The sequence below is a fragment of the Cherax quadricarinatus genome, chromosome 99 (genome assembly GCF_038502225.1).
Source record: "Cherax quadricarinatus isolate ZL_2023a chromosome 99, ASM3850222v1, whole genome shotgun sequence".
Lineage (NCBI taxonomy): Eukaryota > Metazoa > Arthropoda > Malacostraca > Decapoda > Parastacidae > Cherax > Cherax quadricarinatus.
This window is the reverse complement of record NC_091390.1, coordinates 1,996,958-2,069,046: the sequence shown is the minus strand read 5'-3', so window position 1 is coordinate 2,069,046 and position 72,089 is coordinate 1,996,958. Positions and strand designations below refer to the sequence as shown.

Below are 72,089 nucleotides of genomic sequence, written 5' to 3'. Positions count from 1 at the left end.
AATAATAATAATAATAATAATAATAATAATAATAATAATAATAATAATAATAATAATAATAACTAATAATAATAATAATAATAATAATAATAATAATAATAATAATAATATTAATAATAAAAATAATAATAACATTAATAATAATAATAATAATAATAATAATAATAATAATAATAATAATAATAATAATAATTAGTGTAATATATATATATATATATATATATATATATATATATATATATATATATATATATATATATATATATATATATATATATATATATCAGTAACAAGACATGTTTCCCTCCAGGACGTCTCGCCCCTGTGGGTTTATGGCACCATGATGGTGGCACACAGGAAGGTGACCAGTGACTGTGGGAAGCATGTGACCCAGGAACTACAACTCAACACCTGCGAGACAGAGCCATCCCAGGGTAGGCAGTGGGGGGGGAGGAGGGGTCAGTCTTGATCCGAGGAAGGAGATGGGTGCCTCCTTTTTCTTGGATCAAGAGGTCTTTAATAGCATCAAGGTCCCCTTGATATTACCTCTAAATGCTTCTGGTTTTTCTTGGTTTAGTTTCCTAAACTGTTAAACCACATCTAGTATTTACAGGTTTAATTTTAAACCACGCCTAGTTTATCCTGGTTTAATTTTAAATCACACCTTGTTTATCCGGGTTTAATTTTATACCACGTCTGGTTTATCCTGGTTTAATTTTAAACCACATCTACATTACCCTGGTTTAATTTTAAACCACACTTAGTTCATCCTGGTTTAATTTTAAACCACACTTAGTTCATCCTGGTTTAATTTTAAACGACATCTAGTTTTTCCAGGTTTAATTTTAAACCACACCTAGTTTATCCTGGTTTAATTTTAAACCACACTTAGTTCATCCTGGTTTAATTTTAAACCATATCTAGTTTTTCCAGGTTTAATTTTAAACCACATCTAGCTTTTCCAGGTTTAATTTTAAACCACATCTAGTTTTTCCAGGTTTAATTTTAAACCACACCTAGTTTATCCTGGTTTAATTTTAAACCACATCCTAGTTTATTCTGGTTTAATTTTAAACCACATTTAATTTATTTTGGTTTAATATTAAACCACATCTGGTTCATCCCGGTTTAATTTTAAACCACATCTAGCTTACCCTGGTTTAATTTTAAACCACACCTAGTTTATCCTGGTTTAATATTAAACCACACCTCGTTATTCTTGGTTTAATTTTAAACCACACCTAGTTTATCCTGGTTTAATTTTAAACCACACCTAGTTTATCCTGGTTTAATATTAAACCACACCTAGTTATTCTTGGTTTAATAATAAACCACGCCTAGTTTATCCTGGTTTAATATTAAACCGCACCTAGTTTATCCTGGTTTAATATTAAACCGCACCTAGTTTATCCTGGTTTAATATTAAACCGCACCTAGTTTATCCTGGTTTAATATTAAACCGCACCTAGTTTATCCTGGTTTAATATTAAACCGCACCTAGTTTATCCTGGTTTAATATTAAACCACACCTAGTTATTCTTGGTTTAATACTAAACCACACCTACTTTATCCTGGTTTAATATTAAACCGCACCTAGTTTATCCTGGTTTAATATTAAACCGCACCTAGTTTATCCTGGTTTAATACTAAACCACACCTAGTTTATCCTGGTTTAATATTAAACCACACCTAGTTTATCCTGGTTTAATATTAAACCGCACCTAGTTTATCCTGGTTTAATATTAAACCACACCTAGTTTATCCTGGTTTAATTTTAAACCACACCTAGTTTATCCTGGTTTAATATTAAACCACACCTACTTTATCCTGGTTTAATATTAAACCACCTCTAGTTGCACTTGTGTTGTATTACACAAGTCATGTCAAGACTCCCTGTCATGTCATATTTCGTGCCATGTTAAAAATGTTAATTCTGAAAATAAACGTCGTTTGTGAGCGAAACGTCGTTCGAAATGGCATCAAGATTCTCAATATTCTGCCTATTTAATAGGCCTATTTGTAACATTTAGAGTTTATTGATGGTGCTTCTTTTGTCATCCTCTGGCAGACACCACCAGCAGCACCGCCAGCATCACTAGCACCACCAGCGTCCCTGACAACACTCCTAGCATCCCTAGCAACACTCTCAGCATCCCTAACAACACTCTCAGCATCCCTAGCAACACTCTCAACATCCCTAACAACACTCCTAGCATCCCTAGCAACACTCTCAGCATCCCTAACAACACTCCTAGCATCCCTAGCAACACTCTCAGCATCCCTAACAACACTCCTAGCATCCCTAGCAACACTCTCAGCATCCCTAGCAACACTCTCAGCATCCCTAGCAACACTCTCAGCATCCCTAACAACACTCCTAGCATCCCTAGCAACACTCTCAGCATCCCTAGCAACACTCTCAGCATCCCTAACAACACTCTCAGCATCCCTAACAACACTCCTAGCATCCCTAGCAACACTCTCAGCATCCCTAGCAACACTCTCAGCATCCCTAACAACACCCTCAGCATCCCTAACAACACTCCTAGCATCCCTAGCAACACTCTCAGCATCCCTAGCAACACTCTCAGCATCCCTAACAACACTCTCAGCATCCCTAACAACACTCTCAGCATCCCTAGCAACACCACCAGCATCCCTAACAACACTCTCAGCATCCCTAACAACACTCTCAGCATCCCTAACAACACTCTCAGCATCCCTAACAACACTCCTAGCATCCCTAGCAACACTCTCAGCATCCCTAACAACACTCTCAGCATCCCTAACAACACTCTCAGCATCCCTAACAACACCCCTAGCATCCCTATCAACACCACCAGCATCCCTAACAACACTCTCAGCATCCCTAACAACACTCTCAGCATCCCTAACAACACTCTCAGCATCCCTAACAACACTCCTAGCATCCCTAACAACACTCTCAGCATCCCTAACAACACTCCTAGCATCCCTAGCAACACCCTCAGCATCCCTAGCAACACTCTCAGCATCCCTAACAACACTCTCAGCATCCCTAACAACACTCTCAGCATCCCTAACAACACTCCTAGCATCCCTAGCAACACCCTCAGCATCCCTAACAACACTCTCAGCATCCCTAGCAACACTCTCAGCATCCCTAACAACACTCTCAGCATCCCTAACAACACTCTCAGCATCCCTAACAACACTCTCAGCATCCCTAACAACACCACCAGCATCCCTAACAACACTCTCAGCATCCCTAGCAACACCACCAGCATCCCTAACAACACCACCAGCATCCCTAACAACACCACCAGCATCCCTAACAACACCACCAGCATCCCTAACAACACCCCTAGCATCCCTAACAACACCACCAGCATCCCTAACAACACCACCAGCATCCCTAACAACACCACCAGCATCCCTAACAACACACCTAGCATCCCTAACAACACCACCAGCATCCCTAACAACACCACCAGCATCCCTAACAACACCACCAGCATCCCTAACAACACCCCTAGCATCCCTAACAACATCACCAGCATCCCTAACAACACCACCAGCATCCCTAACAACATCACCAGCATCCCTAACAACACCACCAGCATCCCTAACAACACCACCAGCATCCCTAACACCACTACCAACCCCCCTAGCACCCCCACCGCCATGGGCACTGACTACCCATATTACCCACCCAGCTTCATGGACACAAGCATGCCCAGCATACAGGAAGTGAGAGTTACTAGGCCACGGCAGCTAGGTGCTAGGAACCTAGAAATGATTTATTCAAGACCTTCAGCCTATGGGAAGACCTGCCCTCAGTTCTTCCTAGGACCGTCGACTTCTCAGCAAGTACAGCCGTTACCGTCGACTTCTCAGCAAGTACAGCCGTTACCGTCGACTTCACAGCAAGTACAGCCGTTACCGTCGACTTCTCAGCAAGTACAGCCGTTACCGTCGACTTCTCAGCAAGTACAGTCGTTACCGTCGACTTCTCAGCAAGTACAGCCGTTACCGTCGACTTCACAGCAAGTACAGTCGTTACCGTCGACTTCTCAACAAGTACAGACGTTATCGTCGTCTTCTCAGCAAGTACAGACATTACCGTCGACTTCTCAGCAATTTCAGACCTTACCGTCGTCGTCTCAGCAAGTACAGACGTTACCGTCGTCTTCTCAGCAAGAACAGACGTTATCATCGTCGTCTCAGCAAGAACAGACGTTGTCATCGTCGTTTCAGCAAGTACAGACGTTATTGTCGTCATGTCAGCAAGTACAGACGTTATTGTCGTCATGTCAGCAAGTACAGACGTTACTGTCGCCTTCTCAGCAAGTACAGACGTTACTGTCGTCGTCTCAGCAAGTACAGACGTTTCTGTCGTCGTCTAAACAAAGTCAGAAGACCCACTCATTCCCACAGCCTCAAATTCAACATCTGCAGACGTCACCATCACTCAAGCATCTCCAGGCATCTCTCCAACTTCTCCAAACATCATCATCACTTCAGCCCCTCCAGACATCATCTCCCCAACACCTCCAGACGTCACCACCAACTCAACACCTCCAGACATTTCCCCAACATCTCCAGACATCACTATCATCTCACCAGCCTCAGACATTTCCCCAACATCTCCAGATGTCACCACCACCTCAGTTCCTCCAGACATCTCCTCAACATCTCTCGACATTACCGTCATCTCACCAGCCTCAGATATCAGCATCTCACAGCATCCAGGTCCATCTCCCTCTAGCAGGTAAGAGAAAGCCGTAAACAATCAAAATAATAGGTGTAAATAGGTACCTATGTATACATAGGTGCAAATATGCACCTAGGAGACACTCGCTGAGGATTATATAGAAGTGGATCCTATTTCTGTGGATTCTATTTCAGGCTAATTTAACATTTCAGGGTAATTTAACAGTGAACGGAATTTAACTTGGTAAGAATGTAATATGACACTGTAAGAAGGTGATCTGGTTTAGAAAAACACGTAAGCAAACACTAGGACATATTCATTAGAAAACGTTTAGGTCATGGGACCTTCATCACTTCTAGCATACAGAGGTTGAAAGGCATTTTATATATATAGGCGGAGAGTGAGGTGTGAGTGACGCATGGTGACCTGAGTGAGGTGTGAGTGACGCATGGTGACCTGAGTGAGGTGTGAGTGACGCATGGTGACCTGAAGAATGTCATGTTGGGATGAGGACGGGTAGACGATGAGATCATGTGACTCCTGTGTTGTTGGGTTGGTGGTGCTTAGCCTGCTTGAGTATTATGTGTTACGTTCTATTGTGTCGGTGATGGTGATTAGTGAGGCGTCTGAGGTCTGGTTTGGTGAGAATGAGTTGTGCCTCATCCCAGTTCATCAAATGCCCCGTGGAGTCTCTGTGGAGGACGCAGGCGTACCTTAACGTGGAGTCTCTGTGGAGGACACAGGCGTACCTTAACGTGGAGTCCCTGTGGAGGACACAGGCGTACCTTAACGTGGAGTCCCTGTGGAGGACACAGGCGTACCTTAACGTGAAGTCCCTGTGGAGGACACAGGCGCACCTTAACGTGGAGTCCCTGTGGAGGACACAGGCGTACCTTAACGTGGAGTCCCTGTGGGGGACACAGGCGTACCTTAACGTGGAGTCCCTGTGGGGGACACAGGCGTACCTTAACGTGGAGTCCCTGTGGAGGACACAGGCGTACCTTAACGTGGAGTCCCTGTGGAGGACGCAGGCGTACCTTAACGTGGAGTCCCTGTGGGGGACACAGGCGTACCTTAACGTGGAGTCCCTGTGGAGGACACAGGCGTACCTTAACGTGGAGTCCCTGTGGGGGACACAGGCGTACCTTAACGTGGAGTCCCTGTGGGGGACACAGACGTACCTTAACGTGGAGTCCCTGTGGAGGACACAGGCGTACCTTAACGTGGAGTCTCTGTGGAGGACGCAGGCGTACCTTAACGTGGAGTCCCTGTGGGGGACACAGACGTACCTTAACGTGGAGTCCCTGTGGGGGACACAGGCGTACCTTAACGTGGAGTCCCTGTGGAGGACACAGGCGTACCTTAACGAGGAGTCCCTGTGGAGGACACAGGCATACCTTAACGTGGAGTCCCTGTGGAGGACACAGGCGTACCTTAACGTGGAGTCCCTGTGGAGGACACAGGCGTACCTTAACGTGAAGTCCCTGTGGAGGACACAGGCGTACCTTAACGTGGAGTCCCTGTGGAGGACACAGACGTACCTTAACGTGGAGTCCCTGTGGAGGACACAGGCGTACCTTAATGTGGAGTCCCTGTGGAGGACACAGGAGTACCTTAAGTAGTCTCCATTGCTGGCGTTTTCACGCTCGTTCAGGTGGACCGCAAGATCTTGCCTGTTTCGTCTACATATTTCTTGGAGATTGAGACACTTGTGCAGCATATGGGAATCTTTATTCAGGAAACGTTTCGCCACACAGTGGCTTCATCAGTCCAATACAAAGAGGAAGGCGTAAGGAGAGGAGTATGAGGTAATCAGTCCCTCAGCCTGGAGTCGATGTGTTCAGTCCATCAATCTTGTGGAATGTACAGCCTTCCTCTTTGTATTGGACTGATGAAGACACTGTGTGGCGAAACGTTTCCTGAATAAAGATTCCCATAAACTGCATAAGTGTCTCAATCTTCAACTTGTCGGTTTTTCAAACCATTCATCACAACTGTCAGACACTGCAGCATCATGGGATCTTGTTACAAAGAATTCTTCAACACTTGTTCAACCTTTGGACGAAGACCTACTTCGACTAGTGGATGGTACCACTATGACCCCGCCTCCACCTGCTTCACCTCACCTCACTACTTCGACTAGTGGATGGTACCTCTATGACCCCGCCTCCGCCTGCTTCACCTCACCTCACTACAGTATATAAGCCACGACTACGGCCCTATGCTGTACATTCTACAAGATTGATGGACTGAACACATCGACTCCAGGCTGAGGGACTGATTACCTCATACTCCTCCTCTCCTTACGCCTTCCTCTTTGTATTGGACTGATGAAGCCACTGTGTGGCGAAACGTTTCCTGAATAAAGATTCCCATATGCTGCAAAGTGTCTCAATCTTCAACTTGTCGGTTTTTCAAACCATTCATTACATATTTCTTGGAACAGTATCCACAGGGGATGGTGTAGACGCCCGCTGTGGAAGTTAGAGGTGTGGGGCTGCGTTCCGCAGTGACATCTTTGATAGATGTGTTTATGGTGGTAACATGTTGCACATGGCAAGTGCCCGGCGAGTATTCGTGGCAACATCACCACATGGGAGCCCTGTGGACTGTTTAGATGATTGTTCTATGGGCGGTTTATTGAAGATAACCTGTGCCTTGAGTCTGCAATCTAGGATGAAGAAAGATGGAAACTGAAGACCCGGTGGCCTGGTGGCTAAAGCTCCCGCTTTACACACGGAGGGCCCGGGTTCGATTCCCGGCGGGTGGAAACATTTCGACACGTTTCCTTACACCTGTTGTCCTGTTCACCTAGCAGCAAATAGGTACCTGGGTGTTAGTGGACTGGTGTGGGTCGCATCCTGGGGGACAAGATTAAGGACCACAATGGAAATAAGTTAGACAGTCCTCGATGACGCACTGACTTTCTTGGGTTATCCTGGGTGGCTAACCCTCCGGGGTTAAAAATCCGAACGAAATCTTATCTTATCTTATCTTATCTTACGTGTTTGTCTAAACCAGTTTGTCGGTGTTTATTACCATGGTTTATACCAAGAAGGTAATTTAACATTCTAAGGGGTAATTAAATATTTGTAAGAGGGTAATTTAACATTGTAAGAGGAAAATTTAACATTATAAGGGTAATATAACCTTGTAAGAGGTAATTTAACATCATAAAAAGATAATCTAACCTTGTAAGAGAGTAATTTAACCTTGTAAGAGGGTAATTTATCCTTGTAAGTGTAATTTAACCTTGTAAGAGGGTAATCTAACTTCGTAAGAGGGCAATTTAACATTGTAATTTAACTTAAGCTTCCATTACAGATGTAGGAAGCCAGGAAGCCTGTCTGTCTAATCAGTATCAGATAAGCCACAGACCAGAAATAAGCCACGGACATCCCAACCACAGGCCAGATACAAGCCATGGACATCCCAACCACAGGCCAGATACAAGCCATGGACATCCCAACCACAGGCCAGATACAAGCCATGGACATCCCAACCACAGACCAGATACAAGCCATGGACATCCCAACCACAAGCCAGATACAAGCCATGGACATCCCAACCACAATCCAGATACAAGCCATGGACATCCCAACCACAGGCCAGATACAAGCCATGGACATCCCAACCACAAGCCAGATACAAGCCATGGACATCCCAACCACAGGCCAGATACAAGCCATGGACATCCCAACCACAGGCCAGATACAAGTCACGAACATCCCAACCACAGGCCAGATACAAGTCACGGACATCCCAACCACAGGCCAGATACAAGTCACGAACATCCCAACCACAGGCCAGATACAAGTCACGAACATCCCAACCACAGGCCAGATACAAGTCACGGATATCCCAACCACAGTCAAGACACAAGCCACGTACATTCCAGCCACATACCAGAAATAAGCCACGTACATTCCTACCACGGGCCAGACACAAGTCATGGACATCCCAGCCACAGGCCAGACACAAGCCACGGACATCCCAACCACAGGCCAGACACAAGCCACGGACATCCCAACCACAGGCCAGACACAAGCCACGGACATCTCAACCACAGGCCAGACACAAGCCACGGACATCTCAACCACAGGCCAGACACAAGCCACGGACATCTCAACCACAGGCCAGACACAAGCCACGGACATCTCAACCACAGGCCAGACACAAGCCACGGACATCTCAACCACAGGCCAGACACAAGCCACGGACATCTCAACCACAGGCCTGATTCAGACGAGCCACAGGCCAAGTATAGGCTGACTGCAGGCCAGAAACTGGCCAAGCGCAAGCCAGGAAGACCACGCAAGCCAAGTAAGTCGCTGTAAGAAACATTCCTTGTTTAACAACGTACGTTTTTGTACGTTGTATTTAATGTTAATTTTTGACACTTCTAGTCTTGCTTTTAAGTTAGATTAAGTTAGATTAAGGTTATATCAAGTTAGGTTAACTTAGAAGTTAGGTTAGATTAGATTGGGTTAGGTTAGCTTGGGTTAGGCTGCACTGGGTTAGGCATGACTGGGTTGGGTTGGGTTAGGTCAGGCTAGATTAGGTTGGGCTGGGTTGGGTTGGGTTAGGCTGGACTGGGTTGGGTTGGGTTGGGTCAGGCTAGTTTAGGTTGGGTTGGGTTGGGTTGGATTAGGCTGGACTGGGTTAGGTTGGGTTAGGTCAGGCTAGATTAGGTTGGGCTGGGTTGGGTTGGGTTAGGCTGGACTGGGCTAGGTTGGGTTAGGTCAGGCTAGATTAGGTTGGGCTGGGTTGGGTTGGGTTAGGCTGGACTGGGTTGGGTTGGGTTGGGTCAGGCTAGATTAGGTTGGGCTGGGTTGGGTTAGGCTGGACTGGGCTAGGTTGGGTTAGGTCAGGCTAGATTAGGTTGGGCTGGGTTGGGTTGGGTTAGGCTGAACTGGGTTGGGTTGGGTTGGGTTGGGTTGGGTCAGGCTAGATTAGGTTGGGCTGGGCTGGGTTGGGTTAGGCTGGACTGGGTTGGGTTGAGTTGGGTTGGGTTGGGTCAGGCTAGATTAGGTTGGGCTGGGTTGGGTTGGGTTAGGTCAGGCTAGATTAGGATGGGCTGGGTTGGGTTGGGTTGGGTCAGGCTAGATTAGGTTGGGCTGGGTTGGGTTGGGTTAGGTCAGGCTAGATTAGGATGGGCTGGGTTGGGTTGGGTTGGGTCAGGCTAGATTAGGTTGGGCTGGGTTGGATTGGGTTAGGTCAGGCTAGATTAGGATGGGCTGGGTTGGGTTGGGTTGGGTCAGGCTAGATTAGGTTGGGCTGGGTTGGGTTGGGTTGGGTCAGGCTAGATTAGGATGGGCTGGGTTGGGTTGGGTTGGGTCAGGCTAGATTAGGATGGGCTGGGTTGGGTTGGGTTGGGTCAGGCTAGATTAGGTTGGGCTGGGTTGGATTGGGTTAGGTCAGGCTAGATTAGGATGGGCTGGGTTGGGTTGGGTTGGGTCAGGCTAGATTAGGATGGGCTGGGTTGGGTTGGGTTGGGTCAGGCTAGATTAGGTTGGGCTGGGTTGGGTTGGGTTAGGTCAGGCTAGATTAGGTTGGGCTGGGTTGGGTTGGGTTAGGTCAGGCTAGATTAGGATGGGCTGGGTTGGGTTGGGTTGGGTCAGGCTAGATTAGGTTGGGCTGGGTTGGGTGGGGTTAGGTCAGGCTAGATTAGGATGGGCTGGGTTGGGTTGGGTTGGGTCAGGCTAGATTAGGTTGGGCTGGGTTGGGTTGGGTTAGGTCAGGCTAGATTAGGATGGGCTGGGTTGGGTTGGGTTGGGTCAGGCTAGATTAGGTTGGGCTGGGTTGGGTTGGGTTAGGTCAGGCTAGATTAGGATGGGCTGGGTTGGGTTGGGTTGGGTCAGGCTAGATTAGGTTGGGGTGGGTTGGGTTGGGTTGGGTCAGGCTAGATTAGGATGGGCTGGGTTGGGTTGGGTTGGGTCAGGCTAGATTAGGATGGGCTGGGTTGGGTTGGGTTGGGTCAGGCTAGATTAGGTTGGGCTGGGTTGGGTTGGGTTAGGTCAGGCTAGATTAGGATGGGCTGGGTTGGGTTGGGTTGGGTCAGGCTAGATTAGGATGGGCTGGGTTGGGTTGGGTTGGGTCAGGCTAGATTAGGTTGGGCTGGGTTGGGTTGGGTTAGGTCAGGCTAGATTAGGTTGGGCTGGGTTGGGTTGGGTTAGGTCAGGCTAGATTAGGATGGGCTGGGTTGGGTTGGGTTGGGTCAGGCTAGTTTAGGTTGGGCTGGGTTGGGTTGGGTTAGGTCAGGCTAGATTAGGATGGGCTGGGTTGGGTTGGGTTGGGTCAGGCTAGATTAGGTTGGGCTGGGTTGGGTTGGGTTAGGTCAGGCTAGATTAGGATGGGCTGGGTTGGGTTGGGTTGGGTCAGGCTAGATTAGGTTGGGCGGGGTGGGGTGGGGTTAGGTCAGGCTAGATTAGGATGGGCTGGGTTGGGTTGGGTTGGGTCAGGCTAGATTAGGATGGGCTGGGTTGGGTTGGGTTGGGTCAGGCTAGATTAGGATGGGCTGGGTTGGGTTGGGTTGGGTCAGGCTAGATTAGGATGGGCTGGGTTGGGTTGGGTTGGGTCAGGCTAGATTAGGATGGGCTGGGTTGGGTTGGGTTGGGTCAGGCTAGATTAGGATGGGCTGGGTTGGGTTAGGTTGAAATATTTCACAAAACCTATTTATTTTGTATATATATATATATATATATATATATATATATATATATATATATATATATATATATATATATATATATATATATATATATATATATATATATATATATATATAAAATTTTTCCGACTTTTTTTTGGGGGGGGGCAAAAAAATGACTATGGGCGAAACATCGCCCGATAAATAAAAATATCCCACACTTCAAGTTCCTTAAACTTACTGATTATAAGTTCGACAGAGTAATTATGGAAAGGTGTAAGTTTAACCAACCTAGCATAGGCCAGTAGGCCTACTGCCTTCTTTTCTTCCCAAATTCTTACCTTCTCATTATACATATTTTTGGCCTCATAACAGACACAAGACAGAAAATCACGTCGAAGAGAATTCCCAAAATTTGGGAGTTTGTGTCTGAGTTATTGGAGGATCCGACCACCTGTCCCTCTGTTGTGGCCTGGATTAACCAGAAGGAGAGAACCTTTCGCTTTACTGATCCTAGGGAGGCTGGTAGGCTGTGGGGGGTGTTGAAAAACAACCCCAGTATGAACTATGAAAAAATGAGTCGGGCCATGAGGTGAGTTGCCTGTCTGTGTGTATACTCACCTAATACGTAATTGTGGTTGCAGGGGTCGAGTTACAGCTCCTGGCTCCGCTTCTTCACTGGTGGCTACTAGGTCTAATCTCTCAATGATGTATGAGCTTTATCATACCTCTTCTTAAAGCTATGTATGGTTCCTGCTTCCACTACGTCACTCTCCAGATTGTTCCACTTCCTGACAACTCTGTGACTGAAGAAATACTTCCTAACATCCCTGTGACTCATCTGTGTCTTCAACTTCCAACTGTGTCCCCTTGTTGCTGTGTCCCCTTGTTGCTGTGTCCCCTTGTTGCTGTGTCCCCTTGTTGCTGTGTCCCCTTGTTCTTGTGTCCCCTTCATGTTGTGTCCCCTTGTTCTTGTGTCCCCTTGTTCTTGTGTCCCCTTGTTGCTGTGTCCCTTTGTTGCTGTGTCCCCTTGTTGTTGTGTCCCCTTGTTGCTGTGTCCCCTTGTTCTTGTGTCCCCTTGTTGTTGTGTCCCCTTGTTCTTGTGTCCCCTTGTTGATGTGTCCCCTTGTTGTTGTGTCCCCTTGTTGGTGTGTCCCTTGTTCTTGTGTCCCCTTGTTGTTGTGTCCCCTTGTTCTTGTGTCCCCTTGTTGTGTCCCCTTGTTGCTGTGTCCTCTTGTTGTTGTGTCCCCTTTTTGCTGTGTTCCCTTGTTGCTGTGTCCCCTTGTTGCTGTGTCCCCTTGTTGCTGTGTCCCCTTGTTTTTGTGTCCCCTTGTTGTTGTGTCCCCTTGTTGCTGTGTCCCCTTGTTCTTGTGTCCCCTTGTTGTTGTGTCCCCTTGTTGTTGTGTTCCCTTGTTGCTGTGTCCCCTTGTTTCTGTGTAATCTTGTTGCTGTGTCCCCTTGTTGTTGTGTCCCCTTGTTGTTGTGACCCCTTGTTGCTGTGTCCCCTTGTTGCTGTGTTCCCTTGTTGCTGTGTTCCCTTGTTGCTGTGTCCCCTTGCTGCTGTGTCCCCTTGTTGCTGTGTTCCCTTGTTGTTGTGTCCCCTTGTTGCTGTGTACCCTTGTTGTTGTGTCCCCTTGTTGCTGTGTCCCCTTGTTGTTGTCCCCTTGTTTCTGTGTTCCTTTGTTGCTGTGTCCCCTTGTTGCTGTGTCCCTTTGTTGCTGTGTTCCCTTGTTGCTGTGACCCCTTGTTGCTGTGTCCCTTTGTTGCTGTGTTCCCTTTTTGCTGTGTCCCCTTGTTGCTGTGACCCCTTGTTGCTGTGTCCCCTTGTTGCTCTGACTCCTTGTTGCTCTGTCCCCTTGTTGCTGTGTCACATCTTTGAAACATCCTGTCTCTGTCCACTTTGTCAATTCCTCTCAATATTTTGTATGTCGTTATCATGTCCCCCCTATCTCTCCTGTCCTCCAGTGTCGCCAGGTTGAGTTCCCTTAACCTCTCCTCGTAGGACATGCCCTTCAGTAACAAAAAAAAAAACACAATACCGTGACTGGAACGATACACAAATAACCCGCACATAGAAGAGAGGAGCTTACCACGACGTTTCGGTCCGACTCGAACGATTATAAAGTCTCACTAACGAGAAGGACGAACGAACGAACAAGTTCGGGTAAGATCCCAAATGGGATGAGCGAAGAATAGCGCTGCAGAGGAGTGTTCTTAGTCGCAGAAATAAAGCCAGGGCTTAACCCAGCAGTTAAAGCGATCGTGGGACAGACTTGAGAACAGAAATTCCAACTCTTCTCTTGGGACACCGGTGGGTGAACGGGGAGGACGGGGCAGGCGAAGATTAGCGCTAGAGAGGAGTGTAAAATTGAGCCATGTCTTAAGCCAAGACCTAAGGCGAACGTAGGTCAGAGAATGAACAGCTGAAGGTACCTGTCAGAGAATCCAAAGGATATTTGTAAATGGGGTTAGGAGCAGGATCATACAAGGAGTAGGAAAGGTTATGTTGGTTTGTGGGTCTGCTAATGTCTTCGTCAAGGAGAGAGGTCCAGTAGTCATGTCGTGTCTCAAGTTTGTCTAATGTCTTCGTCAAGGAGAGAGGTCCAGTAGTCATGTCGTGTCTCAAGTTTGTCTATCTGTCACTGAGCGTCTTCCAGTACAGATTCAGCGCAGGGATGTCTAATTGGGCATGGAGAGACTCGCTTGTGGCGAAGTCCTCCCATCTGACATCAAGCACCCAGCGCAGCGCCTTGTTCTGGACACGCTGCAGTTTAAGTTTGTTTTAGCTGCAAGAGAGAGGGCTAGAGGAGAGTAAGTTATCAGAGGACTTATTAGGGATTTGTAGAGGTGTAGTTTGGTGCGTTGGGTAGGTATAGGGAGATGAAGGATCCTTTCATGTCAGTCCTGGCTTCGTCTCTGTTTACCTGGAGTTTACCTGGAGAGAGTTTCGGGGGTCAACGCCCCCGCTGCCCGGTCTGTGACCAGGCCTGTAGATGTCTGTAGATGCCTTCCTCTCCCACTACGTTGTAAAATGTTTCAAACTTCACAACACTCTTGACTTAACCTGATTCCTCCTCCTTCTTCTTCTCCCTCTTCCTCTTTCTTCTTCCTCTCCCTCTTCCCCTTTCCTCTTTCTTCTTCCTCTCTCTCTTCCTCTTTCCTCTTTCTTCTTCCTCTCCCTCTTCCCCTTTCCTCTTTTTTCTTCCTCTCCCTCTTCCCCTGTCCTCTTTCTTCCTCCTCTCCCTCTTCCCCTTTCCTCTTTCTTCTTCTTCTCCCTCTTCCCCTTTCCTCTTTCTTCTTCCTCTCCCTCTTCCTCTTTCCTCTTTCTTTTTCCTCTCCCTCTTCCTCTTTCCTCTTTCTTCTTCCTCTCCCTCTTCCTCTTTCCTCTTTCTTCTTCCTCTCCCTCTTCCCCTTTCCTCTTTCTTCTTCCTCTACCTCTTCCTCTTTCCTCTTTCTTCTTCCTCTCCCTCTTCCTCTTTCTTCTTCCTCTCCCTCTTCCCCTTTCCTCTTTCTTCTTCCTCTTCCTCTTCCTCTTTCCTCTTTCTTCTTCCTCTCCCTCTTCCTCTTTCCTCTTTATTCTTCCTCTCCCTCTTCCTCTTTCTTCTTCCTCTCCCTCTTCCTCTTTCCTCTTTCTTCTTCCTCTCCCTCTTCCCCTTTCCTATTTCTTCTTCCTCTCCCTCTTCCTCTTTCTTCTTCCTCTCCCTCTTCCTCTTTCCTCTTTCTTCTTACTCTCCCTCTTCCTCTTTCATCTTTCTTCTCCTCTCCCTCTTCCTCTTTCTTCTTCCTCTCCCTCGTCCCCTGTCCTCTTTCTTCTTCCTCTCCCTCTTCCTCTTTCTTCTTCCTCTCCCTCTTCCCCTTTCCTCTTTCTTCTTCCTCTCCCTCTTCCTCTTTCATCTTCCTCTCCATCTTCCTCTTTCCTCTTTCTCCCTCTTCCCCTTTTCTTCCTCTCCCTCTCTTCTTCCTCTCCCTCTTCCCCTTTCCTCTTTCTTCTTCCTCTCCCTCTTCCTCTTTCCTCTTTCTTCTTCCTCTCCCTCTTCCCCTTTCCTCTTTCTTCTTCCTCTCCCTCTTCCTCTTTCCTCTTTCTTCTTCCTCTCCCTCTTCCCCTTTCCTCTTTCTTCTTCCTCTCCCTCTTCCTCTTTCCTCTTTCTTCTTCCTCTCCCTCTTCCTCTTTCTTCTTCCTCTCCCTCTTCCTCTTTCCTCTTTCTTCTTCCTCTCCCTCTTCCTCTTTCTTCTTCCTCTCCCTCTTCCTCTTTCTTCTTCCTCTCCCTCTTCCCCTTTCCTCTTTCTTCTTCCTCTCCCTCTTCCTCTTTCTTCTTCCTCTCCCTCTTCCTCTTTCTTCTTCCTCTCCCTCTTCCTCTTTCCTCTTTCTTCTTCCTCTCCCTCTTCCTCTTTCCTCTTTCTTCTTCCTCTCCCTCTTCCTCTTTCCTCTTTCTTCTTCCTCTCCCTCTTCCTCTTTCCTCTTTCTTCTTCCTCTCCCTCTTCCTCTTTCCTCTTTCTTCTTCCTCTCCCTCTTCCTCTTTCTTCTTCCTCTCCCTCTTCCTCTTTCTTCTTCCTCTCCCTCTTCCCCTTTCCTCTTTCTTCTTCCTCTCCCTCTTCCTCTTTCCTCTTTCTTCTTCCTCTCCCTCTTCCCCTTTCCTCTTTCTTCTTCCTCTCCCTCTTCCTCTTTCCTCTTTCTTCTTCCTCTCCCTCTTCCTCTTTCCTCTTTCTTCTTCCTCTCCCTCTTCCTCTTTCCTCTTTCTTCTTCCTCTCCCTCTTCCTCTTTCCTCTTTCTTCTTCCTCTCCCTCTTCCTCTTTCTTCTTCCTCTCCCTCTTCCTCTTTCTTCTTCCTCTCCCTCTTCCCCTTTCCTCTTTCTTCTTCCTCTCCCTCTTCCTCTTTCCTCTTTCTTCTTCCTCTCCCTCTTCCCCTTTCCTCTTTCTTCTTCCTCTCCCTCTTCCTCTTTCTTCTTCCTCTCCCTCTTCCTCTTTCCTCTTTCTTCTTCCTCTCCCTCTTCCTCTTTCCTCTTTCTTCTTCCTCTCCCTCTTCCTCTTTCCTCTTTCTTCTTCCTCTCCCTCTTCCTCTTTCCTCTTTCTTCTTCCTCTCCCTCTTCCTCTTTCCTCTTTCTTCTTCCTCTCCCTCTTCCTCTTTCTTCTTCCTCTCCCTCTTCCTCTTTCTTCTTCCTCTCCCTCTTCCTCTTTCTTCTTCCTCTCCCTCTTCCTCTTTCTTCTTCCTCTTTCTTCTTCTCCTCTTTCTTCTTCCTCTCCCTCTTCCTCTTTCTTCTTCCTCTCCCTCTTCCTCTTTCCTCTTTCTTCTTCCTCTCCCTCTTCCCCTTTCCTCTTTCTTCTTCCTCTCCCTCTTCCTCTTTCCTCTTTCTTCTTCCTCTCTCTCTTCCCCTTTCCTCTTTCTTCTTCCTCTCCCTCTTCCTCTTTCTTCTTCCTCTCCCTCTTCCTCTTTCTTCTTCCTCTCCCTCTTCCCCTTTCCTCTTTCTTCTTCCTCTCCCTCTTCCTCTTTCCTCTTTCTTCTTCCTCTCCCTCTTCCCCTTTCCTCTTTCTTCTTCCTCTCCCTCTTCCTCTTTCCTCTTTCTTCTTCCTCTCCCTCTTCATCTTTCCTCTTTCTTCTTCCTCTCCCTCTTCCCCTTTCCTCTTTCTTCTTCCTCTCCCTCTTCCTCTTTCCTCTTTCTTCTTCCTCTCCCTCTTCCTCTTTCCTCTTTCTTCTTCTTCTCCCTCTTCCCCTTTCCTCTTTCTTCTTCCTCTCCCTCTTCCCCTTTCCTCTTTCTTCTTCCTCTCCCTCTTCCTCTTTCTTCTTCCTCTCCCTCTTCCTCTTTCTTCTTCCTCTCCTCTTTCTTCTTCCTCTCCCTCTTCCTCTTCTTCTTCCTCTCCCTCTTCCCCTTTCTCTTTCTTCTTCCTCTCCCTCTTCCTCTTTCTTCTTCCTCTTCTTCCTCTTTCTTCTTCCTCTCCCTCTTCCTCTTTCTTCTTCCTCTCCCTCTTCCCCTCTTCCTCTTTCTTCTTCTTCCCTCTTCTCTTTCTTCTCTCCCTCTTCCTTTCTTTCCTCTTCCTCTCCCTCTCTCCTCTTCCTCTTCTTTCTCTTCTTCCTCTCCCTCTTCCCTCTTTCCTCTTTCTTCTTCCTCTCCCTCTTCCCCTTTCCTCTTTCTTCTTCCTCTCCCTCTTCCCTTTCTTTCTCTCTTTCTTCTTCCTCTCCCTCTCCCTCTTTTTCCTCTTCCCTCTTCTTCCTCTCCCTCTTCCCCTTTCCTCTTTCTTCTTCCTCTCCCTCTTCCTCTTTCCTCTTTCTTCTTCCTCTCCTTCTTCCCTCCCTTTCCTCTTTCTTCTTCCTCTCCCTCTTCCTCTTTCCTCTTTCTTCTTCCTCTCCCTCTTCCCTCTTTCCTCTTCTCTTCTTCCTCTTCCCCTTCCTCTTCTTCCTCTCCCTCTTCCCCTTTCCCCTTTCTTCTTCCTCTCCCTCTTCCTCTTTCCTCTTTCTTCTTCTTCTTCCTCTTCCCCTTTCCTCTTTCTTCTTCCTCTCCCTCTTCCCCTTTCCTCTTTCTTCTTCCTCTCCCTCTTCCCCTTTCCTCTTTCTTCTTCCTCTCCCTCTTCCTCTTTCCTCTTTCTTCTTCCTCTCCCTCTTCCCCTTTCCTCTTTCTTCTTCCTCTCCCTCTTCCCCTTTCCTCTATCTTCTTCCTCTCCCTCTTCCTTTCCTCTTTCTTCTTCCTCTCCCTCTTCTCTTTCCTCTTTCTTCCTCTTCCCCCTTTCCTCTTTCTTCTCTCTCCCTCTTCTTCCTCTTTCTTCTTCTCTCCCTCTTCCTCTTTCCTCTTTCTTCTTCCTCTCCCCTCTTCTTCTTTCCTCTTTCTTCTTCCTCTCCCTCTTCCTCTTTCTTCTTCCTCTCCCTCTTCCTCTTTCCTCTTTCTTCTTCCTCTCCCTCTTCCTCTTTCCTCTTTCTTCTTCCTCTCCCTCTTCCCCTTTCCTCTTTCTTCTTCCTCTCCCTCTTCCTCTTTCCTCTTTCTTCTTCCTCTCCCTCTTGGAAATATAAACACAAATGCAGTATAATGTGATCCTTTATTGACAACGTTTCGCCCACACAGTGGGCTTTTTCAAGTCACAAACAGATCTACCTGGGGTGGAATGTACGGGAGTATTTATAGTCATGTTCAGAATGTTGAGGTCAGGTGGAGAATGTTGAGGTCAGGTGGAGAATGTTGAGGTCAGGTGGAGAATGTTGAGGTCAGGTGGAGAATGCTGCATCTGATGATCCACCGGGTGGGGTTATAGAGTCTTGGGTAGCTTGGCAGGGGTATTGGACAAGTTGTAGACCTTCTGCAGTGTTTCTATGTTCTTATGTGGGATAGCGATGAAGAAGTTTCTTGGCGAGTGGTTCAGCTATGTTATAGAAGCCATTGTTCTGGTTGAAATTGTTGGTTATAGAGATAAGCGATGATTCCAGGATTCTTCTGTATTGAGTGTTGTCTTCTGTGGCTATAAGTCTTGAGTTTCTGTAGTTAATTAAATGGTTGTGTGAATTGCGATGCTGTGCACAGGCATTCCTTGTATCGTCAGTCCTGCTTGCATATTGGTGTTCTGAAATGCGTGTTTGGAGGTCTCTTGATGTTTCGCCCACATATAATTTGTTGCAGTCATTACAAGGGATTATGTATACCCCTGCAGAGGATGGAGGCTTGTCCTGCCTACTACTGGTGATGTCCTTGTTGGTCGTGGTTGTGGAGGTAGATACTTGGAATGATGTTTTGGCAAAGATGTTGGAAACATGTTTGGTAATGGAGTTGTTGGGGAGGACTATGTATCTCTTCTCGGCAGTGTCTTCTCTGGGTGTGTTGAAGATGTTTAATGCCCGCCGTCTGCAGTCTCTGCCTCTCAATACTCGTAAACTCCTCTGCAACTTCCTAGACGGCCGTACCATGAGAATCAAATTCCAAGGCTGTTACTCTGACTACTTCACACTAAATGCTGGAGTACCCCAGGGATCTGTCCTTTCCCCTACTCTCTACATTTTATACACTAACGACATTCCAACACCTATATACCACAACTCCTTCTCACTAGCCTATGCAGACGACATTACACAACTTATCACTCATGCCAATATAGATACACTCACACACAAAACACAAAATGAGGTTGACAGGATAGCCATCTGGGAACAAAAATGGAGGATCAAAACCAATGCAGCAAAATCCAGCATTACGTATTTTAACTACAGGAAACGTGTTCCTCCATTACCTGTCGAACTCAGAACAGCTGACACCCGCACTTACTTCCCTATCACACAATCTGTCACTGTCCTTGGCGTTAATCTTGACTACCGTCTTCGCTTACACGGACACATTCACTCAAGGCATGCAATAGCTAGTAAGGCCCTTGCGGGCCTCTACAAGCTGAAACATGCCTCTCAACGCACCAAACTACACCTCTACAAATCCCTAATACGTCCTCTGATAACTTACTCTCCTCTAGCCCTCTCTCTTGCAGCAAAAACAAACTTACTTAAACTGCAGCGTGTCCAGAACAAGGCGCTGCGCTGGGTGCTTGATGTCAGATGGGAGGACTTCGCCACAAGCGAGTCTCTCCATGCCCAGTTAGACGTCCCTGCGCTGAATCTGTACTGGAAGACGCTCAGTGACAGACAGATAGACAAACTTGAGACACGACATGACTACTGGACCTCTCTCCTTGACGAAGACATTCGCAGACCCACAAACCAACACAAATTTTTCTACTCCTTGCATGATCCTGCTCCTAACCCTACTTACAAATAACCTTGGATCCGCTGACAGGTACCTTCTAAGACAGGTACCATTCTCTGACCCACGTTCGCCTTAGCTTTTTGGGGTTAAGACATGACTCAGTTCTGCACTCCTCTCTAGCTCTAAAGGTCGCAAGTCCCTTACTCCCAGCTCACCCCACCGGAGTCCCAACAGAAGAACCGGAATTTCTCTTTTCAATATCTGTCCCACGATCGCCTTTGCTGCTGGGTTAAGCCCTGGCTCTATTTCTACGACTAAGAACACTCCTCTCCAGCACTATTCTTCGTCTGTCCCGTCTTCCCCGCTCATCCCATTTGGGATCTTACCTGAACTTTCGTTCGTTCGTTCGTTCCTTCTCGTTAGTGTGACTCTGTAAATGATCCAAGTCGGACTGAACGTCGTCATAAGCTCCTCTCTTCTATGTGCGAGTTATTAGTGTACACCTTACAGCTCCGGGACTAGTTTTGTTGCAAATCTTGTGTGTGCGTGTGTATGTACTCACCTATTTGTGGCTGTGTGTGTGTGTGAGAGAGACAGAGAGAGTCTGGGGTGGTGTGTACGTGCAGAAATAGCGGTGCACATGCATATACCCACATAGGCCGGGCCAGGAGCTGAGTCTCGACTCCTGCAACCACAATAAGGTGAATAAATAGTGAGGGGAGTTACACCACTGCTAACACCAACCACCTTTAATGACCCTCGTGTAGTAGATAGACTTTAAACCCCATTAACCAACCAACCACCTTTAATGACCCTCGTGTAGTAGATAGACTTTAAACCCCATTAACCAACCAACCAGTCTTAATGACCCTCGTGTAGTAGATAGACTTTAAACCCCATTAACCAACCAACCAGTCTTAATGACCCTCGTGTAGTAGATAGACTTTAAACCCCATTAACCAACCAACCACCTTTAATGACCCTCGTGTAGTAGATAGACTTTAAACCCCATTAACCAACCAACCAGTCTTAATGACCCTCGTGTAGTAGATAGACTTTAAACCCCATTAACCAACCAACCAGTCTTAATGACCCTCGTGTAGTAGGTAGACTTTAAACCCCATTAACCAACCAACCAGTCTGAATGACCCTCGTGTAGTAGATAGACTTTAAACCCCATTAACCAACCAACCAGTCTTAATGACCCTCGTGTAGTAGATAGACTTTAAACCCCATTAACCAACCAACCACCTTTAATGACCCTCGTGTAATAGATAGACTTTAAACCCCATTAACCAACCAACCAGTCTTAATGACCCTCGTGTAGTAGATAGACTTTAAACCCCATTAACCAACCAACCAGTCTTAATGATCCTCGTGTAGTAGATAGACTTTAAACCCCATTAACCAACCAACCAGTCTTAATGACCCTCGTGTAGTAGATAGACTTTAAACCCCATTAACCAACCAACCAGTCTTAATGACCCTCGTGTAGTAGATAGACTTTAAACCCCATTAACCAACCAACCAGTCTTAATGACCCTCGTATAGTAGATAGACTTTAAACCCCATTAACAAATAATAGTACTTACAGACGATAGTCTTCAAATTCATCGTTTTTATCTTAAGTTATCGTCTCGTTACCTTCCAGATACCACTACAAGACAGAGGCCCTGGAAGTAGTGAGGTGTAAGCGACTCGTCTATAGATTTGGAAGAAAATCCACGAATTAGAAGATAGAATCAGTTGGCAGTGTTTTATTTCTCAGGAGTAATGTGTTGACCTGGAGAGAGTTCCGGGGGTCAACGCCCCCGCGGCCCGGTCTGTGACCAGGCCTCCCGAATAAGAAATGTTATAAAGAACTTTTGAATGTGGTCTGTGACCATTTATTTCTCATGCAACAAGATTTTTGGATCCGAGTTATTTAAAAGTATTTTAGAGTCTAAAAGAGTCTAAAAGACACGGAGGGCCCGGGTTCGATTCCCGGCGGGTGGAAACATTTCGACACGTTTCCTTACACCTGTTGTCCTGTTCACCTAGCAGCAAATAGGTACCTGGGTGTTAGTGGACTGGTGTGGGTCGCATCCTGGGGGACAAGATTAAGGACCCCAATGGAAATAAGTTAGACAGTCCTCGATGACGCACTGACTTTCTTGGGTTATCCTGGGTGGCTAACCCTCCGGGGTTAAAAATCCCAACGAAATCTTATCTTATCTTATCTTACCTTCTCTTTGTAGTTAATTTAACTTAATACTTTGTACAATAAAATTACCATATACATTGAGCTCCAAATTATGGAAATTTTATATTAATAAGAAAGTTAAATTATTCTTCCTGTATCTAAGTCCTCACTAATATTTACGTCTCTTTCTTAACAAGACTGTAAACTCAAAATACAAAAGGTACAAGATTTAACAAGACCTTTGAATCTGGCAGTAAAGTATCTATGGATTTTTGAACTGACCAGGAATAAAAATCTCAAAAGAGTCTTTCAGAGTAATTAGGAACAAAGTGAGTCACCTCTAGAGTCTAATTCTCAAACCCATTTAAACTGTACACTCTAATTATTATTATAATCAAGGGGGAAGAGTTAAACCCGGAGGATAATACAGCGCCTGGGGGGGAGGGATGTGGAAGGTACTCATTTTATCATCATGTGTGGCCAGGCCTATGGTCACTATCTTGTGTGGCCAGGCCTATGGTCACTATCTTGTGTGGCCAGGCCTATGGTCACTATCTTGTGTGGCCAGGCCTATGGTCACTATCTTGTGTGGCCAGGCCTATGGTCACTATCTTGTGTGGTCAGGCCTATGGTCACTATCTTGTGTGGTCAGGCCTATGGTCACTATCTTGTGTGGCCAGGCCTATGGTCACTATCTTGTGTGGCCAGGCCTATGGTCACTATCTTGTGTGGCCAGGCCTATGGTCACTATCTTGTGTGGCCAGGCCTATGGTCACTATCTTGTGTGGCCAGGCCTATGGTCACTATCTTGTGTGGTCAGGCCTATGGTCACTATCTTGTGTGGCCAGGCCTATGGTCACTATCTTGTGTGGCCAGGCCTATGGTCACTATCTTGTGTGGTCAGGCCTATTATCATCATCAGACTTAATTCGTGGAACTGGAGCACAGATCTAATTCCGTAAATCAAGAGCCCCTCACCAACATCAAGGAACCTTCCTTAAGGGGTGTACACTCTAAGAGAGCCAATATATGATCAGACTGACTACCTGCCAGTCTGTTGACGTGTCGTCAGGATGGTTCACCTGACACAAACGTCAGTCAGCCAGACATAAACAAATGAACAATTCACCGGATGGTTCCCAGACTTAAACTCTATATACACAAGAAATCCTACCTAACAATAATAATAATAATAATAATAATAAAATAGGGACAATACCCTGGTATTTTTTATATATTTTAAGAGATAATAATATAACGCGGAAAGTCTCTATTCGAGCTATAAACGGGGACTTTCGCGCTGTAATATTAAGTGATGAACCTATTATCTTACAATAGTTAAATATTAAAGGATAACCAATCTCCAAGATATAATATATTCTGACGTTGGTGTGTGTGTGTGTACTCACCTAATTGTGGCTGCAGGAGGAGTCGATTCACAGCTCCTGGCTCCGCCTCTTCACTGGTGGCTACTAGGTCCACTCTTTCCCTGCTCCATAAGCTTTATCATATCTCCTCTTAAAGCTATGTATGGATCCTGCCACTACTACGTCACTCTCCAGATTGTTCCACTTCCTGACAACTCTGTGACTGAAGAAATACTTCCTGACATCCCTGTGTGAGCAATTACTTACAGGACCCCTAAGTCATGGTCTGTAGCACCTTTCCTGCGATTCCTGCAGGATAACATGTGATCACTGACTGATGTTGTAGTGGCCAGACTTAGTCTTGGTTACAAGTACTGACTGATGTTGTAGTGGCCAGACTTAGGCTTGGTTACAAGTACTGACTGATGTTGTAGTGGCCAGGCTTAGGCTTGGTTACAAGTACTGACTGATGTTGTAGTGGCCAGACTTAGTCTTGGTTACAAGTACTGACTGATGTTGTAGTGGCCAGACTTAGGCTTGGTTACAAGTACTGACTGATGTTGTAGTGGCCAGGCTTAGGCTTGGTTACAAGTACTGACTGATGTTGTAGTGGCCAGGCTTAGGCTTGGTTACAAGTACTGACTGATGTTGTAGTGGCCAGGCTTAGGCTTGGTTACAAGTACTGACTGATGTTGTAGTGGCCAGACTTAAGCTTGGTTACAAGTACTGACTGATGTTGTAGTGGCCAGACTAAGTCTTGGTTACAAGTACTGACTGATGTTGTAGTGGCCAGGCTTAGTCTTGGTTACAAGTACTGACTGATGTTGTAGTGGCCAGGCTTAGTCTTGGTTACAAGTACTGACTGATGTTGTAGTGGCCAGACTAAGTCTTGGTTACAAGTACTGACTGATGTTGTAGTGGCCAGGCTTAGTCTTGGTTACAAGTACTGACTGATGTTGTAGTGGCCAGACTAAGTCTTGGTTACAAGTACTGACTGATGTTGTAGTGGCCAGGCTTAGTCTTGGTTACAAGTACTGACTGATGTTGTAGTGGCCAGACTTAGGCTTGGTTACAAGTACTGACTGATGTTGTAGTGGCCAGACTTAGGCTTGGTTACAAGTACTGATTGATGTAGTGGCCAGGCTTAGTCTTGGTTACAAGTACTGACTGATGTTGTAGTGGCCAGGCTTAGTCTTGGTTACAAGTACTGACTGATGTTGTAGTGGCCAGGCTTAGTCTTGGTTACAAGTACTGACTGATGTTGTAGTGGCCAGACTTAGTCTTGGTTACAAGTACTGACTGATGTTGTAGTGGCCAGACTTAGTCTTGGTTACAAGTACTGATTGATGTAGTGGCCAGGCTTAGTCTTGGTTACAAGTACTGACTGATGTTGTAGTGGCCAGACTTAGTCTTGGTTACAAGTACTGACTGATGTTGTAGTGGCCAGGCTTAGTCTTGGTTACAAGTACTGACTGATGTTGTAGTGGCCAGACTAAGTCTTGGTTACAAGTACTGACTGATGTTGTAGTGGCCAGGCTTAGTCTTGGTTACAAGTACTGACTGATGTTGTAGTGGCCAGACTAAGTCTTGGTTACAAGTACTGACTGATGTTGTAGTGGCCAGGCTTAGTCTTGGTTACAAGTACTGACTGATGTTGTAGTGGCCAGACTTAGTCTTGGTTACAAGTACTGACTGATGTTGTAGTGGCCAGGCTTAGTCTTGGTCTTAGTCTTGGTTACAAGTACTGACTGATGTTGTAGTGGCCAGGCTTAGTCTTGGTTACAAGTACTGGATCAGGCTAGTCTTGTTACAAGTACTGACTGATGTTGTAGTGGCCAGGCCAAGTATGACTGATGTTGTAGTGGCAGACTTAGTCTATCTTGTGTGTCCAGGCCTATGGTCACTATGATTGTGTGGCCAGGTCTATGGTCACTATGATTGTGTGTGGCCAGGCCCAGGCCTGTGGTCACTATCTTGTGTGGCCAGGCCTATGGTCACTATCTTGTGTGGCCAGGCCTATGGTCACTATCTTGTGTGACCAGGCCTATGGTCACTATCTTGTGTGTCCAGGCCTATGGTCACTATCTTGTGTGTCCAGGCCTATGGTCACTATCTTGTGTGTCCAGGCCTATGGTCACTATCTTGTGTGACCAGGCCTATGGTCACTATCTTGTGTGTCCAGGCCTATGGTCACTATCTTGTGTGTCCAGGCCTATGGTCACTATGTTGTGTGTCCAGGCCTATGGTCACTATGTTGTGTGTCCAGGCCTATGGTCACTATCTTGTGTAACCAGGCCAATGGTCACTATCTTGTGTAACCAGGCCCATGGTCACTATGTTGTGTAACCAGGCCTATGGTCACTATATTGTGTAACCAGGCTTATAGTCACTATGTTGTGAGTACAGACCTATGGTCACTATCTTGTGTGGCCAGGCATATGGTCACTATCTTGTGTGGCCAGGCCTATGGTCACTATCTTGTGTGGCCAGGCCTATGATCACTATCTTGTGTGACCAGGCCTGTGGTCACTATGTGTGGCCAGGCCTATGGTCACTATCACTATGTGTGGCCAGGCCTATGGTCACTATCTTGTGTGTCCAGGCCTGTGGTCACTATCTTGTGTGACCAGGCCTGTGGTCACTATCTTGTGTGGCCAGGCCTGTGGTCACTATCTTGTGTGGCCAGGCCTGTGGTCACTATCTTGTGTGACCAGGCCTGTGGTCACTATCTTGTGTGACCAGGCCTGTGGTCACTATCTTGTGTGACCAGGCCTGTGGTCACTATCTTGTGTGACCAGGCCTGTGGTCACTATCTTGTGTGACCAGGCCTGTGGTCACTATCTTGTGTGACCAGGCCTGTGGTCACTATCTTGTGTGGCCAGGCCTGTGGTCACTATCTTGTGTGGCCAGGCCTGTGGTCACTATCTTGTATGGCCAGGCCTGTGGTCACTATCTTGTGTGGCCAGGCCTATGGTCACTATCTTGTGTGGCCAGGCCTATGGTCACTATCTTGTGTAACCAGGCCTATGGTCACTATCTTGTGTAACCAGGCCTATGGTCACTATCTTGTGTGGCCAGGCCTATGGTCACTATCTTGTGTGGCCAGGCCTATGGTCACTATCTTGTGTGACCAGGCCTATGGTCACTATTTTGTGTGGCCAGGCCTATGGTCACTATCTTGTGTGACCAGGCCTGTGGTCACTATCTTGTGTGGTGAGGCCTATGGTCACTATCTTGTGTGACCAGGCCTATGGTCACTATCTTGTGTGGCCAGGCCTATGGTCACTATCTTGTGTGTCCAGGCCTATGGTCACTATGTTGTGTAACCAGGCCTATGGTCACTATCTTGTGTAACCAGGCCTATAGTCACTATCTTGTGTAACCAGGCCTATGGTCACTATCTTGTGTAACCAGGCCTATGGTCACTATCTTGTGTGTCCAGGCCTATGGTCACTATCTTGTGTGACCAGGCCTATGGTCACTATCTTGTGTAACCAGGCCTATGGTCACTATCTTGTGTGACCAGGCCTATGGTCACTATCTTGTGTGACCAGGTCTATGGTCACTATCTTGTATGACCAGGCCTATGGTCACTATCTTGTGTGACCAGGCCTATGGTCACTATCTTGTGTGACCAGGCCTATGGTCACTATCTTGTGTGACCAGGCCTATGGTCACTATCTTGTGTGACCAGGCCTATGGTCACTATCTTGTGTGACCAGGCCTATGGTCACTATCTTGTGTGACCAGGCCTATGGTCACTATCTTGTGTGACCAGGTCTATGGTCACTATCTTGTGTGTCCAGGTCTATGGTCACTATGTTGTGTGACCAGGTCTATGGTCACTATCTTGTGTGTCCAGGCCTATGGTCACTATCTTGTGTGTCCAGGCCTATGGTCACTATCTTGTGTGACCAGGCCTATGGTCACTATCTTGTGTGACCAGGTCTATGGTCACTATCATGTATGACCAGGCCTATGGTCACTATCTTGTGTGACCAGGTCTATGGTCACTATCATGTATGACCAGGCCTATGGTCACTATCTTGTGTGACCAGGTCTATGGTCACTATCATGTATGACCAGGCCTATGGTCACTATCTTGTGTGACCAGGTCTATGGTCACTATCTTGTATGACCAGGCCTATGGTCACTATCTTGTATGACCAGGTCTATGGTCACTATCATGTATGACCAGGCCTATGGTCACTATCTTGTGTGACCAGGCCTGTGGTCACTATCTTGTGTGGCCAGGCCTATGGTCACTATCTTGTGTGACCAGGTCTATGGTCACTATCATGTATGACCAGGCCTATGGTCACTATCTTGTGTGACCAGGCCTATGGTCACTATCTTGTATGACCAGGCCTATGGTCACTATCTTGTGTGACCAGGCCTATGGTCACTATCTTGCATGACCAGGCCTATGGTCACTATCTTGCATATCAAGATATATTAAGCAAATTTCTCAAATTTGCTTATAACAGATAAGTGAGCTGTAGATGTGAATCCAAATGTACTCCAGGTAACCCCTTTGAGGCCTAGTTCCTAGGCCTATTGTATATCCATACATATCCATCCACCGGATGTATATGTAGTTACACCTGCTGTCACTGTTCACCTAGCAGTAAGTAGGTACCTGGGTGTTAGCCACCTTACACCTGCTGTCAGTGTTCATCTAGCAGTAAGTAGGTACCTGGGTGTTAGTCACCTTACACCTGCTGTCAGTGTTCATCTAGCAGTAAGTAGGTACCTGGGTGTTAGTCACCTTACACCTGCTGTCAGTGTTCATCTAGCAGTAAGTAGGTACCTGGGTGTTAGTTACCTTACACCTTCTGTCAGTGTTCACCTAGCAGTAAGTAGGTACCTGGGTGTTAGTTACCTTACACCTGCTGTCAGTGTTCACCTAGCAGTAAGTAGGTACCTGGGTGTTAGTTACCTTACACCTGCTGTCAGTGTACACCTAGCAGTAAGTAGGTACCTGGGTGTTAGTCACCTTACACCTTCTGTCAGTGTTCACCTAGCAGTAAGTAGGTACCTGGGTGTTAGTTACCTTACACCTGCTGTCAATGTTCACCTAGCAGTAAGTAGGTACCTGGGTGTTAGTCACCTTACACCTGCTGTCAGTGTTCATCTAGCAGTAAGTAGGTACCTGGGTGTTAGTTACCTTACACCTGCTGTCAGTGTTCACCCAGCAGTAAGTAGGTACCTGGGTGTTAGCCACACCTGCTGTCACTGTTCACCTAGCAGTAAGTAGGTAACTGGGTGTTAGTCACCTTACACCTGCTGTCAGTGTTCACCTAGCAGTAAGAAGGTACCTGGGTGTTAGTTACCTTACACCTGCTGTCACTGTTCATCTAGCAGTAAGTAGGTACCTGGGTGTTAGCCACCTTACACCTGCTGTCAGTGTTCACCCAGCAGTAAGTAGGTACCTGGGTGTTAGCCACCTTACACCTGCTGTCAGTGTTCACCTAGCAGTAAGTAGGTACCTGGGTGTTAGCCACCTTACACCTGCTGTCAGTGTTCACCTAGCAGTAAGTAGGTACCTGGGTGTTAATTACCTTACACCTGCTGTCAGTGTTCACCTAGCAGTAAGTAGGTACCTGGGTGTTAGGTGACTGGTGTGGGTAGCATCCTGGGTACAAAATTAACCTAAGTTGTGGGAAATGCTCTACGTAACCAGGAACTTTCTATATAGTATGTCATAGGTGTGAGCTATGGTCTGTATAAGATAAGATAAGATAAGATTTCGTTGGGATTTTTAACCCCGGAGGGTTAGCCACCCAGGATAACCCAAGAAAGTCAGTGCGTCATCGAGGACTGTCTAACTTATTTCCATTGTGGTCCTTAATCTTGTCCCCCAGGATGCCACCCACACCAGTCCACTAACACCCAGGATGCCACCCACACCAGTCCACTAACACCCAGGATGCCACCCACACCAGTCCACTAACACCCAGGATGCCACCCACACCAGTCCACTAACACCCAGGATGCCACCCACACCAGTCCACTAACACCCAGGATGCCACCCACACCAGTCCACTAACACCCAGGATGCCACCCACACCAGTCCACTAACACCCAGGATGCCACCCACACCAGTTCACTAACACCCAGGATGCCACCCACACCAGTCCACTAACACCCAGGATGCCACCCACACCAGTCCACTAACACCCAGGATGCCACCCACACCAGTCCACTAACACCCAGGATGCCACCCACACCAGTCCACTAACACCCAGGATGTGACCCACACCAGTCCACTAACACCCAGGATGTGACCCACACCAATCCACTAACACCCAGGATGCGACCCACACCAGTCCACTAACACCCAGGATGTGACCCACACCAGTCCACTAACACCCAGGATGCCACCCACACCAGTCCACTAACACCCAGGATGCCACCCACACCAGTCCACTAACACCCAGGATGCCACCCACACCAGTCCACTAACACCCAGGATGCGACCCACACCAGTCCACTAACACCCAGGATGCGACCCACACCAGTCCACTAACACCCAGGATGCGACCCACACCAGTCCACTAACACCCAGGATGCCACCCACACCAGTCCACTAACACCCAGGATGCGACCCACACCAGTCCACTAACACCCAGGATGCCACCCACACCAGTCCACTAACACCCAGGATGCGACCCACACCAGTCCACTAACACCCAGGATGCGACCCACAACAGTCGACTAACGCCCAGAATGCGACCCACACCAGTCCACTAACACCCAGGATGCGACCCACACCAGTCCACTAACACCCAGGATGCGACCCACAACAGTCCACTAACACCCAGGATGCGACCCACACCAGTCCACTAACACCCAGGATGCGACCCACACCAGTCCACTAACACCCAGGATGCGACCCACACCAGTCCACTAACACCCAGGATGCCACCCACACCAGTCCACTAACACCCAGGATGCGACCCACACCAGTCCACTAACACCCAGGATGCGACCCACACCAGTCCACTAACACCCAGGATGCGACCCACACCAGTCCACTAACACCCAGGATGCGACCCACACCAGTCCACTAACACCCAGGATGCCACCCACACCAGTCCACTAACACCCAGGATGCGACCCACACCAGTCCACTAACACCCAGGATGCCACCCACACCAGTCCACTAACACCCAGGATGCCACCCACACCAGTCCACTAACACCCAGGATGCCACCCACACCAGTCCACTAACACCCAGGTACCTATTTGCTGCTAGGTGAACAGGACAACAGGTGTAAAGAAACGTGTCGAAATGTTTCCACCCGCCGGGAATCGAACCCGGGCCCTCCTTATTATTATTATTATTATTATTATTATTATCATTATTATTATTATTATTATTATTATTATTATTATTATTAAGATCCTTCCAGACTCTGGTAATAAACATTATAATGGGCCGAGGGACTGATTCCTTGTCTCGGACCTCCTCAGTCTTCGACTCTATCTACGTTTCGTACTGATGAAGTCACAGGTGGGCGAAATGTCTCCGTAATAAAGACATCTAGGTCTAGCACATGTGTGTTATTCCTCCTATACCTCTGAAAGCTACGAAGAAATATAAATCCCTCAATAAGTTACTGAAGGTATACAAAGGGATACCAGGTATACCCTAGCGTGGGTTGGGTGTTATACCAGGGATCCCTCACTGAACAAACTAACGGAATATTAACTTATATATAACAATGCTCCTGGTAACTCACTAGAGGTATACCAAGGTATACCAAGGTATACCAGTGTTATACCAGGGATCCCTCACTGAACAAACTAACGAAATATTAACTTAAATATAACAATGCTCCTGATAACTCACTAGAGGTATACCAAGGTATATCAAGGTATACCAAGGTATACCAAGGTATACCAAGGTATACCAAGGTATACCAGTGTTATACCAGGGATCCCTCACTAAACAAACTAACGGAATATTAACTTAAATATAACAATGCTCCTGGTAACTCACTAGAGGTATACCAAGGTATACCAGGGATCCCTCACTAAACAAACTTGCCGGTTTTTCAAACCTTTCATCACAATACCAAGGTATACCTAGCGTGGGTTGGATGTTATACCAGGGATCCCTCACTGAACAAACTAACCGAATATTAACTTATATATAACAATGCTCCTGATAACTCACTAGAGGTGTATACCCTGGTATACCTTGGTATATACCTTGTTATATACCTTGGTATACCCAGGTACAAGTGTTATACCAGGGATCCCTCACTAAACAAACTAACCGAATATTAACTTAACAAATATAACAATGGCCCTGATAACTCACTAGAGGTATATACCCTGGTATACCTTGGTATATACCTTGGTATACCCAAGTATACAAGTGTTATACCAGGGATCCCTCACTAAACAAACTAACCGAATATTAACATAACAAATATAACAATGGCCCTGATAACTCACTAGAGGTATATACCTTGGTATATACCTTGTTATACCTTGTTATATACCTTGGTATACCCAGATATACCAGTGTTATACCAGGGATCCCTCACTAAACAAACTAACCGAATATTAACTTAACAAATATAACAATGGCCCTGATAACTCACTAGAGGTATATACCCTGGTATACCTTGGTATATACCTTGGTATACCCAGGTATACAAGTGTTATACCAGGGATCCCTCACTAAACAAACTAACCGAATATTAACTTAACAAATATAACAATGGCCCTGATAACTCACTAGAGGTATATACCTTGGTATATACCTTGGTATATACCTTGTCATACCTTGGTATACCCAGGTATACAAGTGTTATACCAGGGATCCCTCACTGAACAAACTAACCGAATATTAACTTAACAAATATAACAATGGCCATGATAACTCACTAGAGGTATATACCCTGGTATACCTTGTTATACCTTGGTATATACCTTGGTATACCCAGGTATACCAGTGTTATACCAGGGATCCCTCACTAAACAAACTAACCGAATATTAACTTAACAAATATAACAATGGCCCTGATAACTCACTAGAGGTATATACCTTGTTATACCTTGTTATACCTTGTTATATACCTTGGTATACCCAGGTATACCAGTGTTATACCAGGGATCCCTCACTAAACAAACATGGCCGACGCTCCGGAGATCACCAAGATGAAGGTTGTTGTGTGGAAAACACCCCCAAAACCCCCTAAAACTCCGCGGTTTTTTCTCTGGGGAAGTGGAAGTGTTGGGGGATGATTGGGGAAGAGGTGTATGGGGGAATAAACGCGGGGAAGTGGGGGATAATGGGTGATGAATGGGGTAATGTGGAAGGGGGGGGGGTGATGGCTGGAGATGCCGACTCATTTTTATCTATTTTTATGGTATTTTTCCGGCCCCTGGCCCCATTATCCCTTAATTAAGGGGTTTTGTGGGTGGTAGGCCCCCGGCCCGTGAGGGTTTAGCGCCTCAAGGTGTATAGTGACGGAGGAGGAATTGTTTTATTGTCAGTTTTTAATTTTATGGGTTTTGATCCAAGGGTTTGGAGCTGTTCTGTTGTTCGTTGGATCAGACGTAACGGAGGGTCCCCTAGATGGAGGGTCCCCTAGATGGAGGGTCCCCTAGATGGAGGGTCCCCTAGATGGAGGGTCCCCTAGATGGAGGCTCCCCTAGATGGAGGGTCCCCTAGATGGAGTATCCCCTGGATGGAGGGTCCCCTAGATGGAGGGTCCCCTGGATGGAGGGTCCCCTAGATGGAGGGTCCCCTAGATGGAGGGTCCCCTAGATGGAGGGTCCCCTGGATGGAGGGTACCCTGGATGGAGGGTTCCCTAGATGGAGGGTCCCCTAGATGGAGGGTCCCCTAGATGGAGGGTCCCCTAGATGGAGGGTCCCCTAGATGGAGGGTCCCCTGGATGGAGGGTCCCCTGGATGGAGGGTCCCCTAGATGGAGGGTCCCCTGGATGGAGGGTCCCCTAGATGGAGGGTCCCCTAGATGGAGGGTCCCCTAGATGGAGGGTCCCCTAGATGGAGGGTCCCCTAGATGGAGGGTCCCCTAGATGGAGGGTCCCCTAGATGGAGGGTCCCCTAGATGGAGGGTCCCCTGGATGGAGGGTCCCCTAGATGGAGGGTCCCCTAGATGGAGGGTCCCCTAGATGGAGGGTCCCCTAGATGGAGGGTCCCCTAGATGGAGGGTCCCCTAGATGGAGGGTCCCCTAGATGGAGGGTCCCCTAGATGGAGGGTCCCCTAGATGGAGGGTCCCCTGGATGGAGGGTCCCCTGGATGGAGGGTCCCCTAGATGGAGGGTCCCCTAGATGGAGGGTCCCCTAGATGGAGGGTCCCCTGGATGGGAGTCAAGTCCCCTGGATGGGAGTCGAGCCCCCTGGACAGGGTCCCCTGGATGGAAGTCGAGTCCCCTGGACAGGGTCCCCTGGATGGGAGTTGAGCCCCCTGGACAGGGTCCCCTGGATGGGAGTCGAGCCCCCTGGACAGGGTCCCCTGGATGGGAGTCGAGCCCCCTGGACAGGGTCCCCTGGATGGGAGTCGAGCCCCCTGGACAGGGTCCCCTGGATGGGAGTCGAGCCCCCTGGACAGGGTCCCCTGGATGGGAGTCGAGTCCCCTGGACAGGGTCCCCTGGATGGGAGTCGAGTCCCGTGGATGGGAGTCGAGTCCCCTGGACAGGGTCCCCTGGATGGGAGTCGAGCCCCCTGGACAGGGTCCCCTGGATGGGAGTCGAGCCCCCTGGACAGGGTCCCCTGGATGGGAGTCGAGCCCCCTGGACAGGGTCCCCTGGATGGGAGTCGAGCCCCCTGGACAGGGTCCCCTGGATGGGAGTCGAGCCCCCTGGACAGGGTGCCCTGGATGGGAGTCGAGTCCCCTGGATGGGAGTCGAGCCCCCTGGACAGGGTGCCCTGGATGGGAGTCGAGTCCCCTGGACAGGGTCCCCTGGATGGGAGTCGAGTCCCCTGGACAGGGTCCCCTGGATGGGAGTCGAGCCCCCTGGACAGGGTCACCTGGATGGGAGTCGAGTCCCCTGGACAGGGTCCCCTGGATGGGAGTCGAGTCCCCTGGACAGGGTCCCCTGGATGGGAATCGAGTCCCCTGGACAGGGTCCCCTGGATGGGAGTCGAGTCCCATGGATGGGAGTCGAGTCCCCTGGACAGGGTCCCCTGGATGGGAGTCGAGTCCCCTGGACAGGGTCCCGTGGATGGGAGTCGAGTCCCCTGGACAGGGTCCCCTGGATGGGAGTCGAGTCCCCTGGACAGGGTCCCCTGGATGGGAGTCGAGCCCCCTGGACAGGAGTCGAGCCCCCTGGACAGAGTCCCCTGGATGGGAGTCGAGTCCCCTGGACAGGGTCCCCTGGATGGGAGTCGAGTCCCCTGGACAGGGTCCCCTGGATGGGAGTCGAGCCCCCTGGACAGGGTCCCCTGGATGGGAGTCCCTTAAGTGGAAGTTGGTGATATTCACTTTTTCATCCTATTTATAAGCCTACTGTAAGATTTACCCTATAATATACCTTATGCCTTATAATTCACCTCATAATTCACAATATACATATGATTCACTATATAATTCTCCTTATAATTCACTGTATCTTATAATTCACATTATAATTAATCCTATAATTGACCAAAGTGTTATTGCCCAGGTTGCTGACCTTAAGAAGGAACTCAAGGCTCGAGGATTACCAGTCACGGGGAACAAGAATGAACTCATCGAAAGACTGCAGGCGGCTCGAGAAGGAGGTACGTCTATGTACACACCATTTTCGTGTGCTATACGATGCAGTTTTTCACAAATGCGATGGGAGAGTGACATTAAGAATTTAATAGCACACGAAAAGGCCTTTATAATGCGCGTTTTTCCGTTTTCCGTGCATTTTTTTTAACATTGGTTGTTTCCCACTGAGGCAGGGCGACCCAAAGAAGCAGCACTGTCATCATTATTCACTCCATCACTGTCTTGCCAGAAGTGTTTCAGTACTAAATGGAGGAGCTTTATTGTGGCAACATTTCGCTCTCCAGGAGCTTTATCAAGCCGTTATATTTTTTATTAACACATTGGCCGTCTCCCACCAAGGTAGGGTGGCCCAAAAAAGAAACACTCATCATCATTCACTCCGTCACTGTCTTGCGAGAGGCGTCAGATACTGGAGACGCTTTATAAGACAGCCAACCGTACTATATACAGTACAACCCCTGTATCCACAGGTTCAGTTTCCAAGTTTTCAGTTATCCACGATTTACTGTGACCCGAAAATAACCCATAATTTTGCTTAATAATGGCCCCAAAGCGCATAATAGCGGCTGTTCTTTAAAACCTAGGAGAAACCCTGAAGTCAGTTTCTGCACTCGTGTCTGACCCCATCAACATATCCCCCTTCTGTTAGCAACAAAAATGTAATCCTGATACAGTAGTCATCCCCTGTATCCCTGGGGGATACATTCCAAGACCTGCTGTGGATACCTGAAACTGTAGTATCAAACTCTGTATGTCATTTTTCACTTACATACATACAGTAAAATTTAATTGATAAATTAGACTCAGTAAAGGGAGAATTGCCACTTTTTCACTGATGGGAAGCTCTTCATGGCTTGTCTTAGACTTTGAAAATCTCCCACCATTATTTTGTACTTTGGGGTCATTATTAAGAATAAAGGACTGTTTTTAGGCCACAGTCAACCGTTCGTAACTGAAACATTGGAATCTTGATCCGTGGATACGGGGGTTCTACTGTGTATACTTCAGCATTCTTTTTTTATCTTAGTTGTTGTATTTATAGTTTGATCTGCAGTGCTTGAGAATTTAAAAAAAAAGGAGGTGCTCATGATTGATAAAATTCCAAGTTACAGGTTGGCCATCACTAATCCGGCAATCAGTTATCCAGTTCCATCAGTGATCCAGCACTAATTTCTGCTAACATAATTTCAAATTTCATCATTATACAGTGGACCCTCGACCAGCTATATTAATCCGTTCCTGAGAGCTCATCGTTAATTGAAATTATCGTTAGTCGAGTTAATTTTCCCCATAAGAAATAATGGAAATCAAATTAATCCGTTCCTGACACCCCAAAGTATTGAAAAAAAAAAATTTTATCACATGAAATATTAATTTTAATACACACAAACTGAAGAAGACATGCACAGTTACATGACACTTACCTTTATTGAAGATCTGGTGATGATTGATGGGATGGGAAGAGGGGAGAGTGTGGATCTTCTTAGTGTTTAGAAGGGGAATCCCCTTCCATTAGGACTTGAGGTAGCAAGTCTTTTTCCGGGGTTACTTCCCTTGTTCTTTTAATGCCACTAGGACCAGCTTCAGAGTCACTGGACTTCTGTCGCACAACATATCTGTCCATACAGGCCTGTACCTCCCGTTCCTTTATGACATTTCTAAAGTGTTTCACAACATTGTCAGTGTACAGGTTGCCAGCAAGGCTTGCAGTAGCTGTGTCAGGGTGATTTTCATCCATAAAGGTTTGCACTTTAAGCCACATTGCACAGATTTCCTTAATCTTAGAAGTAGGCAACTTCTTCAATTTCTCTCTCCCCTCCTCCGAAGCAGTTTCCTCAGGTGTGGCCTCTTGCTTTTGAAGATGATCTAGCAGCTCATCAGTGGTTAGTTCTTCATTGTCCTCCACCACCAACTCTTCCACATCCTCCCCACTAACCTCCAACCCGAAGGACTTCCCCAATGCCACAATGGATTCCTCAACTGGCATAGGATTCTCAGGGTTAGCCTCAGACCCTTCAAAATCCCTTTTGTCTACACATTCTGGCCACAGTTTTTTCCAAACAGAGTTCAAGGTCCTCTTAGTCACTTCCTCCCAAGCCTTACCTATAATGTTTACACAATTATGGATGGTAAAGTGATCTTTCCAAAACTCTCTTAGAGTCAGTTGAGTTTCTGAGGTCACTACAAAGCACCTTTCAAACATAGTTTTTGTGTACAGTTTCTTGAAGTTGGAAATGACCTGCTGGTCCATGGGCTGCAGGAGAGGAGTGGTATTAGGAGGCAAAAACTTCACCTTAATGAAGCTCATGTCCCCAGAAAGTTGCTCTGCCAAGTCTGTAGGATGACCAGGGGCATTGTCTAATACCAGGAGGCACTTAAGGTCTAGTTTCTTTTCAATTAGGTAATTTTTCACATTGGGGGCAAATGCATGGTGTAACCAGTCATAGAAAAAGTCCCTAGTGACCCATGCCTTACTGTTTGCCCTCCACAGCACACACAAATTAGCCTTGAGGACATTGTTTTTCCTGAACACTCTGGGAGTTTCAGAGTGATACACCAATAAAGGCTTCACTTTGCAATCACCACTAGCATTGGCACACATCAACAGAGTAAGCCTGTCTTTCATAGGCTTATGTCCTGGGAGTGCCTTTTCCTCCTGAGTAATGTACGTCCTGCTTGGCATTTTCTTCCAAAACAGGCCTGTTTCGTCACAATTAAACACTTGTTCAGGTTTCAGTCCTTCACTGTCTATGTACTCCTTGAATTCCTGCACATATTTTTCAGCCGCTTTGTGGTCCGAACTGGCAGCCTCACCATGCCTTATCACTATGAATGCCACTACGCTTCTTAAATCTCTCTAACCAACCTTTGCTGGCCTTAAATTCACTCACATCACCACTAGTTGCTGGCATTTTTTTAATTAAATCGTCATGCAACTTCCTAGCCTTTTCACATATGATCGCTTGAGAGATGCTATCTCCTGCTATCTGTTTTTCGTTTATCCACACCATAAGAGTCTCTCAACATCTTCTATCACTTGCGATCTCAGTTTTGAAAACATAGTTGCACCTTTGGCAAGAACAGCTTCCTTGCTTGCCGTTTTCTTGCCCACAATAGTAGCGATGGTTGATTGGGGTTTACTATACAACCTGGCCAGCTCGGAGACACGCACTCCACTTTCATACTTAGCAATGATCTCTTTCTTCATCTCCATAGTAATTCTCACCCTTTTTGCTGTAGGGTTGGCACTAGAAGCTTTCTTGGGGCCTATGGTGACTTATTTTGCAGGTGCAATCACTACAAAGGCTGTGATAATATGAAATGTTCCAGTTGTATGTTTGGAAGCGACCACGGTGGCTGGCTGGCTGGCATGGGACAAGTGAGACGCGCTCAGGCCAAAGTGGACGCGTCTCGAACGGAACGATTAGCATTGGTCGGGTTTTTTAGCACTAGTCGAGGCAAAATTTTTGCGTTAAAATGTATCGCTAGTCGGATTTATCATTAATCGATGCCATTGTTGGTCGAGGGTCCACTGTACTGACTTGAATCATTATACTGACTCAAATTTCATCATTATACTGACTCAGAAATTGTGCAGGTGGTTGTAAATCCACAGCAGCAAATCTAGGTTAATTCAATTGACAGGTGAACTGCTAAAAGGTCTAGATTAGTGCCGTTTTATAAATGAACAAGAAGTAACAACAGTTTACGTGCTGCAGGAAAGCTAATCAAAGAAAGGCCAAAATATAAGAAATAGCTCTGCTCGGTTAACTTTATTAAACGTATTCTATCCTAACCGTTCTGTATCCGGCAGACTCGCTAATCCGTCACACTACAGGTCCCCGTGATGGCGGATAAATGATGGCCGACCTCTATTATTTTTTTATGTTTTAAAATTGCAAATTATTATTTTTACTATCATAAAATCCCATATAATTATTGCTGTTGTTGTTATAAAATTTCAAATTATTATTATTGTCATTATCATTATTATAAATCCCAATTTATTATTACTGTCACTATTTTAAAATCTTAAATTATTATTAGTCATTATTACTGTCTTAATTATAAAATCCCAAATTATTGTCATTATTAGTATTATTGTGTCTGTATTTTCAAACTTATTGGCATTATGTTTCCACATCCTCTTTATTTTCTGTATTATCCTTTATATATGTGTTTTTCTTCATTCAGGTGAGAGTGTACCCGTGGGTAACGCTGAAGGTGACGACGAGGACTTTGACGAGGAGGAAATCTTGGGAGGAGAAGATATGGATGCTGCGGAGCTAGGAAAACTGACACCCCAGGAGGAGGAGGCTGCGCTAGGCGGTAACATCAGAGTCCGCGATGTGCGTAACTCGTCTGGAGTGAATGTAGTGCATGTCTGTAGAGTCCGTGGTGTGTGTGACGTCTTGAAGTTAATGTAATGTGTCTTCCCCAAATTGCAGAGTCCGTGGTGTGCATAAATCATCTTGAAATTAATGTAACGTGTCTTTCCCGAATTGCGATGTGCTAGAGCATTGAAATGTATGATGTAACAAATCTGACATAAATACAGGAGAGCTCCAGTACAGCAGGTTAGGTTCTAGGCTACCAATGTAAAGTGAGTCAGCCTGTTATTTACTTAGCATATCATATTTACATATTCGGTTTACAATATTTTCGACTTACAATATACATATTCAACTTACCATATTTTCGACTTGCAACAGGTTTGTTGCAACCTTACCTTATCATAATTCAAAGAGCACCTGTAAATAATACACGTAATAACTGTAAAACACCTGAAATTTTGGAAAATTTCAAGACAGAATCAATAGAAATGTGGTGATCACTGAGGATGTAAACACGGAGACGCCCCCGCTGCAGAGAGCGTCATGCCATGATAGCGAATCAGGTGCCATATGAAGGAATAATTGGGTTTAATTGAAAATTGCCATAACAGCGAATCACTGAAAAACGAAGCGCCATAAACTGTGACCCACTTGTATTAGATACAGTAATACAGTGGACCCCCGGTTTACGATCAGCTCCCAATGCGACCAATTATGTAAGTGTATTTATGTAAGTGCGTTTGTACGTGTGTGTTTGGGGGTCTGAAATGGACTAATCTAATTCACAATATTCCTTATGGGAACAAATTCGGTCAGTACTGGCACCTGAACATACTTCTGGAATTTATTTATTTATTTATTTATTTATAAATTTTAGCATACATACAGAGGTACAAAAAAATACATGTAAGAGCAGCATGCCAAAGCCACTTATATGCATAGCATTACGGGCTGGCTTAAAATTAACTTAAGATTAACTAAGCAATGATGAAGTCAGTGATAAAACATTATTGTAAACAGATAACTATAAAATACAAATGAGTATTACAAAGACAGGTCATATGGTTGCATGCATTGCTGTTCATTCAGGTAGTGTATTTAAAAAAAAAAATAACAAAGTTAGGTTTAACATTTGTGTGATATAATTGTGAGTAACATTTAGGATGTACAATTTATAAGGTTCAGTTATTCAGTATTTATTTGGTTTTGAGTGAGTAAGTGAACTTTGAGAAGAGACTTGAATTTATAAACAGGTAGTGTTTCTTTTATATTTACAGGTAATGAATTCCAGATTTTAGGGCCTTTTATGTGCATTGAGTTTTTGCATAGTGTGAGATGGACACGAGGAACATCAAAGAGTGATCTGTGCCTTGTGTTATGGTCATGTGTTCTGTTGAGGTTGGTAAGATGTTTGAGGGGAGGGTTTATATCAGAGTTAAGTGTTCTATGTATGTAATAGGTGCAGTAATAAGTATGGATGTTTTGTATGGTGAGTAGGTTTAGTGTATTGAATATTGGTGGAGTGTGCTGCCTGTAGTGAGAATTTGTTATCATTCTAACTGCAGCCTTTTGTTGGGTAATTAGTGGTCTGAGATGGTTAATTGTTGTTGAGCCCCATGCACAAATTCCATAGGTGAGATAGGGGTAAATAAGAGAGTGATATAGGGCCAGGAGGGCTGACTGTGGAACATAGTACCGTATCTTCGATAGTATGCCTACAGTCTTGGAAATTTTCTTAGAAATTTGTTGTATATGTATATGCATATGTTGTATATTATCGAGGTGGATTCCTAAGAATTTTCCCTCTGTTAGCTTTGTGATAGGTGATCCGTTTATCGTTATGTTAAGAGGTACATCTGTAGCTCGATACTCAAACTTAATTTGTTCCAGAAGGCTGTTTAAGTACCAAACCAATTTTTCCCATAAGAAATAATGTAAATTAGATTAATTCATTTCAGTCCCCCAAAAAATTCACTTACAAAAGCATTTTAACACAAAGTTTACAAGGCTAGCATGCATAAATCTTAAAAAGAAAAAACTAAACACGATGAATAGTTATCGGAGTACAGATGCTTTGCTTTCTTGCAAATGAAGGTCTCAGCAGCACTGTCACTGGCTAACTGTTTCTCGTTGATCCAAATCAACTACAATTTCTCAACCTCTTCCGTTATTTGTGGTCTTTGTTTCATAACTGCTTTCACCCCTTTTGCAACATCAGCCCTTTTAACCCTTAAACTGACCAAACAGATCTATGTTCACATTCATAGAGCTCCAAAAGTAGATCTACTTTTTTTTACATATTTCAAATACACCTACCATCCGACTTACGACCGAGTTCGGTTCCGAGAAACCGGTAGTAAGTCGAAATGGTCGTAAGTCGAACTTTACTACTGAATATCAACAAAACATTTTTGTAATGACTTTATTTTATTGTTTTATTTTGGTATTTCATGTTTTACTTTACTTTTTATGTTGTTAGTACTGTATTTTATACTGTAAGGTTTAGGATAAACACTGTACAACACAAATAGTTGTTTATTTCCCAGAAATTTGGCATAAAAAACACGGTCGTAAGTCGAGCAGGTCATAAGTCGGACGGTAGGTGTATAACAAAAAAAAACGTAGTTCAAAGTTTTTTACACATTTTCAAATGTAAAAAAAAAAAAGAAGATCTACTTTTTTTACATACTTTCAAATGTTGAAAAAACGTAGATCTACGTTTGGACAGTTTAAGGGTTAATGGTCTATTTTTTAGCATGACAGAGGTCGTAGATTTCACCATACAAATCTCGGCAGCAAGATCAAACACTCGGCCACATCTTTCATATTTTGCCGAGTTTTTTTTTCATCTTTGTTGTGATTCTAACCAGTTTTCTTTTTGGTTGGTTGTTATCACTAATTTCTTGGGCCCCATGATGACTTATTTATACAAATACAGTGGACCCCCGGTTAACGAACTTTTTTCATTCCAGTAGTATGTTCAGGTGCCAGTACTGACCGAATTTTTTCCCATAAGGAATATTGTGAAGTAGATTAGTCAATTTTAGACCCCCAAACATACACGTACAAACGCACTTACATAAATACACTTACATAATTGGTCGCATTTGGAGATGATCGTTATGCGGGGGTCCACTGTACAGTGGAACTTCAAAAATCGAACTGCTCCCAACACGACTAATTATGTAAGTGTATTTTTGTAAGTGCTTTTATAAGTGTATTTTTGAGGGTCTGAAATGGACTAATCTAATTTACATTATTCCTGATGGGAATAAATTCATTCGGTAAAGGCACTCGAACAGCCTTCTGGACCGAAGAAAGTTCGATATTTGAGGTTCCACTGTAATGTAAAACACCAAAAAACGCTAAGAAATATGAAATATTTTACAGTGAAATTCAGCGGAGATTTGCACTGAGCGACAGCACATGTTCTGGCAGGTCGTGTTTATTTGGCCGAGCGCAGAGCAAGCAGTTGACTACCAAGCGATCTTTTTTACTGAATAAAGCGGTTGAGTAGGGAGATGTTCAAGTACCAAGGTTCCACTGTACAGTGGACCCCCGGTTTACGATATTATCTCATTCCAGAAGTATGTTCAGGTGCCAGTACTGACCGAATTTGTTCCCATAAGGAATATTGTGAAGTAGGTTAGTCCATTTCAGACCCACAAACATACACATACAAACGCACTTACATAATTGGTCGCATTGGGAGGTGATCGTAAAGCAGGGGTCCACTGTATTCGGTTTTTATAAAAAAAGCTTTGCACTTCGTAGAAATAAAATTATTGTTACAAATAACCCATCATTGTATCTTGCCTTATTATTATTATTATTATTATCTTAATACCAGCCATCTCCCACTGAGATAATATTATTATCATTATTATTATTATTATTTTTTCAACACATTGACCGTTTCCCAGCGAGGCAAGGTGACCCCAAAGAAAAAAGAAACACTTTCACTATCATTCAACACTTTCACTATCATTCAACACTTTCACTATCATTCAACACTTTCACTATCATTCATCACTTTCACTATCATTCAACACTTTCACTATCATTCAACACTTTCACTATCATTCAACACTTTCACTATCATTCAACACTTTCACTATCATTCAACACTTTCACTATCATTCAACACTTTCACTACCATTCACACATCACTGTCTTTCCAGAGTTGCCAGATAAATCAGTATGTATTTATTTGTGACATCTTTCAAAGATGACATAATCTTCTAAGCTTTGCTCACTAAGCCGTAGTAACGTCACAGTTTTTAATGGTGACTGAAATCTCCAGGAAGCTGCACTGTTGGAGCAACCGGAGAAGAAGAAGATCAGTCTGAAGCGATCTAACTCCTCCTTACCCCCGCCATCCGCCCCGGATGAACCCAAATCGGAGAATGACCCACCGGCCAAAGTTGAGGAGGAGAAAGACCCTGAGGAGAGTCCATCGCAGAAGAAAATCATCAAACTCGACTCTTTTGCCACTGATAAAACCGTCAGTATCACATTTGTCCTCTAAAAAATATTCTTTTACAGTACACCATTTCATTTTAGGATTTTTTATGGATTTCTGTATAGTATAATTATTTTTTTTTTTCAACGAACTTGCCGTATCCCACCAAGGCGGGGTGGCCCAAAAAGAAAAACGAAAGTTTCTCTTTTTAAATTTAGTAATTTATACAGGAGAAGGGGTTACTAGCCCCTTGATAGTATAAATTATTGCATGTTTACTTGTACAGTCGTCCCCCTCCCCCATATCCATGGAACAATGGATAGTAGCAAAACCTATATATAAGCCTATTTTTTCCTCATACATCCCTGTTATAAAGTTTAATTGATAAATTGTGCACAATAAGTGGGTAATTATATCACTTTTTCACTGATGGGAAACACTTCACAGCTTGTCTTAGGCTTTGAAGAACTGCCACCATCATTACTTTTGCACTTTGGTGTCATTGTTAAGCAATATTAAGGCTTATTATTGGGTCACGGGAAACTGCGGATAACTAAAACCACGGAAACCAAATCTGTGGATATGGGAGTTCTGCTGTAGTTATAGTCATAAGAATTACTTTTATTCTCTGTCTATCTTTGATGTTTTTGTATGAATACAGTGGACCCCCGCTTTACGATCAGTTCCCAATGCGACCAATTATGTAAGTGTATTTATGTAAGTGCGTTTGTATGTGTATGTTTGGGAGTCTGAAATGGACTAATCTAATTCACAATATTCCTTATGGGAACAAATTCGTTCAGTACTGGCACCTGAACATACGTCTGGAATGAAATAATATCGTAAACCAGGGGTCCACTGTATACAGAAAAGCCATGTTTGTATGGCTCTTAGCTTCCTGACCCCATGCGATAAGCAAATTGCTGGCGGACGGAACAGAGCGTTTTTTTTCCTTATCGAATGTGTTTAAAATGCATATTGTGTATTTTACACATTAATGTATTGTTGCATTTATGTATTTTGTCAAAAATATTTCTACTGATATTAATGTATAGGATTATATTTTTTTATTAACACAGCAGATTCTCACCAAGGCAGGGTGGCCCGTAAAAGAAAAACTTTCATCATGATTCATTCACTCACTGTCTTGCCAGAAGGGTGCTTTACACTACAGTTTTTAAACTGCAACATTAACACCCCTCCTCCAGAGTGCAGGCACTGTACTTCCCATCTCCAGGACTCAAGTCCAGCCTGCTGGTTTCGCTGAATCCCTTCATAAATGTTACTTTGCTCACACTCCAACAGCACGTCAAGTATTAAAAACCATTTGTCTCCATTCACTCCTATCAAATACGCTCACGCATGCTTGCTGGAAGTCCAAGCCCTTCGCACACAAAACCTCCTTTACCCCCTCCCTCCAACCTTTCCTAGGCCGACCCTTACCCCGCCTTCCTTCCACTACAGATTTATACACTCTTGAAGTCACTCTGTTTCGCTCCATTCTCTCTACATGTCCGAACCACCTCAACAACCCTTCCTCAGCCCTCTGGACATCAGTTTTGGTAATCCCGCACCTCCTCCTAACTTCCAAACTACGAATTCTCTGCATTATATTCACACCACACATTGCCCTCAGACATGACATCTCCACTGCCTCCAGCCTTCTCCTCGCTGCAACATTCATCACCCATGCCTCACACCCATATAAGAGTGTTGGTAAAACTATACTCTCATACATTCCCCTCTTTGCCTCCAAGGACAAAGTTCTTTGTCTCCACAGACTCCTAAGTGCACCGCTCACCCTTTTCCCCTCATCAATTCTATGATTCACCTCATCTTTCATAGACCCATCTGCTGACACGTCCACTCCTAAATATCTGAATACATTCACCTCCTCCACACACTCTCCCTCCAATCTGATATCCAATCTTTCATCACCTAATCTTTTTGTTATCCTCATAACCTTACTCTTTCCTGTATTCACTTTTAATTTCCTTCTTTTACATACCCTACCAAATTCATCCACCAATCTCTGCAACTTCTCTTCAGAATCTCCCAAGAGCACAGTGTCATCAGCAAAAAACAACTGTGACAACTCCCACTTTGTGCTTGATTCTGTATTTTGTAACTCCACACCTCTTGCCAAGACCCTCGCATTTACTTCTCTTACAACCCCATCTATAAATATATTAAACAACCACGGTGACATCACACATCCTCATCTAAGGCCTACTTTTACTGGGAAATAATTTCCCTCTTTCCTACATACTCTAACTTGAGCCTCACTATCCTTGTAAAAACTCTTCACTGCTTTCAGTAACCTACCTCCTACACCATACACCTGCAACATCTGCCACATTGCCCCCCTATCCACCCTGTCATACGCCTTTTCCAAATCCATAAATGCCACAAAAACCTCTTTAGCCTTATCTAAATACTGATCACCTATATGTTTCACTGTAAACACCTGGTCTACACACCCCCTACCTTTCCTAAAGCCTCCTTGTTCATCTGCTATCCTGCTCTCTCTAGGATATTTATCATAAATTTCCTCCCATCAAGGTGTGCCTTAATGACATTGAATCTGGGGAACTGGAGCTGCTCTTCCCTTCCTTGTATTAAACCTGATTACCTCCCATTAATAATAATTATTTACCATGGGGGACATTTTTTCTGCTATAACAATAGAATAATAATAATTTCTCAAAAGGATATATTTTTTCTGTTATAATTATTTTAATTATTGTAATTATTTTCAACCCCTCATGGGAGTATCTTGAGGCCAGTAAGGGGCTCATTATCCAAGGAAATGGACCTATCCTCCCATGGATCAAACCTGATTGCCTCAAATTCTCCCAGGCACTGTATGACCCCCTACAGATTTAGAGCTCCCTCTGAAGGCAATAATGCCATGTAGAATTTCAGATGATTTTACTCATATTTTTTGTACAAACAGGCAATCGAATCAAGGGCCGAGAGATTTGGCATGCCCATGACAGAGGAGGCCAGGAGACTGTCACGCGCTGCTCGCTTTGGATCCCAGACTAATGGAGCTACAATTAACAGGAAACCTGCGAAGCTTTCCATGGAGACTGGGGTGAGATTATACGATTTGTGTCACTTGTCATTTTCTCCTGTGGCTGTTTACAGGTGCTCTGCGACTTACAATGGTTCAACTTAGAATGGTTTGACTTATGTTGGTTCGACTTAGGATAGTTTGACTTACAGTGGTTCAACTTAGGATGGTTTGACTTTTGATGGTTCAACTTAGGATGGTTTGACTTATAATGGTTTGACTTAGGATGGTTTGACTTACGATGGTTCGATTTAGGACAGTTTGACTTTCAATGGTTCAGCTTTTTATGGGTTTATTGGAACATAACCTCATTGTAAGTCAAGGAGCACCTGTATATAAGTGCTCCTTGACTTACAGTGGGATTATGTTCGGACGAATTCATCGTAAGTCGAAAATATCGTGGGTTGAAACATGATCCTGATAAATAAATAAATACTGTCTCTGAATAAGTCAATAAATAATTTTTGTAACTAAATAACATTATTGAAAATTAATACAAGTTAGGGACTTACCACCTTCATGTTGGGTAATTATCTCAAATTTTACGATAGTGCTGCCACACCATCGTAAAGTTGAATTACAGTGGACCCCCGCCTTACGATCAGCTCCCAATGCTACCAATCATGTAAGTGCGTTTGTACGTGTATTTTCGGAGGTCTGAAACAGACTAATCTAATTCACAATATTCCTTATGGGAACAAATTCGTTCAGTACTGGCACCTGAACATACCTCTGGAATGAAATAATATCGTAAGGCGGGGGTCCACTGTATAGCAAGTTGAGCCATCGCAAGTCAAGTAGCACCTGTTTATAGTTAACCCGCCACTTATTGAAAGTTTGTACATCGTAACCAGTAATGGTTCCATGAGGACGTGTGGCTAGGAGCCTCATAATCACTGTCAGCCTCCCTGAAGCCCAAAGTAATAATAATAATACATATTAACCCTTTCAGGGTCCGTCCCGTAGATCTACGGCTTTACGTTCAGGGTCCAAACCGTAGATCTACGCCATGAGCTCAGCTCACTCTGATAAACTGTGAGTGGTACATTTGGGCCTAGATATGAGAGAATACATCTATGTGGTATGTGTGCACCACATAAAACAGATCCTGCAGCACACTGTGTATAATGAGAGAAAAAAACTTAAATCATGATTTTTCGATTAAAACAGCAACTTTGCAGTGTTTTTTCGTATGTTTTTTATAGTTGTATTTGCGATTTCTTGGTCTCATTTGATAGAATGGAAGACATATTACAGAAATAGAGATGATTTTGATTGGTTTTAGCACTGGAAATGGCTTGAAACTGAGCTCAAAGTAGCGGAAATGTTAAATTTTTGCCGATATTCAAGAGTAAACAAACGACCTCACACGTCTAATACACGTCAGCTGGTGGGTCTAATATACATTCACAAATATGGTGATGATATTTATACAATTATTACAGTATTGCATAACAGTAAATCTTCTATTTTTTGGTGTGAATAAAAATTCATTATGTGAATAAAAAATCAAAATGGAATTTATTTGTAAAGCCTCAAAACATAACTAATGAACAGAGGAAGCGTTAGTTTAGTGCCAGGAATGCCTACATTGTTTATTCTGGACCCTATTTTGAAATTGGAATATTTTGAACTTTATGTTAAATTGGCCAAATTAACAATTTCCGATCACTTTATTTTGTAGTTGAAACAGTTGACTTGGTGATTTCTTGTGCTCAATCGATAGAATAGAAGTAATACTAGTGAAATAGCTAAGAATTTGGTTGATTGGAATAATGTAATTGGCCTAAAATGGGAGTCAAAGTCGGCAAAATCGCCGATTCGTAAATGTCGCTAACACATCAAAATTCGCGAGAGCATAATTTCGTCAATTTTCCACCAAATTTCGTACTTTTTGTTTTATTACCTTCACAAAAAGATTCTCTACAATTTCATAAGAAAAAATAACAAATTTTTTTTTTGAAAATTCTTGGACACTGGTGCGTGACTCCAGATTTGGGCCTTGGACCCTGAAAGGGTTAAACTTAGGTCCCTGAGCCCCTCCTATACAGTCCTGCATATACAGTGACTATTTTCAGTGTTCTACATTTTCTTCAGTTTTCAATTGAGCCATTGTTACACCTGCTGGTGGGTGGACCACAATGAACAATGGCTCAGTTTGAAATCATTGGAAACATGGAACAATGAACAGGTGCTGTATATGCACCTTTAGAAATTCTGGAGCCACCAAATAAATAGGAATTTCCCTTGTAGAATTTGGATTTTTGTCTTATTCCACCTTGTGCTTAGTGTCAAAATATTCTTTTACATTTCATTTTTACTTTTACAACGCGTCGTCTTTAGACAAAATTCGTCTCGTATTTGGGACTGGTTATGACAGCTAATATTCAGTGGTATTTGGCACTTCATCAGTTACAGGAATGTATTTCATCAGCTGTGATAGCGTGTCAGTGAAGAACAGTCATGATGTTTTTGATAATATATAAAGACACGTAAGCACAGTTTAAGACACTTATTGAGGACACGCTGCATCCTTTAAGACACTTATTGAGGACACGCTGCATCCTTTAAGACACTTATTGAGGACACGTTGCATCCTTTAAGACACTTATTGAGGACACGTTGCATCCTTTAAGACACTTATTGAGGACACATTGCATCCTTTAAGACACTTATTGAGGACACGTTGCATCCTTTAAGACACTTATTGAGGACACGCTGCATCCTTTAAGACACTTATTGAGGACACGTTGCATCCTTTAAGACACTTATTGAGGACACGTTGCATCCTGAATGACTTCTTAGAAATGAAGAACTATGCACGTGTCTAATAGGCCTGACTGTTAGACACATGTGCATAGTTATTTAGTTCCAAGATGTTATTTGTGATGAATCATGTCTTAAACAGACTGATAGCAAAAAAAGGCTCAATACCGTGACTGGAACGATACACAAATAACCCGCACATAAAAGAGAGAAGCTTACGACGACGTTTCAGTCCGACTTGGACCATTTACAAAGTCACACTTTGACTTTGTAAATGGTCCAAGTCGGACCGAAATGTCGTCGTAACCTTCTCTCTTTTATGTGCGGGTTATTTGTGTATTAAACAGACTGAATGTGTCTCAGACTGAATGTGTCTCAAATGGACTGAAGTCTGTTTGAGACACATTGCATAACTATAATAATAACAACAATAATAATAATCTTTATTTCTACAAGTACATGCTGACATCAATGACTTTGGACTTTTCAGTTGACGATAAACCAGAATACAACATCAAAATATTTTATGGAAAGATAGTTTTATCATACATTACAGTATCAGCAAACATCAGCTGTTTTTGAAATGTTAATTGGCTTTTCAGGGCACAGATGTGGAGAAGCTGAAGGCTCGTGCGGAGAGGTTCGGAGAAGTTACCTCAAAATCATTAGTGAAGGTGTGTTGTTCTTTGGTATTTGTTCTCATTTGGCTCTTTTGGTTTGTTCTTGTTCAGATTTTTACTTGTGATCAGTTCACGTATGATAGACCCTTATGTGGCTAGTTAATGGTCTTAAGTTGGACTGAAAGTTAATGGTCTTAATTCAGACTGTAAGTTAATGGACTAAGTCACAGTATTGTGCCTTTTTATTCTCCATGCGTGTTGTAAAAGTCAACTAAAATGCCGGGAACAATGGGCTAGTAACCCCTTTTCCTGTAAAGATTACTAAAAAGAATAAGAAGAAGAAAATTGTCAAAGTGGGAAGTCTGAATGTGCGTGGATGTTGTGCAAATGATAAGAAAGAGATGATTGTGGATGTTATGAATGAGAAGAAGCTGGATGTCCTGGCTTTAAGTGAAACAAAGCTGAAGGGGGTGGGAGAGTTTCAATGGAGAGGAATAAATGGGATTAGGTCAGGGGTTTCAAATAGAGTTAGAGCTAAAGAAGGAGTAGCAATAATGTTGAAGGATAAGCTATGGCAGGAAAAGAGGGACTACAAATGCATAAATTCAAGGATTATGTGGAGTAAAATAAAGATTGGATGTGAAAAGTGGGTTATAGTAAGCGTATATGCACCTGGAGAAGAGAGAAGTGTAGAGGAGAGAGAGAGATTCTGGGAAATGTTGAGTGAATGCGTGGGGAGTTTTGAATCAAGTGTGAGAGTAATGGTGGTTGGGGATTTCAATGCTAAAGTGGGTAAAAATGTTATGGAGGGAGTAGTAGGTAAATTTGGGGTGCCAGGGGTAAATGTAAATGGGGAGCCTTTAATTGAGCTATGTGTAGAAAGAAATTTGGTAATAAGTAATACATATTTTATGAAAAAGAGGATAAATAAATATACAAGGTATGATGTAGCACGTAATGAAAGTAGTTTGTTAGATTATGTATTGGTGGATAAAAGGTTGATGGGTAGGCTCCAGGATGTACATGTTTATAGAGGGGCAACTGATATATCAGATCATTATTTAGTTGTAGCTACAGTTAGAGTAAGAGGTAGATGGGAAAAGAGGAAGGTGGCAACAACAAGTAAGAGGGAGGTGAAAGTGTATAAACTAAGGGAGGAGGAAGTTCGGGCGAGATATAAGCGCCTATTGGCAGAAAGGTGGGCTAGTGCAAAGATGAGTAGTGGGGGGGTTGAAGAGGGTTGGAATAGTTTTAAAAATGCAGTATTAGAATGTGGGGCAGAAGTTTGTGGTTATAGGAGGGTGGGGGCAGGAGGAAAGAGGAGTGATTGGTGGAATGATGAAGTAAAGGGTGTGATAAAAGAGAAAAAGGTAGCTTACGAGAGGTTTTTACAAAGCAGAAGTGTTATAAGAAGAGCAGAGTATATGGAGAGTAAAAGAAAGGTGAAGAGAGTGGTGAGAGAGTGCAAAAGGAGAGCAGATGAAAGAGTGGGAGAAGCACTGTCAAGAAATTTTAATGAAAATAAGAAAAAATTTTGGAGTGAGTTAAACAAGTTAAGAAAGCCTAGGGAAAGTATGGATTTGTCAGTTAAAAACAGAGTAGGGGAGTTAGTAGATGGGGAGAGGGAGGTATTAGGTAGATGGCAAGAATATTTTGAGGAACTTTTAAATGTTGAGGAAGAAAGGGAGGCGGTAATTTCATGCACTGGCCAGGGAGGTATACCATCGTTTAGGAGTGAAGAAGAGCAGAATGTAAGTGTGGTGGAGGTACGTGAGGCATTACGTAGAATGAAAGGGGGTAAAGCAGCTGGAACTGATGGGATCATGACAGAAATGTTAAAAGCAGGGGGGGATATAGTGTTGGAGTGGTTGGTACTTTTGTTTAATAAATGTATGAAAGAGGGGAAGGTACCTAGGGATTGGCGGAGAGCATGTATAGTCCCTTTATATAAAGGGAAAGGGGACAAAAGAGATTGTAAAAATTATAGAGGAATAAGTTTACTGAGTATACCAGGAAAAGTACACGGTAGAGTTACAATTGAAAGAATTAGAGGTAAGACAGAATGTAGAATTGCAGATGAGCAAGGAGGCTTCAGAGTGGGTAGGGGATGTGTAGATCAAGTGTTTACATTGAAGCATATATGTGAACAGTATTTAGATAAAGGTAGGGAAGTTTTTATTGCATTTATGGATTTAGAAAAGGCATATGATAGAGTGGATAGAGGAGCAATGTGGCAGATGTTGCAAGTATATGGAATAGGTGGTAAGTTACTAAATGCTGTAAAGAGCTTTTATGAGGATAGTGAGGCTCAGGTTAGGGTGTGTAGAAGAGAGGGAGAATACTTCCCGGTAAAAGTAGGTCTTAGACAGGGATGTGTAATGTCACCATGGTTGTTTAATATATTTATAGATGGGGTTGTAAAAGAAGTAAATGCTAGGGTGTTCGGGAGAGGGGTGGGATTAAATTATGGGGAATCAAATTCAAAATGGAAATTGACACAGTTACTTTTTGCTGATGATACTGTGCTTATGGGAGATTCTAAAGAAAAATTGCAAAGGTTAGTGGATGAGTTTGAGAATGTGTGTAAAGGTAGAAAGTTGAAAGTGAACATAGAAAAGAGTAAGGTGATGAAGGTATCAAATGATTTAGATAAAGAAAAATTGGATATCAAATTGGGGAGGAGGAGTATGGAAGAAGTGAATGTTTTCAGATACTTGGGAGTTGACGTGTCGGCGGATGGATTTATGAAGGATGAGGTTAATCATAGAATTGATGAGGGAAAAAAGGTGAGTGGTGCGTTGAGGTATATGTGGAGTCAAAAAACGTTATCTATGGAGGCAAAGAAGGGAATGTATGAAAGTATAGTAGTACCAACACTCTTATATGGATGTGAAGCTTGGGTGGTAAATGCAGCAGCGAGGAGACGGTTGGAGGCAGTGGAGATGTCCTGTCTAAGGGCAATGTGTGGTGTAAATATTATGCAGAAAATTCGGAGTGTGGAAATTAGGAGAAGGTGTGGAGTTAATAAAAGCATTAGTCAGAGGGCAGAAGAGGGGTTGTTGAGGTGGTTTGGTCATTTAGAGAGAATGGATCAAAGTAGAATGACATGGAAAGCATATAAATCTATAGGGGAAGGAAAGAGGGGTAGGGGTCGTCCTCGAAAGGGTTGGAAAGAGGGGGTAAAGGAGGTTTTGTGGGCGAGGGGCTTGGACTTCCAGCAAGCATGCATGAGCGTGTTAGATAGGAGTGAATGGAGACGAATGATACTTGGGACCTGACGATCTGTTGGAGTGTGAGCAGGGTAATATTTAGTGAAGGGATTCAGGGAAACCGGTTATTTTCTTATAGTCGGACTTGAGTCCTGGAAATGGGAAGTACACTGTTGCCTGCACTTTAAAGGAGGAGTTTGAGATATTGGCAGTTTGGAGGGATATGTTGTGTATCTTTATACGTATATGCTTCTAAACTGTTGTATTCTGAGCACCTCTGCAAAAACAGTGATAATGTGTGAGTGTGGTGAAAGTGTTGAATGATGATGAAAGTATTTTCTTTTTTGGGATTTTCTTTCTTTTTTGGGTCACCCTGCCTCGGTGGGTCACCTTGCCTCGGTGGGTCACCCTGCCTCGGTGGGTCACCCTGCCTCGGTGGGTCACCCTGCCTCGGTGGAAGATGGCCGACTTGTCGAAAAAAAAAAAAAAAGACCCTTGTAGTTTGTTTCATTCAGTGGGTGCTTAATTACCTGAATACAAACCCTCACTTTAATGGATTAATATGAGGGGAAGCGGGTAATTGTGATTGTGGTGAATAGAGATGAGCTTGTTTTGCCGTGATTGTGACAATAACAAACAATTCTGCACATTAATTTTGTCTCTTGTTTACAAATCAAGTGAACCAACGAGTGTTTTCCCAGATGTCCAAAGTCTACTAAATCAAGGTCTCTTAACCCTTTGACTGTTTTGGTCGTATATATACGTCTTACAAGCGACTGTGTTTGACATATTTATACTCATAAATTATAGCGGCTTCAAATCAAGCAGGAGAAAGCTGGTAGGCCTACATGTGAAAGAATGGGATATTCAATCTTTCATCACCTAATCTTTTTGTTATCCTCATAACCTTACTCTTTCCTGTATTCACCTTTAATTTTCTTCTTTTGCACACCCTACCAAATTCATCCACCAATCTCTGCAACTTCTCTTCAGAATCTCCCAAGAGCACAGTGTCATCAGCAAAGAGCAGCTGTGACAACTCCCACTTTGTGTGTGATTCTTTATCTTTTAACTCCACGCCTCTTGCCAAGACCCTCGCATTTACTTCTCTTACAACCCCATCTATAAATATATTAAACAACCACGGTGACATCACACATCCTTGTCTAAGGCCTACTTTTACTGGGAAAAAATTTCCCTAAAACTCTTCACTGCTTTCAGTAACCTACCTCCTACACCATACACTTGCAACATCTGCCACATTGCCCCCCTATCCACCCTGTCATACGCCTTTTCCAAATCCATAAATGCCACAAAGACCTCTTTAGCCTTATCTAAATACTGTTCACTTATATGTTTCACTGTAAACACCTGGTCCACACACCCCCTACCTTTCCTAAAGTCCTTGTTCATCTGCTATCCTATTCTCCATCTTACTCTTAATTCTTTCAATTATAACTCTACCATACACTTTACCAGGTACACTCAACAGACTTATCCCCCTATAATTTTTGCACTCTCTTTTATCCCCTTTGCCTTTATACAAAGGAACTATGCATGCTCTCTGCCAATCCCTAGGTACCTTACCCTCTTCCATACATTTATTAAATAATTGCACCAACCCCTCCAAAACTATATCCCCACCTGCTTTTAACATTTCTATCTTTATCCCATCAATCCCGGCTGCCTTACCACAAACTTCTGCTGATCTAACACTACATTTTTAATCCTACCCCATACCTCTTCGACCCCATTGCCTAAAAAAATCCTGCAGCACGCAGTGTATAATGAGAAAAAAAAACTGACCGTTTTTTTTTTTAATTAAAGTGCCGACTTTGTCGTCTATTTTCGTACAGTATTTGTGGTTGTATTCTCGTTTTCTTGGTCTCAATTGATAAAAAGGAAAAGATATTATAGAAATAGAGGTGATTTTGATTGATTTTACTATAATAAGAATCTGGAAATGGAGCTCAAAGTAGAAGAAATGTTTGATTTTTGCCGATGTTCAAAACTAAACAAATAAATGTCCAACTAGCCATTTTAATATGCAGCCATGAATGGGTTGACATTATTTATACAATTATTACAATATTGCGGTAGTCTGCATAACAGACAAGAGTAATATCAGAGGGGCCTGGAGTCGTGAGTGATGAACAAAGAAAAATGTTATTTTAGAGCCAGGAGTGTCTGCATTGTTCATTCTGGACCCTATTTTGAAATTGTCATATTTTTTAATTTTCTTGAAATTGGCCAAATTGCAAATTTCTGACCATGTTATTGGGTAGTTGAAATCGGTAAATTGGCAGTTTCTTGTACTAAGTCAATTGTAAAAATGGAGTTCTAAAGAAATAGCTATGAGTTTGGTCAACTGGAACAAAGGAATTATCCGAAAATAGGGCTCAAAGTGGGCGAAATCACCAATTCGTAAATATCGCCAAGGTTGCTAACTTCGCGAGAGTGTAATTCCATCAGTTTTCCATCAAATTTTGTTCTTTGGTGTCATTACCATCGGGAAAAGATTCTCTATCATTTCATAAGATTTTTTTTTTGGACACCAGGAGACACCTCAGGATTTAGGGTTACGGCAGTCAAGGGGTTAAATCAAGGGTTTACTATGCATATAGCACAGAGCTGTAGCTCAACACTGGACCAACTGATTACATTCATCACTGGGGCATAAAGAAGTTGAATTTTAATTTTCTTGGCTGGTCTCATATGTGTATTTGTTTAATATAACAGCAACCTCTTTCGTTTTTTTTTTTTTTTTTTGGGCCACCCTGCCTTGGTGGGATACAGCTGGTTTATTGATAAAAAAAGAAAAGCAACCTCCCATCAGTGTAGATGAAGGGTTCAGAGAACCGACAAGTTGATAAATTAGACACATGTGCAACACTTAGGTGATACCACATACGACTGCTGCATCTCCTGCCAACTGTATATAATCCACTTCTTTGCACATATGCTGTATTCTTTTCAAGATTGATGGACTGATTACAGCGACTCAAGGCTGAGGGACTGAATACCTTAAACTCCTCCTGTTCTTCAAGATTCTCCTTTGGACTGATGAAGCCACTGTGTGGCGAAACATTTCCTCAATAAAGATACCCAAGAGTTGCACATGTGTCTAATTTATCAACTTCCCATCAAGGTGCAGTGACCTAATAAGGAGAAATATAAAGCTTTTCTTGTTTTTAAATTTAGTAATTTATACAGGAGGTGTTACTTGCACCCTGCTGCCGGTATTTAGTAATTTATACAGGTGTTACTTGCACCCTGCTGCCGGTATTTAGTAATTTATACAGGTGTTACTTGCACCCTGCTGCCGGTATTTAGTAATTTATACAGGTGTTACTTGCACCCTGCTGCCGGTATTTAGTAATTTATACAGGTGTTACTTGCACCCTGCTGCCGGTATTTAGTAATTTATACAGGTGTTACTTGCACCCTGCTGCCGGTATTTAGTAATTTATATAGGCGGTGTTACTAGCATCTTGCTGCCAGTATTTAGTAATTTGTACAGGAGGTGTTACTAGCACCTTGCTGCCAGTATTTAGTAATTTATACAGGTGTTATTTGCACCCTGCTGCCGGTATTTAGTAATTTATACAGGTGTTACTTGCACCCTGCTGCCGGTATTTAGTAATTTATATAGGCGGTGTTACTAGCATCTTGCTGCCAGTATTTAGTAATTTGTACAGGAGGTGTTACTAGCACCTTGCTGCCAGTATTTAGTAGTTTATACAGGTGTTACTTGCACCCTGCTGCCGGTATTTAGTAATTTATATAGGCGGTGTTACTAGCATCTTGCTGCCAGTATTTAGTAATTTATATAGGTGGTGTTACTAGCACCCTGCTGCCAGTATTTAGTAATGTATACAGGAGAAGGGTTACTAGCCCCTTGCTCCTGGCATTTTTATCGCCTCTTGCAACACGCATGGCTTAAAGAGGAAAGGTTCTAATCCACTATCCCAGGGATTATTTTTCTTATTCTGAGCGTTATCATACTCTATCCAGTTTTTGTATGTTTAAACAAAATCCATTAAGAAAAACATGAAACATCAGCTTTAGAAAGTACATTCACATTCACTCAGTAGCTATCTTTCTATAAGTATGGTGACATTATAGTCAGATGACCCTACATCTCTATCCCTGCTTCAGAGTGCAGGTACTGTACTTCCCACCTTCAGGACTCAAGTCTGACTAACCAGTTTCCCTGAATCCTTGCAAAGATGTCACCTTGCTCACACTCCAACAGCATGTCAGGTCATAGTTTGAGATGTATTTATCACTTCAATTTTCTTCACAGATGACTGAACTGGAGAAATTGAAGTTAAGGCAAGAGCGATTTGCTGCAGCAACAGCCGTAGCAGCAGAGAACAAGACAACACAAGAAAAGATTGTAACGGAAAAGACAGCACCGGAAAAGACTTTGATGTGAGTATTATTGTCTGTGGTGCACTATGAAGGAAATCAGTTGTCTGTTAACATTTGTGGGTTTTGAAAACGTGTATTATAGGAATTCAGGGAAACTGGTTAGCTGGCCTTGAGTCCTGGAGGTGGGAAGTACAGTGTCTACATTCTGAAGGACGGGTGGAGATATGTTGCAGTTTTTGAAAAAAAAACCATACCACGGGCGGGATTGAACCCGCGGTCAGAGAGTCTCAAAACTCCAGACCGTCGCGTTAGCCACTGGACCAGCTAGCCACAATAAGATTCGTCCAGCTAGGTATATTTCTACACCATAGGAAGGTTAGCATAGGCACCACTGTGACCACAAATGCAAGTTTTTACAGACGAATCTCCAGCTAGCGTGGCCATGACCAACTCTAGCTCAGGTCCCCTCAGTGCCGTCAACATGACTCACGAAATCGTAACAACACGATTGCAAACAAACCATACCACAGGCAGGATTGAACCCGCTGTCAGAGAGTCTCAAAACTCCAGACCGTCGCGTTAGCCACTGGACCAGCTAGCCACAATAAGATTCGTCCAACTAGGTATATTTCTACACCATAGGAAGGTTAGCATAGGCCACCACTATGACCACACGCTAGCTGGAGATTCGTCTGTAAAAACTTGCATTTGTGTTTATCTATGATTTCCTGCTTTAATTCCATTGACATCATCATCTTTTTCTTCTCCTCACTCTCCTTTGCACTTACTTTCATAGGAACCATGGTTAGAAACAAGATTTTTGGCAACCTAACTGCAGAAAATAGAAGGAAATCACGACAATGTCGCCTCCCACGCTGAGGTAAACATGCAGTTACCAATGTTTTGCTGATGGTGGCGCAAACTACTGGCAGCTTTCTGAAGTTTATGGGAGACGACCGACTTGTTAAAAAAAAAAAAATACATATTCTTTTCTTCTTCTTTCAACAAACCGGCAGCATCCCACTGAGGCAGGGTGACCCAAAAAGAAAAACAAAAGTTTCTCTTTTTAACCATAGTAATGCATACAGGAGAAGGGGTTGCGTACATATTATAATATTATTAGTAGTAGTAGTACATAGGTAATCATTATTATTATTATTATTATTAGTAGTAGTAGTAGTAGTAGTAGTAGTAGTACATAGGTAATCATTATTATTATTATTATTATTAGTAGTAGTAGTAGTAGTAGTAGTAGTAGTATTAATTTAGGGAACTGGAGCACAGGTCCAGTTCCCTAGATCAAGAGCCCCTCACCACATATGTACTACTAATAATAATTATTATTATAACTAATAGTAATAATAATAAAGTATAATAGTAATAATAATATATAATAACAGTAAGGAGAAACTTCAAAAGGCTGCCAGTAGTTGGCGCCACCATCAGCAAAACATTGGTAACCGCTACCACTCTTCACCTGTCTAGACTTTAATAGTCTATAAGTATTAGGTTAAGTCTGCCCGAAATGCCTCGGCAGATAGTGGCTTTCTTTGCTCCAATCATATTATGATATATAAACTCACATTGTAACCTTTGCAAAGAAATAAATATTGTATTTATTTATTTATTTTATTTATTTATTTATTTTATTTATTTATTTAAGGAACTTTCCTTTAGGGGGAAACTCAAAACCTGAATTTTGGCTTGTATCCAGGAGCAAAAAATCGATCAAACTACGGCTCGTATCCTGAAAAATTTGCATGGTGGGGCACTCGTAAACCAAGGTTTCACTGTGTATTTTTTAATGTTTATACAGTAGTGTACTGTATATTGTAATAAACAGAATAGAGGAAATCAGCTCTAATATACATTATTTAGGCATGCATTCTGATCAGAGAGCCCATCGTAAGTCCAAGGCGTTGGTAAACGAGTACGTCGCTGAGGAGAGGCTATGTTGTATACCGTTCTCATATACAGTGGACCCCCGGTTAAAGAACTTTTTTCATTCCAGTAGTATGTTCAGGTGCCAGTACTGACTGAATTTGTTCCCATAAGAAATATTGTGAAGTAGATTAGTCCATTTCAGACCCCCAAACATACACGTACAAACGCACTTACATAAATACACTTACATAATTGGTTGCATTTGGAGGTGATCGTTAACCCTTTGAGGGTCGACAGGCCCTCTCCGAAACTCGTTCTCAGGGTCGGCCAAATTTAAAAAAAAAAAAAAATTATTTTCTCTTATGAAAAGATAGAGAATCTTTTCCCGATCATAACGACACCAAAAGTTTGAAATTTGATAGAAAACTTACGGAATTATGCTCTCGCAAAGTTAGCGGTCTCGGCGATGTTTACGGATCGGCGATTTTGCCCACTTTGAGCCCCATTTTCGGCCAATTTCACTGTACTAGTCGACAAAAAACATGAATATTTCGCTAGAACTCCATTTTTTCTATCGAATGGGTGCAAGAAACCACCCATTTATAAATTCAACTATCCAGTACAGTGGTCAGAATTTAGCAATTTTGCCAATTTCACACAAATTTCAAAAGATGCCAATTTCGGAATAGGGTCCAGAATAAACAAGAAAGACATTCCTGGCACTAAAATGACATTTCCTCTAGTCATTAGTCACGTTTCAAGGCCCCTCTTATATTCTTTTGCTTTCCACTTTGAATTTTTATTCTCACAAAAAATATAAGATTTACTGTTATGCAGACTACTGCATTAGTGTAAAAAATGGTATAAATATTATTGGTGCACTTGTGAAAGAATATTCGACTCACCAGTTGACGTGTATTGCACGCTTGGCACGATTTGTTTACTTTTGAAGTTTGGTAAAAATCGAACATTTCTGCTACTTTGAGCTCAATTTCAAGGCACCTTTCATTGTAAAACCAGTCAAAATCATCTCAATTTCAGTAATATGTCTTCCATTCTATAAAATGAGACCAAGAAAACTAGAATACAACAATAAATACTATACGAAAATACACTGCAAAGTCGCTGATTTATTAAAAAAAATGGAAAAAGTTTTTTTTTTCTCATTATGCACTGTGTGCTGCAGGATTTTTTTTAGACTGTGCACACTGACCACATAGACCCATTCTTTCATATGAAGGCCTACCAGCTTTCTCCCACTAGATTTGAGGTCGCTAGAATTTATGAGTACTAGTACGTCAAAAACCCCTACGCGTAAGACGTACTAGTACGACGAAAACCCTCAAAGGGTTAAGCGGGGGTCCACTGTACAAATTGGGAGGTGTCACAGTTGCTCTTTGTAAACAACACTGTTCTTGACTAACTGTGAATAACTAGAGTGTAATGAACACTTGTCAGTGCTAAGTAATAACCCACATAGAGACAGAAACTCAAGAGTTTAATTGATCTATATATTTCGACCCCCTGTTCTATTTAGAATAAAAATAGAAAAGTTAGTGCCGAATACAAGTTTAGATTATAGTAGGTGATTTAGATATTTGGGAGATGTATCGACAAATGGGTTTGCTTGTCTAGAGGTTACAAGGCTCATGGTCATTTTCTCTCTCAATTTAAACTATGGTAGATTATTTTTTTTTTTTTTTTTTTTTGTTTTTTTTGGTAGTTGTTGCATTTCTGGTTTTGTGTGCTAGTGCTCCTGAATTTCTTGAAAGAACGAGCACTTGAGAATTATAAAATCTGAGAGTTTTTCTACTCTCAGAGTCCGGTCACTGACTAGGCTGGTCTGGTGCTTGTCTTGTCAACCAGGCTATTGTTGCTGCTGGCCTGCTGCCCTTCACATTCCTCACAGCCCGATTGATTTAACTTTTAAAAGAATAATAGAGATATCCCTGTTATAACTCTCTCAGCTACAGATATATGACCAACTTACCATACCCCCGGCCGGGATTGAACCCGCGGTCATAGAGTCTCAAAACTCCAGCCCGACTCTCTGACCGCGGGTTCAATCCCGGCCGGGGGTATGGTTTGTTTGCAATCGTGTCATTACGATTTCTTGAGTCATATGACCAACTTAATATTTTTATTTTTAACCTGCTGGCTGTCTCCCACCAAGGCAGGGTGACCTGAAAACAGAAACACTTTTACCATCATTCACACTATAACTGTTTTGCCAGACACACACTGATAATGTTTACAAAATTACATCCAAATGTAATTTCTTTACAGAACCAGTTTAGACCCCACAGCTGCCGCCAAAATCGTAAATGTGGGAGCTGTTGCCGGCAAAGACGAGGATGCCCAGAAGAAGAAACGAGCGGAGAGATTCGGCGTACAATGAGATCCACACATTTCCTGAGCTCTGGCGAAAGCACGTGCATATACATTTTACTGATACCAAAAAAATTTGGGCTATAGTTTAAATCTGAGAAAAAGATTCTGACGCGGGTCAGTTGTGTGTTGTCTGCAGTACATAAGGAAAAAAAGGCACCAAAAAAGGCGCATTTCATACATGTATATATCATATTTGTGTACAACTTTTCATGCTACAGTGTATGGTATTGTTATTAATGTAAGACAAAAATATTTGTAGTACAAAGAGGCACGTCACTCAAAATATATAAATTTAAGTTCATTGCTGTTTAAAATTGTGATTTTCATTTGCATATTCAAAATAGCCGCTTTTATGACAGCTATTTTAGGCTATTTCAAATGCATTTTTGGGATATTTTACAGAATGTAAATGAATATAGGTCATTGAAATTTATTTTCTGGTATAATAAATTGATTAATTCTGGTGTTTTATATTGTAAAAAAAATTGGGTCATTGAAATTTATTTTCTGGTATAATAAATTAATTAATTCTGATGTTTTATATTGTAAAAAAAATTGGGTCATTGAAATTTATTTTCTGGTATAATAAATTGATTAATTCTGGTGTTTTATATTTAAAAAAATTGGGTCATTGAAATTTATTTTCTGGTATAATAAATTGATTAATTCTGGTGTTTTATATTGTAAAAAAAATTGGGTCATTGAAATTTATTTTCTGCTCTGATAAATGAATAATTTCGATATTTTACAGAATGTAAACAAACACGTATTGAAATATATTAATATGGAATATTACTTCGCTTTCTTGCAGTACCATAATATTTTGAGTCAGTATTAAAGCCTATTTTGAGTCAGTACTAAGGCCTATTTTGAGTCAGTACTAAGGCCTATTTTGAGTCAGCACTAAGGCCTATTTTGAGTCAGTACTAAGGCCTATTTTGAGTCAGTACTAAGGCCTATTTTGAGTACTAAAGCCTATATTGAGTCAGCACTAAGGCCTATTTTGAGTCAGTACTAATGCCTATTTTGAGTCAGTACTAAGGCCTATATTGAGGCAGTACTAAAGCCTATTTTGAGGCAGTACTAAAGCCTATTTTGAGTCAGTACTAAGGCCTATATTGAGGCAGTACTAAAACTTATTTTGAGTCAGTACTAAAGCCTATTTTGAGTCAGCACTAAGGCCTATTTTGAGTCAGTACTAAGCCTATATTGAGGCAGTACTAAAGCCTATTTTGAGGCAGTACTAAAGCCTATTTTGAATCAGTACTAAAGCCTATTTTTAGTCGATACTAATGCCTATTTTGAGTCAGTACTAAGGCCTATTTTGAGGCAATACTAAGGCCTATTTTGAGGCAATACTAAGGCCTATTTTGAGGCAATACTAAGGCTTATTTTGAGGCAGTACTAAGGCCTATTTTGAGTCGGTACTAAAGCCTATATTACATTTTGAGTCAGTTCTAAGGCTTATATTGCATTACTGTACATTTCAACATTTTACTTTCTATCGACCATTTGTTACAACTATATTAAAAATCTTTATCATTCTTCAGTTGAGATAATATGACTCGACCATTTTTTTTATACTATATATATTTATTTTGCAGTCGATCTTTTTTATATTTCTGCAATAGAAATAAAATATTAGAATAATGGGAATATTATATTAACCTTTAAGTTCAATTGTTTAGGCCGTTTTATTTTCACAGGAAACGTGCGGACGTTGATTCAAAAAGGCCTCTTTATTTATTCCATGGAGGTGGTGCTACCCTAATTGTCGTAGGATTGAATCTGCGTCTTGTTACTCAGGCATTGTATAGCCCCTGAGAGTTTAGTGGGATAGTTTTGGAGAGGGAAGGAGCATGTTTGGATTTCCTCGATCCTTCTAGTGGGATACCTTGATGTTGGAAGGGTTTAGATCCAAGGAAGTAGAGTTAATCTTCCCAGAATGAAGCCCAATTGCCTTGCATTTGCCAAACGCTGCATAACCCTTACAGGTTTAGCTCTTGTGAATATAAGCCTATTCCAGATAGGGTAAGAGTGTTTTTTTGAAACACCGAGGAAGGATGGCTCAAAAAAGAAAAAACGCTTTCATCATTATTCACACTATCACTCCCCTCAAAGGAGGTTCCTTGATGCTGGTGAGGTGCTCTTGATTTAGGGAATTGGATCTGTGCTCCAGTTCACTGAATTGAACCTGAATAACTTCCATACCCCCACAGGCATTGTATAATCCATACGGTTTTAGTGCTCCCTCGCGATAATGATAATATGTACATTTAAGCACTAAATACGGATGAAAAAATACATACACAGTACGTATAATAACTTAAAATGTGGCGCTGGCAGCCCTTCCCTGATACAACTGTTTTGTGGAAAAAACACCGAACATAATGAACAATGACTCGATTGAGCAGCGCTCTACGACCTTGGAGTATACCTGGAGAGGATTTCGGGGGCCAACGCCCCCGCGGCTCGGTCTGAGACCAGGCCTTGTGGTGGATCAGGGTCTGATCAACCAGGCTGTTACTGCTAACCGCATGCAAACTGATGTATGAGCCATAGCCCGGCTGGTCAGGTACTGATTTTAGGTGCCTGTCCAGTGTCTGCTTGAAGACCGCCTAGTGGGTTTAACGCTTGGTTTTGAGGATAACAATAATGACTTATTTGAAAGCTAACGGATACATGGAAGGCCCAAAAGAGATGCCCAGTACATGGGACCCTCATGCATATGCTGCGACTTTAATACTTATTTTAGTGATTTTAAGTATTCTTTTGCACCGCACTATAACCCTAGTGGGTTTACCACTTCTTTTTTTATAATACAGTGGATCCCCCGGTTTACAATATTATTTCATTCCAGAAGTATGTTCAGGTGCCAGTACTGAACGAATTTGTTCCCATAAGGAACATTGTGAATTAGATTAGTCCATTTCAGACCCCTAAACATACACATACAAACGCACTTACATAAATACACTTACATAATTGGTCGCATTGGGAGCTGATTGTAAACCGGGGGTCCACTGTACTAATAATTCTTTTCTCCATGGGGAAGTGGAACAGAATTCTTCCTCCGTAAGTCATGCGTGTTGTAAGAGGCGACTAAAATGCCAGGAGCAAGGGGCTATTAACCCCTTCTCCTGTATATATTACTAAATTTAAAAGGAGAAACTTTTGTTTTTCCTTTTGAGTCACCCTGCCTCAGTGGGATACGGCTGGTGCATTGAAAGAAAGAAAGAATAATTCTTTTCTGGTGGTTAAAAGATTATGTTGGTGCCTTAATGCCCCCTCGTGTAGTTAATAGGCTTTTAAACCCCATAAATCAATTTTGGTAATGGAATCAAGGTAAATTTGGGAAAACAGTATCCATCCTGTGTAAAGTAGCACAAGAGCATATAGATGCACAACAGGCCTAGGAACTAGGCCCCTAAAGGTTTAACAAGAGTACATCTGGATTTCTATCCACAGTTCACTTTTCTGTTATATGCAAATTTTGGATATTCACTTAATATATCTGGTATTTTGTATACATTAATAAGATATCCTTTCCAACACTCAGTCCCCTTCAAGAGATATTCCTGAATCAACTCATGAAGTTATAATAACACAACAGCAAAAGCACACTATGGGTGGAGATTGAACTAGCGGCAAGTGAGTCGTGAAACTCCATGCCAGTGTGTAAGCCACTGGGCCAGCTGGCTACAATAAAATTCATCCAACTGGGGTCACAGTGGTGGCTCATGCTAACCTCCCTATGGTGTGTAAATATTCCTAATTGGATGACTTATTGTAGCTCGCTGGCCCAGTGGCTTACGAGTTGGTCTGGAGTTTTACGACTTACTTGCCGCGAGTTCAATCCCCATCCATACTGTGGTTTGAGATATTCGTATATGAATAAACAGAAGAGTGGACGTGAAGATCAAACTGTGGTCCACAAATTGACAGTCTGAGAAGCATCTGTATGTATTCATGTATACACACGTACACAGTACGCATCATCGCACATGACTTGGTGCATTGTCTGTGCGTTATAATATCATTGCCGTAGTCAAGACTATCCTGAAAATTGTTGCCCTTAGAACTAATTATTTCCTGTATCTCTCAGAGCTGCTGCTGGTTCCAGCACGTTTCTCTCTTTTGGGCTTGAAGTTCAAAACATTTTTTTATTAAAGCAGGTTTTTTTTTTTTTTACATGGGCCAATTGTACAGGCTAAGAACTATTGGTCTACCTCAGCTTATTTCAGAACCCAGCTCCATCTGAAGTATACTACCACCCCCAGGATGCCACCCACACCAGTCGACTAACACCCAGGTACCTATTTTACTTAGTGGGAGGGGCTGGGTTTGATTTGTGTCATGGGGTACGGGAGTTATTTCTTGAGTAGCTTTAGGTAGATGTCGTTTTGATGAGGACCTGCCTCGTATGGGCCAGTAGGCCTTCTGCAGTGTTCCTACATTCTTATGTTCTTATGTTCTTATGTGAACAGTGACAGCAGGTGTCTTAAGGAAACGTGTCCTTAATGTTTCCAGCCATACTGGGGATAACCCCCAGACCTCAGTGTGTGAGCTAAGTGTGTTACCAATCGAGCTACGAGACACAAGTTACTGAGATGGGACACAATTAGCTGACGAAATAAATGTAAACTTTACAGTAAATGATAAGTAATAATAATATAATAATAATATCTTCATTACTGCAAGTACATGTACAAGGTGTACAAGTACATGCACAAGGTGTACAAGTACATGTACAAGGTGTACAAGTACATGTACAAGGTATACAAGTACATGTACAAGGTATACAAGTACATGTACAAGGTGTACAAGTACATGCACAAGGTGTACAAGTACATGTACAAGGTATACAAGTACATGTACAAGGTGTACAAGTACATGCACAAGGTGTACAAGTACATGTACAAGGTATACAAGTACATGTACAAGGTGTACAAGTACATGTACAAGGTATACAAGTACATGTACAAGGTGTACAAGTACATGTACAAGGTATACAAGTACATGTACAAGGTGTACAAGTACATGTACAAGGTGTACAGACCATAGCTGACATCAGTGACATATGTACTACTATATAGAAAACCCCTTGTTATGTAGAGCATTATCCCGCAAATTATGTCAGTTTTGTCCCAGGATGCCCCTCAGGGAAGGTTCCTTGATGTTAGTGAGGGGCTCTTGATTTAGGGAATTGGATCTGTGCTCCAGTTCCCCGAATTAAGCCTGAATGCCTTCCACATCCCCCCCCACAGGCGCTGTATAATCCTACGGGTTTAGTGCTTCCCCTTGACTACAATAATAATAATAATAATGTCTCAGGATGCGACCCACACCAGTCCACTAACACCTTGGCACCCGTTTTACTGATGTGTGAATGTAGACAACCGGTGTAAAGGAAAACGCCCAATGTTTCTACCTTAGCTGGAAATCAAACCCGGACCCTCGCCGTATGGAATGAGAGCATTATTCACCAAGTCACAGGGCATCGTAGTAGGTCAGTTTACCTCTAGGAATTCAGTCAGCAAGTAGCCACAGATCAAAAGAACCACCCTAGAGACATTTTTCTCACCAAGGTTTTCCATCAGAGTCTCCAGCTCTGTCTCCCAACAAGAGCTCTCTCAAGAGCTTTCTGCTGCCTGATAGAGCTGAACCACAAGTCTTTAAAAGAACCTCTTGCTCTCTCACGAGTAATACCCTCTCTCAGTCCTCTGCTCCAAGCTCTCTCTAATAGTTAGGTTGCTCAGGAAACAGGACAAGTGTTTCCAGATGCAGGTCTTAGTTATATGACGACCCGTCACTGGAGCTTTTGGTCATCTGACCGAGGCCTTCTACTGGCTTACCCCTCCACCTCTATAAAAATTAATGGCTCTTAAAACCATTTTCAACTCTTTTTCTCTTTCTCTTAGCTGCTTCCCAGGGCTTATAAGGTCCTCCATGCACCTCCCTTAACTCCAAGGTCCAGAGGTCACCCTCCATGGAGGTGCACCACCTCTGCTGTACACATAAGATTTCTGCAGAGTTATTAAAAACCATTAGTATTGGTTTTAATATCCCTTGGGTTTTAATGATTCTAGTGGGTTTAATACTCATTTTGATTATAATAATAATCTTGGGTTTTTTTCACATTCGATACAGTTCCCTGATATGGCCAGGAAGGGGTTAATGCTCATGGGCTGATTAGGTCCTGCTGGGACCAGATATGTGACACAGTATAATGCTGATAGCACCGACTTCTCTCCCCACGTCAACTCTCCCCACGTCATCTCCATGTCAAGTCCCTCATGTCAACTCCCCTCACGTCAACTCTCCCCACGTCATCTCCATGTCAAGTCCCTCATGTCAACTCTCCTCACGTCAACTCTTCCCATGTCAACTTTTCCTGGGTGAACTCTCCTCAGGTCAACTCTCCCCACATCAACTTGCCCCACCTTAACTCACCCCACGTCAATTTTTCCTCATCAACTCTCCCCACATCAACTCCCTCATGTCAACTTTCCCTACGTCAACTCTTCTTATGTCAACTCCCCCACATCAACTCTCCCTACAACTTCCCATGTCAACTCCCCCACATCATCTCCCCCCATATCAACCCCCCATCAACTCTCCCCACATCAACTCTACGTCAACTCACCCAACAACTACTCTCCCCACATCAAATCCCCACGTCAACTCACCCCACGTCAACTCACCCCACGTCAACTCACCCCACGTCAAGTTCTGAGAGCTACTGTTCGCTGATAGTTTATGGAAGTATCGTTTACTGAGGTAATTTGGTCGGCTGACAGCTTATACAAGAGCTGTCAGCTACCGTGGTTTATGTGGGACCTCATATGATGGTGTGTGTGTGTGTGTGTGTGCTCGCCTGTACGTGGTTGCAGGGGTCGATTCACAGCTCCTGGCTCCGCCTCTTCACTGGTGGCTACTAGGTCCACTCTCTCCCTGCTCCATGAGCTTTATCATACCTCTTCTTAAAGCTATGTATGGTTCCTGCCTCCACTACATCACTCTCCAGATTGTTCCACTTCCTGACAACTCTGTGACTGAAGAAATACTTCCTAACATCCCTGTGACTCATCTGAGTCTTCAACTTCCAACTGTGTCCCCTTGTTGCTGTGTCCCCTTGTTGCTGTGTCCCCTTGTTGCTGTGTCCCCTTGTTGCTGTGTCCCCTTGTTGTTGTGTCCCCTTGTTGCTGTGTCCCCTTGTTGCTGTGTCCCCTTGTTGCTGTGTCCCCTTGTTTCTGTGTCACTTTGTTGCTGTGTCCCCTTGTTGCTGTGTCCCCTTGTTGTTGTGTCCCCTTGTTGCTGTTCCCCTTGTTGCTGTGTCCCCTTGTTGCTGTGTCCCCTTGCTGCTGTGTCTCCTTGTTGCTGTGTCCCCTTGTTGCTGTGTCCCCTTGTTGCTGTGTCCCCTTGTTGCTGTGTCCCCTTGTTTCTGTGTCACTTTGTTGCTGTGTCCCCTTGTTGCTGTGTCCCCTTGTTGTTGTGTCCCCTTGTTGCTGTGTCCCCTTGTTGCTGTGTCCCCTTGTTGCTGTGTCCCCTTGCTGCTGTGTCCCCTTGTTGCTATGTCCCCTTGTTGTTGTGTCCCCTAGTTGCTGTGTCCCCTTGTTGTTGTGTCCCCTTGTTGCTGTGTCCCCTTGTTGCTGTGTCCCCTTGTTGCTGTGTCCCATCTCTGGAACATCCTGTCTCTGTCCACCTTGTCGATTCCTCTCAGTATTTTGTATGTCGTTATCATGTCCCCCTTATCCCTCCTGTCCTACAGTGTCGTGAGGTTGAATTCCCTTAACCTCTCCCAGCAGGATATGCCCCTTATCTCTGGGACTAGTCTTCTTGCAAACCTTTGCACTTTCTCTAGTTTCTTGACGTGCTTGACCAGGTGTGGGTTCCAAACTGGTGCTGCATACTCCAGTATGGGCCTGACGTACACGGTGTACAGTGTCTTGAACGATTCCTTACTGAGGTATCGGAACGCTATTCTCAGGTTTGCCAGGCGCCCATATGCTGCAGCAATTATCTGGTTGATGTGTGCCTCAGGAGATGTGCGTCTCAGGAGATGTGCATCTCAGGAGATGTGCGTCTTAGGAGATGTACTCACCTAGTTCTCACCTAGTTGAGGTTGCAGGGGTCGAGTCCAAGCTCCTGGCCCCGCCTCTTCACTGATGTGCATCTCAGGAGATGTGCGTCTGAGGAGATGCATATCTCAGGAGATGTGCGTCTTAGGAGATGTGCATCTCAGGAGATGCGCGTCTCAGGAGATGTATATCTCAGGAGATGTGCGTCTTAGGAGAGGTGCATCTCAGGAGATGCGCGTCTCAGGAGATGTATATCTCAGGAGATGTGCGTCTTAGGAGAGGTGCATCTCAGGAGATGCGCGTCTCAGGAGATGCATATCTCAGGAGATGTGCGTCTTAGGAGATGTGCATCTCAGGAGATGCGCGTCTCAGGAGATGCATATCTCAGGAGATGTGCGTCTTAGGAGATGTGCATCTCAGGAGATGCGCGTCTCAGGAGATGCATATCTCAGGAGATGTGCGTCTTAGGAGATGTGCATCTCAGGAGATGCGCGTCTCAGGAGATGTATATCTCAGGAGATGTGCGTCTTAGGAGAGGTGCATCTCAGGAGATGTGCGTCTTAGGAGAGGTGCATCTTAGGAGATGTGCGTCTTAGGAGAGGTGCATCTTAGGAGATGTGCGTCTTAGGAGAGGTGCATCTCAGGAGATGTATATCTCAGGAGATGTGCGTCTTAGGAGAGGTGCATCTCAGGAGATGTGCGTCTTAGGAGATGTATATCTCAGGAGATGTGCGTCTTAGGAGAGGTGCATCTCAGGAGATGTGCGTCTTAGGAGATGTGCGTCTCAGTACACACAAAACTAATAAGAAATTCCAAACAACTTTGCTGCCATAATAGACTCACGGAAAGGGGAAGATATGCAAACCAGACCTGGAAGACACTGCGCCAAGTTTACGGCACCCACAAGGTGAACACAACTAGCATGTGTTAATAATAATAATAATAATAATAATAATAATAATAATAATAATAATAATAATAATAATAATAATAAAATTGTTGTATACAAGCACATGTACACAAGGCATACAAGCATGTACAAGGTATACAAGCACATGTACAAGGCATACAAGCACATGGCCATAGTATACAAGCACATGTACAAGGCATACAAGCATGTAATACAGACAAGAAGCATGTACAAGGTATACAAGTATTACGTATTGTTGTATACAAGCATGTATTACATACAAGCACATGTAATAAGGTATACAAGTACATGTACACAGGTATTACAAGTATCTGGTATTAAGGTATACAAGGCATGTACAAGGCATACAAGTACACATGTATTACAGTATACAAGCACATGCAAGGCATGTGCTACATGCAATAAGGTATACAAGTACATGTACAAGGTATACAAGCACATGTACATAAGATCACAAGCACATGCACAAGGCATACAAGCACATGCACAAGGTATACAAGCACACAAAATACACAATAAGACACGCATCAGCAGTATACAAGGCCACGCACACACAAAGCACATGCACATAGACACAAGCACATGCACAAGGCATACAAGCACATGCAATACAGACACAAGCACATGCACAAGGCATAATAAGCACATGTACACATAGCTAC

The 72,089-nt window shown here is 43.6% G+C and overlaps 1 protein-coding gene across 1 annotated transcript; it reads left to right on the top strand.

The window, feature by feature from the left end:
• Positions 1-32,613: 32,613 nt before the first annotated feature.
• On the top strand, positions 32,614-63,739 carry LOC128704777 (SAP domain-containing ribonucleoprotein). Its single transcript, XM_053799921.2, has 8 exons — positions 32,614-32,737; positions 35,208-35,304; positions 39,494-39,648; positions 43,937-44,137; positions 47,052-47,192; positions 50,540-50,611; positions 58,073-58,200; positions 62,311-63,739. Exons 1-8 carry the CDS (start codon positions 32,705-32,707, stop codon positions 62,420-62,422), a joined length of 939 nt encoding a protein of 312 aa, XP_053655896.2. The 5' UTR covers positions 32,614-32,704; the 3' UTR covers positions 62,423-63,739.
• The last annotated feature ends 8,350 nt before the right edge of the window (positions 63,740-72,089 follow it).

Excerpts from the sequence above, each read along its gene's own strand:
- LOC128704777 (XM_053799921.2), top strand. The coding sequence starts at position 32,705 with ATGGCCGACGCTCCGGAGATCACCAAGATGAAG. Across the intron at positions 32,738-35,207 it reads CGGAGATCACCAAGATGAAG|GTTGCTGACCTTAAGAAGGA; the intron begins GTTGTTGTGTGG and ends GTTATTGCCCAG. Across the intron at positions 58,201-62,310 it reads GCACCGGAAAAGACTTTGAT|AACCAGTTTAGACCCCACAG; the intron begins GTGAGTATTATT and ends ATTTCTTTACAG.